Raw genomic sequence first — 72089 nt, 5'->3', positions numbered from 1 at the left:
ATATGTGCTGGAGGGCTAGAGTCTCAGTCCCCAATCTTGTCCTGGGCCTGGGACTCCAGCCTCCATAAAACAACTCCCCTCACTACTCCATTTGCCTGCAATAGAGCCTCATACCCTAAGTTTCCTTGACCTAGCATTTGTTCTGACTGTTATACTGGTATCTTTGACTTTCTGCCTTGACTTTGTGACTACTCTTTGGATTACGTTTTTGCACCACACAGACCTCTAGTTGCCAATGTGGACCCCTGACCTTGCTATTCTTGTGTTTTGTCTTGTCCGTATTCTGTGTCATACCTGTACAGGCTAGGGACTGTCGACCAGTTGTCTGCTGCAGCCTAGGGCAGTTGAGGCAATTAGGAAAGGACAGAAGGGTGGGTGTCAGTGCCAGGGCATCACTTGTCTCATGTCCTGACATGTCGGGTTCTGGAAGAGGTAAGCTGCAGTCAGAACTCTCTGGTTGCAGCTTAACTATCCCCTCCCCATAAAAAATGCAAGAATGCTCAGCCTTGCCGAATGTTCCTGTGTGTGGGGAGGACAGACTGACAGCCCAACTATCCCAATCATTCGGCCATTACTAATGGGGGCTATGTCCACACTACATATATTTCCGCTCGTAGTGCGAACCACGAATATACGCACGCAGTTTTGAGGTTGATGCGTTCGCTTGAAAGTATACGATATATGGCCGCACAGTTCACACTACGTATGAACTTTCAATCGTACTTTATACGCCGCTATGAAAAATGAACAAGACCATTGTTTGAGGACGGAAATGTTCCAACTCACGGCCGTGGATTTCCATGCGGTCCCGTACGGAGTACTTATTTCAGTCAAATTGGACTTGATTTTTCAATCCAAAAGGTTCTGTGAGTTTAATTGAGCTGGGAGAAGATTTCCAAGTAAATGACCTGTTTCAGATCGCTTTGAAATCAAGCTAGGGAAGCATAACTGTAGTTGCAGCCGCACATGTACGTAACTGCCTACGGATTCGTACGCAGTGTGAACATAACCTGAAAGTGTATAAATACCTTTAGACTCAAAGTAAGCAACAAAGTTAATGAATTTCATAGCTCACAATTACAAGCATGAGCTATATACTGAGCTGTTGATAACTTCAACTGGTGTTCTGCTAGTCACTGTGGGCTCACATGTCATAATGGTGTTACCAAGGGGTTTAAGGGTTATCCAGATAAAAAAAAAAAAAAATACATAAACATGGCTTCTTTCCTTCAAAAACAGCTCCCTGCTTATGTGTTGTGTGTGGTATTACAAATGTATTCCATTCACTTCAATGGAACTAGCACAAGATCTTGGGCTGGGGGAAGATGTCACTACTAGTTTTGAGTGGTCTTGCTGAATTGTTTGGGTACGGCCTAAGGCTATGTTCACACTACGTATATTTGAGGCTGTATAGCAACCAAAACAAGGAGTGGATTGAAAACACAGAAAGGCTCTGTTCACATAATGTTGTAATTGAGTGGATGGCCGTCATTTAATGGCAAATATTTGCTGTTATTTTAAAACAACGGCTGTTGTATTGAAATAATGGCCGTTATTTACCGATATATGGCGGCCATCCACTCAATTTCAACATTGTGTGGACAGAGCCTTTCTGTGTTTTCAATCCACTCCTGGTTTTGGTTGCTATGAGGACCTGACATGAGGACCAAATACAGCCTCAAATATACATAGTGTGAACCCAGCCCTAGGCTGTATTCATGTTTTCTAGGACTCCCTATGATTGCATCCAAATTCTCCAGATGTCAGGAGTCAAATGCAGAGCGCTTAGGGCAGAGAGCGTTGACAAACCTAACAGTTTGGCAAGTTTGTTCAACACTAGTCACTACATTAGGCATACATGCATATGCATAAGTAGTTTGCGCTGAAGAAGACGGTGGGTGAGAGGACCGTTGCACTGAAGGGTAAATGCCCCCAGGGCACTAAAGAGGCTCATTTACATATTTTCCTTTTTTTTCATTATAAATGATAATTTTTGTATAATTTAAAATTATATAATTAGAAACATCTTTGTAACCATCATCAGAACATGTAATTCAGGTAGATAACAGCAGTTTGGTGAGTATGAATGTAGTTTCCCTTAAAGCGACTCCGTTCCCACAATCTGTCCCCCCAACCACTTGTAACTTCAGATAGCTGCTTCTAATCCAAGATCTGTCCTGGGGTCCATTCGGCAGGTGATGCAGATATTGTCCTAAAAAACAACTTTTAGGCTATGTTCACACTACGTACGGTTCCAGCCGTAGTGCGAACCGCGAATATACGCACGTAGTTTTGAGGTTGATGCGTTCGCTTGAAAGTATACGATATACGGCCGCACAGTGCACACTATGTATGAACTTATGGCCGGATCGTATACGGCGCCGTGAAAAATGAACACGACCATTGTTTGAGGACGGAAATGTTCCAACTCACGGCCGTGGATTTCAGTGCGGTCCTGTACGGAGTACTTATTTCAGCCAAATTGAACTTGATTTTTTGATCCAAAAGGTTCTGTGTGTTTTATTGGGCTGAGCGAAGATTTCCAAGTAAATGACCTGTTTCAGATCGCTTCGAAACAAGCTAGGGAAGCATAACTGTACTACGGGCGTATGTTCGTGGTTCGCACGCATCCGGCCGCATGTCAATTTTTCCCACGGCCGTAGTTTCAGCGGCACATGTACGGCGGCGTACGAAATGCGGCCGGAATCATACGTAGTGTGAACATAGCCTTAAACTTGCAGCCCTGTGCCAAACTGCCGTGGCCTAGAGTATCTGTGCCCTTACCTTGCACCACCCCTCCGTCCCTCCTTCCCAACCTCTTCATCATTAGGAATGCCAGTGGCAGGATTCTTCCTATTCCTCTGCAGTGAACACTGCACAGGTGCCTTAATAAACCAGCCCATGTGCCGTGCTCACACAGGTGATGAATAGGAGAATACCTGCCTGGAGCATTCCTAATTATGATGAGGGTGGGGAGGAGGGACAGAGAGGTTGTGCCAGCCTAATGCACAGACACTCTAGGCCACGGCAGTTTGGCACAGGGCAGCAAGTTTAAAAGTTGTTTTTTAGGACAATAACTGCATCACCTGCCGAACGAACTCCAGGACAGATCTTGGATTTAAAGCAGCTATCCGAAGGTACAGGCGGTTTGGGGGGGACAGATTGTGGCTACAGAGTCACTTTAAACAAAAATACATTAGAACATAAAGACTGCAGGACTAGACACTACTCAGAATATGTCTACAGTCTGTTACCATGGAGATGCATAAGAGTTATAGAAATAAAAATGACAGAAAATTTGTAATTAAAGTGTTCCTGTCGTTTGTCAAAACTTTTGACATGTCATAGAGACATGTCAGAAGTATCGATCGGTCTGGGTCTGAGTCTTCAGACCCGAACCGACTGGGGGAATGAGCCTGGAGAGAACCGGCTGCAGCGGTCAGGCTCCATAGACTTACTTTATAAGACACAGAGTAGGAGTGGATCGCACTGCAGTGTGTCCTCTCCTGCTTGTTCTCCTGATTGGTACAGGTCTGAACACTCAGACATGTCAAAAGTTTTTACAAATTTAACACACTTTAAGACCTATTGCAGAAGTGCTTTATTCTTCATTTTGGATGTGTTTTTGCAAAGGTGTACATAGCCTTTACAACCCATTGACTTCCAGCATCTTTATTTCTCCTGATACAAGAAATTGAAAGATGAGATAAAATAGACATTTAATGATTTTAATAAGGTGGAAGAGAAGGTATTTTTTGAGACAAAAGTTGTAAATCAATAGATGGCATAGTTGAGAGCAGTCTGGTTCACATATGGATTAATATATTAGTTTGTTCAAAGAGGACCAGTCCGCTGGTCTCATAAAATAACAATTCTGAAGCATCTTAACCCAGCATTCTGCCATTCCTCTGTTATTCCTCCTTGAAATGTATCAATAAATTGACAACTGGGCGTCACCAGATGGGGGGCGTGTCCCTATATGCTTTGACACTAATTAGAGCAGACACTGTCGGACTATGCAAGGGAAAGCCCATTTGGTGATCGTTCCTGGTAGTTTACGTTAAGGATTTGTACAATATAGCATGGACTCTGATGTGACACCCAGCCCATAGAACCTTTTTGATTCTGTTGTAAATAGTGAGTGGTTTATCTAAGTGGGCAAGTCAGAGGTAAGGACAGATTACACAAAGCGGTTATCGGTCGTATTTGGCCGATTATCAGCCATTGCGGCTGATAATCGCTTTGTGTTTTAGAAGGCAATGATCAGCTGGCATAAACGATGTTGGCTGATCGTTCTCTGTCGATCAAACAACCAAGATAGCAACAATCTGCTGCTGTCGCTCCATGTAATAGGAGCAGCAGCAGCAGACCGCTGCTATCTCCTATGCCCCCCGCCACTCCCTGCTAGGCTTGATTGAACATCTGAAAAAGTTAGGTTTGATCGAACTTGAACCTAGCCGGACATTCCACATTTGATTGCTGATGTCTTCACAGTCCATGCAGAAGGAGGGGACATCCCGGGGACCGACTGGAAATCCAGGATTCAGCCTAGGTATGCTGTATCCTGGTAGGCTGTATCCCGGAATTCCAGGCGGTCCCCGGGATGTCTCCTCCTTCCGCACGGATTGTGAAGACTTCAGCAATCAAATATGGAAGGTCCGGCTAGGTTCGAGTTCGATCGAACGTAGCTTTTTCAGATGTTCGATCAAGCCTACTCCCTGCGACCTCACGCACTTACCCGTTTGCTGTCGGTGCATGTAATAGTGCCGACAGCAAGTGGGGAACGAGGAGCAAGCTAGCGCTGACCTAACAGCTCAGCACTCACTTGCTCCTAGAGATTGCCCTATGTAATAGGAGCTATACAGGATTCCTCTGTCATCCAGGCAGCACCCCACCACCACAATTTAATCACGGAATGTCGCCGAAATGATCAACAGTCTAAATATCGTTATCAGATTAGAGAGGGGAGTGTACTATACCAGACGGTGCCCAAGAAAATTTGAAAAAGTATAGGGGAGACCCCTAAACTACCATCCACTCTCTATGCAGATGTTTTTAACCCCTTAAGGTCAAAGCCTATTTTCGTTTTTAAGCTTTTGCTTATTCCATTTTAAGTTTAAAAGTCCATAGCGCTTGCATTTTTTCACCTAGAGACGTATATGAGCGCTTATTTTTTGCGAAAACAATTGTACTTTGCAATGACAGGCATTATTTTTCCATAACATATGCTGCGAAACCGGAAAAAAATCATTTGCGCTGTCAAATTGAAAAAAAAATGAATTTGTTTTGATTTCGGGGAGTTTTGCATTTACGCCGTCCGTCCTATGGTAAAACTGACTTGTTATGCATGTTCCTCAAGTCGTTACGATTACTATGATATATAACATGTATAACTTATATTGTATCGGATGGCCTGTAAAAAATGCAAACCATTGTTAACAAATATACGTTCCTTAAAATCGCTCCATTCCCAGGCTTATAGCGCTTTTATCCTTTGGTCTATGGGGCTGTGTCAGGTGTCAGTTTTTGCACCATGATGTGTTCTTTCTATCGGTACCTTGATTGCGCATATACGACTTTTTGATCGTATTTTATTACATTTTTTCTGGATTTGATGCGACCAAAAATGCGCAATTTTGCACTTTGGAATTTTTTTGCGCTGACGCCGTTTACCGTGCGAGATCAGTAATGTGATTAATTAATAGTTCGGGCGATTACGCGCGGCGATACTAAATATGTTTATTTATTTATTTATTTATTTATTAATTTATATTTATAAAATGGGAAAAGGGGGGTGATTTGGACTTTTATTAGGGGAGGGGATTTTTTATTATTAAAAATTTTTTTTTACTTTTTTTTTTACTGTAACTAGAAGTCCCCCTGGGGGACTTGTATATAGACAGCACTGATCTCTCATAGAGATCAATGCTGTGTATATACACAGCAAAGATCGATTAGATCGGTCATAGATTACTATGGCCTGCTGCAGGCCATAGCAATCTATTGCCGAGCCAGGATCAGCGTCATTCCGACGCTGAGGCCCGGCACGGGCAGAAGAACAGATCTCCCCCCCGCGATCGCATCGCGGGGGGAGATCCGTCCCACTAGACACCAGGGACGTGAGGTCTGAAGCCTCTAAGTGCAGCTGTCAGGTTTGACAGCTGCACTTAGAGGCTTAATTAGCCGGCGCGGCAACGGGACCCGCGCCGGCTAATAGAGGCACTGCCCGGCTGCACGTGTCAGCCGGGATCAGCGCCGTTCAGAGCGGGGTCCCGGCGGGACCCCGCTCTGAACACCCCGAGCGGCACCATGACGTATCAGATACGTCATGGGTCGCTAAGGGGTTAAATAATATGATGTAGACCAGTGGTGTCAAACTCAAGTACACAGTGGACCAGAAATAAAAAATTGGACAAAGTGGCGGGCCAACCTTGATAATTATTGAAGCATGTAGCATTCAGAGTAGCATGCGGTGTTACTGACATTTTGAGCGGTGTGCATCTCCCAGCACTGTGTATAAATGACATGATAAATTGCTATAATATGATTTAACCCCAACCCATGTAATAGCCAACCCCCCCCAATATTGCCCCATGTAATAGCCAACCCAACCAAAATTGCCCAACATAGCAGCCCTCCCAGTAGTGTCCAAATAAGTGCCCAAATAGTAGCCAGCCCCCCTAGTGTCCTATATAGTAGCCAGCCCTCCAAATTAGTCTCCTATAGTAGCCAGCCCTCCCCAATAGTCTCCTATAGTAGCAAGCCCTCCTTAATAGTCTCCTACAGTAGCCAGCCCTCCCTAATAGTCTCATATAGTAGCCAGCTCTCCCCTGTAGTCTCACATAGTAGCCAGCCCTCCCCCATAGTCTCATATAGTAACCAGCCCTCCCCCATAGTCTCATATAGTGGCCAACCCACCCTCATAGTCTCATATAGTGGCCAGCTCTGCCCCATAGTCTCTTATATAGTAGCCAGCCCCCCCATAGTCTCTTATATAGTAGCCATCCTCCCCTGTAGTCTCTTATATAGTAGCCAGCCCCCCTATAGTCTCTTATATAGTAGCCAGCCCTCCCCCAAAGTCTCTTATATAGTAGCCAGCCCTCCCCCATAGTCTCATATAGTAGCCAGCCCTCCCCAATAATCTCATATAGTAGCCAATAGCCTCCCCAGTAGACAGCCCTCCCCAGCAGTCTCATATAGTAGACAGTCCTCCCCATAGTCTCATATAGTAGCCAGCCCTCCCCCACAGTCTTGTTTATAGTAGCCAGCCCTCCCCCACAGTCTCGTTTATAGTAGCCATGGCAGGCCAGATGTAATTCCAACTTTGAATTGACTGGCGGGCCAAAAATTATGGCGCCGGCGGGCCAGAGTTTGACATGACTGGCCTAGGCCATACTGTAAACCTGGGTATAGTCTAGCCCAGGCCACAGTATACCCTGTGGCATAAACTCTATGTTTGGGGGTGTAAAATAGCTAATGCCTCTAGGTTATAATGCTATCACTTCACTGGTTTTCTCACTTTATCTGTAACTTGTTAAAAAGTGTGTAGATGTTTGTTTTTTTTATCACACTCAGATACACAGCTACTTCCTCTTATTGGGAAATGCAGTACAGTGCTTACATTAAACTAACAGTAGATGGCGCTGTCCCATCACTGCATTATCTGCACAATTAATTTGAGCAGGATGTGCTTTGTATGGGCTAAGCAAAATTTTACGGTTGTTGTGCAAAAATCATCATTAGACACAAGTTCCTTGATACATCCTGCACAATCTATTGCACAATTTACGCCTAAGGCTTGGTTCACACCGCGTTTTTTGCAGTCCCTTTTTTTTAATTCTTTTTTGCAAACAAAGAAAACAAAAACGATTAAAAATGGATCAAAACAAATCCTTTTTTAATGTACACAAAACATTCCTTTTTTTATCCGTTATTTATTATGGAAATCGATGGAAAACGGATCCAAACAAAAGCACACGAATGCATCGGGGGGGGGGTTGTGTTTTTTTTTTTATTATTATTCTTTTTTGCAAAAAAAAAAAAAAAAAGGATGAAAAAATGCAGTGTGAACTCAGCTTAAAACAGCTTGCCATAAAAACTACGCTAAGGTAGGATTTTGAGCAAAAACTGAAAATGGTAACGAAACGGCACCTAAGTCGCACTTAAAGTGACAGTACCAAAATCGCTCTTAAAGGGATGGTACCAAAGTCGCACTTCAAGGGCTGGGGCCAAATTAGCTCTTAAAGGGACTGTACCAAAGTCGCTATTAAAAGGACTGTACCAAAGTCGTTGTTAAAGGGATGATATTAAAGCGGCTCTTAAAGGACTAGTACCAAAGTCGCTTTTAAAGGGGCGGTATCACAGTCGATATTAAAGTGACTGAGCAAATTCGCTCTCAATGGGACAGTATCGAATTCGCTCTTAAATGGGCAGTAACAAAGTTGCTCTTAAAGGGCCGGGTCATATTAGCTTTAAAAGGGCCAGTACCAAAGTCACTCTTAAAGGAATGGTACTAAAGTTGCTTTTTAATGGGTGGTACCTAATTCACTTTTAAAAGGACAGTACATGAGTCACTCTTAAAAGTTGGCACTAAAGTCGCTCTTATAGTGATGGTACCAAAGTCGCTCTTAAAGGGGCAGTACCAAAGTTGTTCTTAAAGGAAGGGTGTCAAGAGTTAAAGTTTCTCTTAAAGGGAAGTCACTGTTAAAGGGGCACTCTTTTTAAGCACTTTGCATTTCCCTGGAAAATGCAATCTACACACTAGGTTTATCTGTCTTAGAACCAAGGGGGAAAATTATAAAGGCTTATGTAGAAGTGAAGCAGGCCACAGTTCCAGCAGTGGGAGGGTGAGTATTGTCTATTGTGCTATTTTATAGCAATGGCTTGCTGTAATTTGTTTTGATTCTGATGAAAAAACATTTTAAAGGGGTTGTCCGGCGAAAAACAATTATTCACAGAATAACACACATTACAAAGTTATACAACTTTGTAATGTATGTTATGTCTGTGAATGGCCCCCTTCCCCGTGTTTCCCCCCACCCACGCTAGACCCGGAAGTGTGGTGCATTATACTCACCGCATGTCGTGTCGTCCACGGTCTCCGATCGTCAGCAGTGACGTCTTCTTCGGGAGCTTGGCGGATCTTCCCGAGTGCCGGCCGCCCTCTGCAGCGTCATCCGAAGCTCAGCCGCGATTGGCTGAGCATAACTGTGCTCAGCCAATCGCGGCTGAGCGGCTGATGACGCGGCCACGTCATCAGCTGCTCAGCCGCGATTGGCTGAGCACAGTTATGCTCAGCCAATCGCGGCTGAGCTTCGGATGACGCTGCAGAGGGCGGCCGGCACTCGGGAAGATCCGCCAAGCTCCCGAAGAAGACGTCACTGCTGACGATCGGAGACCGTGGTCGGCACGCGACAGGTAATGTATAGCGCACCACACTTCCGGGTACACGGGTGGGGGTGGTGGGACACGGGGAAGGGGGCCATTCACAGACATAACATACATTACAAAGTTGTATAACTTTGTAATGTGTGTTATTCTGTGAATAATTGTTTTTCGCCGGACAACCCCTTTAACAGTCACAATGTCCTTTGCCTTAAAAGGATATTCTAGCTCTTACATAAAAAAAATAAATAAATGCCTGGAGCATTCCTAATGATGAGTAAGGAAAAAGGAGGGATGGAGAGGTTGTGCCAGCCTTATGCACACACACTCAAGGCATGACCGTTTGGCACAGGGCTGCAAGTTTAAAAGTTGTTTTTTAGGACAATAACTGCATCACCTGCCGAACGGACTCAAGGACAGATCTTAGATTAAAAGCAGCTATCTGAAGGTACAAGGTTTGGGGTGGGGGTGGGCAGATTGTGAAGGTTTGGGGTGGGGGTGGGCAGATTGTGGGTACAGAGTCACTTTAACCCTTTAAGGACAGAGCCCAAAATGACTTTAAGGAACACGCCAATTTTCAGTTTTGCGCTTTCATTTTTTCCTCCTCTCCTTCTAAGAGCTATAACTCTTTTAATTTTCCATCTACAGGGCCATGAGAGGGCTTGTTTTTTTCGGGAACAGGTGTACTTTGTCATTATTTCAATCTACCATAACATGTATGAAGGAACCCCCAAAATATCATTTATGGGGTGAAATTAAGGGGGGGGGACACAATTATGCAAGTTTTTTGGGGGGTTTTAGTGTTTACGTAACTTTACAGTAAAACAGACATGATATCTTTAGTCTATAAGTTAGTCTGAATACAGCAATATGCGGTTTATATAGCTTTTCTAATGTTTTGCTATTTTTATTAACATCTTAAAAACATGGCACTAAAGTCACTCTTAAAGGGGCAGTACCAAAGTGGCTCTAGAAAGGACAGTACCAAAGTCGCTTTGAAAGGGATGGTATCAAAGTTGCTCTAAAGAGGTGGTACCAAAGTTGCTCTTAAAGTGAAGTACCAAAGTTGCTAAAGGGACAGTACCAAAGTCGCTGTTAAAAGAACTGTACCAAAGTTGCTGTTTAAGGAATGGTCTTAAAGTCTCTCTTAAAGGACCAATACCAAAGTTGCTCTTAAAGGGACAGTATCACAGTTGTTTTTAAAGTGCTGGGGCCAAATTCCCTCTTAAAGGGCCAATACCAAAGTCACTCTTAAAGGGACGGTACCAAATTAGCTTTTAAAGGACCAGTACCAAAGTCACTCTTAAAGGGACAGTATTAAAGTTGCTTTTCAAGTGGTGGTACCTAAGACACTTTTAAAGGGACAGTAAATAAGTCGCTCTTAAAGGGATGGTACCAAAGTCGCTCTTAAAAGGAGAGTACCAGAGTCACTCTTAAAGGGGTAGTGTGGCGCTAAGAAATTATTCACAGAATAACACACATTACAAAGTTATACAACTTTGTAATGTATGTTATGTCTGTGAATCGCCCCCTTTCCCGTGTTCCCCGACCCCCGCCGGTGTACCTGGAAGTATGGTGCATTATACATACCTGTCACGTGCTGACCCCTGTCTCCGATCTTCTGTCAATGACGTCATCTTCGGCCGGCCGAACAGCTCCGACTGTCCCTAGTGCCGGCCGCCGTCTGCCGCATCATCAGCTGCTCAGCCGCGATTGGCTGAGCCTAACTGTGCTCAGCCAATCGCGGCTGAGCATCTGGTGACGCTGCAGAGGGCGGCCGGCACTAGGGACAGTCGGAGCTGTTCGGCCAGCCGGCCGAAGATGACGTCCTGGCACAAGATGGCGGACGGGCGCGACACGGATCAGGTATGTATAATGCACCACACTTCCGGGTACACAGGCGGGAGTCGGGGAACACGGGGAAGAGGGCGATTCACAGACATAACATACATTACAAAGTTGTATAACTTTGTAATGTGTGTTATTCTGTGAATAATTGTTTACCGCCGCACTACCCCTTTAACCCCTTAACGACATCGGGCGTACACTTACGCCCCCGTTGCCTGGGCTTTAACGCAACAGGGCGTCAATGTACGCCCGCTGTTTCCCCGATCGCTGTGTGTTCACACACAGCAATCGGGGAAGATGGCCTGCTATAAATCATAGCAGGCCATTTTAGCTTCTCGGCATAGGGGGTGGTTAACACCACCCGTGCTGGCGATCGCTGCTTTTGGCTGATCAATTCAGATCAGCCAATAGCGGCGATCGGCACCTTTCCGGGTCATCGGTCCGAGGACGGCACCGACCGCCATTACTGTAAAAAGTAATGGTGGTCACGGTGCCACCGGCCCGATCACCGTGAACGGCCGGCCGGTGCCGGCCAGCCATTCACAGCGATCGGTCCGGTGCCACGGCGATCAAAGTCCCCAAATGTAATAAATACCTGCTCTGGACTCCTCAGCTAGGTAGCCGAGGGGTCCAGAGCAGGTATTTTTACATTACTCACCTGTCCCGGGGTCCTGATCGGCGTCTTCCGGGTTTGCGGCGTCCTCGTCTTCTCTTCGAGTCTTTGGCTTCTTCCGTGCGGTCCCCTTCGGCTTTTTTCAGCTCCAGTGTCGTCTTTTTCCGGATTTTGCGCTCTGCTGCCCTCTAGCGGCTGATATGTGTAATACACTTATCAGCAGCTATAGGGATGTTCAGAATGTAGTAAAAAAAAAAAAAAATTCCCAAATTTTTTTTTTCTATTTTCCGCACTCTATCGCCGCTGAGTGTTGATCAGCATCGCACGAAAGTGCGCTGCTAATCAGCAACTCCTCCTTTTTGGCGTAGGGTGTTTTTTTTCTATATCCTACTGCCACGGTCTGCTGATAAGTGCCACACATAAGTGTGGCATTTATCGGCAACACTATTTTTGGCGTAGTTTTTTTTTTTTATACTTACTGTAAAAAAACACTTACAAAACACTACATTACACCACACTACACTACATTGAATAAAGTTTGACACTACACCACTACATACCCCATATACCAATCCCCATATAAAAGTGGCCCCCTGGCGTGTTTTCGGTATCAGACGCATACGCTATTATTGCCTCGGACACCGAAACAGCCAGTGAGGATGAATGGGAGGATCCTTCTTTCCCCCATTCATCCTCATCATCCAGTAACGTGTCTGGACACATTTTTTCCGCCAGCACCGTCCCAAGAGATGACTGTATGGCGTGAAATTCTACAAACTCTGTGAGAGTACCTCAGGGTACACTTACAGATTTAGGGTACCTGCACACTGCGGAATGGCGAAGGATAACCCTCTGTGCATTCCGCAGCTGTCACCCACGGGCGGACTGATGCAGGCGCGTGTCTCCACCCGTGTCATAGACCATTCTATGCACGGGCAGATTCCATCGTCCATCCAAAGAATGAATACGTTGGACGGAGAGTGGAATCCGCCCGTGCATAGAATGGGGTCTATGACACGGACGGAGACACGCGCCCGCATCAGTCCGCCGGTGGGTGCCAGCTTCCGGAATGAGTGAAGGGTTATCTGTCGCGATTCCGCAGTGTGCACGTACCCTTAGAGGGTATGTAGGAAGGGACACCCGAATCCAGCCCCCAGATTCCCCCCCAATCCTCGGAGTTAGTGGGAAGATCGTTTGGGAACTGATCCTCCCACTGCTGGATAAAGGTCTCCACCGGTACGAGGATAACTTTTATACCAGCACCTCCTCTTCCGGTCCCTCGCTGCCCGAGCTACTGTAGCTTGCGGCACGATCCAAAAAAATCAGAAGCAGTAATAAAGCCCTAATATTTAGCAGCCATGGAGCGGACCCAGCGCTTCTGGATGTGAAGGACCCCGTATCGCACCAGGACAACATTTTCCAGGTGACGTCCCCCACACTGGAGAACAGGAGACCCCAGAAGAAGTGCAGAGTGTGGCGTAACAGGGGGATCAGGAAGGACACCATTTTCCAGTGTGACACCTGTCCTGATCACCCCGGCCTCTGCATACAGGATCGCTTCAAGGCGTACCACACGTCATTGGAGATCTACATTATCTAAATTCTGTCCCTTATTCCTATTTCAGGGGTCACGTTGATCCAGGGATTATTCTGATTGCCATTATGGAGTCAGGAAGGAATTTTTCCCCTGTGATGAGGCTACTGTCGTCTGCCTCACGAGGGTTTTTTGCCTTCCTCTGGATCAACACAGGTTGAATTTGATGGACACCTGTCATTTTCAACCTTATAAACTAATAATTGGCCTAATCCCTCCAAATAAATTAATAATTGTCCCTTTTCTTCAGCTAAATAAGTATGGCCGCCATTCCCATTAGAGGATGCCATGATGCAATTACAAAGCCTCTGTGCGGCCAGGACAGTAGAAACCCCCCACAAGTGACCCCATTCTGGAAACTACACAAGGGGGGCAGCTAGGATATGGCCCCCTGTTGACGGCCACATTTGGGACGTGAAAATGAAAAAAATTGTATTTTTTATTTTCACACCACATGTTCTACATAAGTGCCCGTCACCAGTGGGGTCCATATCCTCACTGCACCCCTTGTTAGATTCCTTATGGGGTGTAGTTTCCATAATGGGGTCACTTGTGGGGGGTTTCTACTGTCCTGGCCGCACAGGAGCTTTGTAATTGCGACATGGCCTCCATCCTCCATTCCAGCCTCTAAATGGCGCTCTGTCCCTTTGGTGGCTTGCCCTGTGCCCATTTGGCACATAATGTCCACATGTGGGGTACTTTCGTACTCAGGGGAAAATACCCTACACGTTTTGCATTTATTTTCTTTTTTAACCCCTTGTGGAAATGGAAAAAATCAAGGCTAGACCAACATTTAGTGTAATTTTTTTAAAAATTTTTACTCTAAATCATTGATCTTGTCATGATTTTTTCATTTTCACAAGGGGCTAAAAAATTTAAAAAAAACACAAAATGTGTAGAGCAATTTCCCCTGAGTACGGAAATACCCCACATGTGGACATAAAGCGCCATGCGGGTGCAGGGTAAGCCTCCAAAGGGAAGGAGCGCCATTTGGCTTTTGGAGGCTGGATTTGGATGGAATGGATTTCGAGGGGCCATGTTGCATTCAAAAGGCTAAGAAAGTTGAAACCCCCCACAATTGACCAAATTATGGAAACTACACCCCTCAAGGAATGTAACAAGGGGTGTAGTGAGCATATGGACCCCACTGGTGACGGGCACAAATGTGGAACAATGTGGCGTGAAAATGAAATATTACATTTTTTACACTATAATGTTGGTCTAGCCTTGAATTTATCATTTTCACAAGGGGTTATAAGAGAAAAAAAAATGTGTAGAGCAATTTCCCCCGAGTCCGTAAATACCCCACATGTGGACATTAAGCGCCATGTGGGCGCAGGGCAAGCCTCTGAAGGGAAGGAGCGCCATTTGGATTTTGGAGGCTGGATTTGGCCAGAATGGATGATAAACGCCATGTCGCATTTACAGAGCCCTCGTGCTGCCAAAACACTGGAAATCCCCCACAAGTGACCCCATTCTGGAAACTACACCCCTCAAGGAATCTAACAAGGGGTGCAATGAGGATATGGACCCCTTGATGACGGGCACATTTGTGCCATGAAAGTGACAAAATGAAAATTTTCACTTTCACGTCACATTATTCCACATTTGTGCCACTGGGGTCCATATGCTCACTGCCCCCCTTGTTAGATTCCTTGAGGGGTGGTTTCCAGAATGGGGTCACTTGTGGGGGTTTCCAGTGTCTTGGCAGCACGAGGGCTCTGTAAATGCGACATGGCCCTTGAAATCCATTCCAGTGAAATCCAGCTTCCAAAAGCCAATTGGCGCTCCTTCCCTTTGGAGGCTGATGCTGCGCCCGCTTGGCACTTTATCGCCACATGTGGGGTATTTCTGTACTCGGAAGAAACTGCACTACAGGTTTTCTGTTTTTTTTTCCTTTTATCCCTTTGTGAAAATGAAAAATTGAAGGCTAGAACAACGTTTTAGTGTAAAAAATAAATTTTCCTTTTTTCACGCCATATTGTTCGGAAAATCTGTGAAGCACCTGTGGGGTCCAGATGCTCACCGCACCCCTTGTTACATTCCTTGAGGGGTGTAGTTTTCTAAATGGTGTCACTTTAGGGGTGTTTTTTATGTTTTGGCACCCCAGAGCCTCTGCCAACCTGAAGTGGTACAGTCAAAAATGACCAAGTATAACAGAGGCGTTGAAATTGTATCTGAGGCTTGTGGTTGTGTCAAATAGCGCAATAGGGCCACATATGGGGTATCTCTATAAACTGCAGAAACGGGGCAATAATTATTGGGGTGCATTTCTCTGGTAATAGGTTTTTAATTATGAAAAATATTGGATTATAATAAAATCTCTGCACAGAAAATTTAAATTTTCAAATTTCTTACACACTTAGCTTTTATTTCTGTGACTCCCCTAAAGGGTTAAAACACTTTCTGGATATGCTTTTGCAGAGTTTGGGGGGTGCAGTTTCTGAAATGGGGTGCTTTGTGGGGCTTTCTAACATACAGTCCCCTCAAATACACTTTAATCCCACCTGAACAGGTCCCTAAAAATATCTGATTTTGAAATTTTACTGAAAATTTGGAAATTTGCTGCTTATGTTTTAAGCTTTCTATTGTCTAAAAAAAATGAAAGATAGTTTAATAAATGCCGCCAACATAAAGTAGACATGTTGCTAATGCTATTTAATATATAATTTATGTGGCATAACCATTTTCTGTATAAGCAAAAAAGTTTCAAAGTTTGAAAAATGCATTTTTTCACAATTTTTTACGTTATTTTGTTTTTTTTTTCATAAAGATTTGTTATAAGTATCGACTCCAATTTACCAGAAATGTAAAGTACAATATGTCACGAGAAAACAATCTCAGAATCAGCCAGATAGGTAAAAGCATCCTGAAGTTATTAATGAATAAAGTGACACTGGTCAAATTCATAAAATTTGTCTCTGTCCTTAAGGCCATTTCAGGCTCTGTCCTTAAGGGGTTAAAGGGAGGGTATTGAGAGTTCAAGTTTCTCTTAAAGGGAAGTCACTGTTAAAGGGGCCCTCTTTTCAAGCTGTATTTCCATGGAAATGCACATCTAGTTTTAGCTTCTTTTTCTATCCACTATCTCCACCATGACCCACACAAGACATTATTATGCTTTTCTTTATATAATTATAACACACTTGCTACTTGGTTTTAAATGAAAACATTCTGAAGGATTTAGAAGCTGTGACAAGATGCCGGGGAATAATCACATGTAACACACTATAGAGGGAATTTTTCTTTATTTTTTTTATTTATACTATACTATGCGTTTTCAGTATATATACAATGCCATGTCTCTGTTATTTCTCTTCTACTTCCTCCTTCTCTTTAGCTTTCTTAACATTTTTTCCCCTTTCTTCTTATTTTCATTAGTTTTTTCCTCCACACAGCCACTTTCTTCGGGTCTTCTATTATATCCTTTACTCTAATTTCTTCCTTCTCAATCTCTCTAGTCACGATGAGATCATCCACCTCTCCATCTTTTAGTATGACTATCTCAGGTAACGAATCTGTAAAATAGAAATAGTTTGTAGTCATTACTCCTTATAATTATGGATATTGTGGACAACAGTCCAGATTGCAGCTGTCATATGTTTATGTGGCTCCTATAGATTAGGTCCTCAAAGCGAATGTGCCATCAGTACATTTGCTTTAAGTGTTACCCATGCATACAACGGCATTGGAGCAGGGAAGTCGGTGCCGCGGTCCTTTTTCTTTTAACCACGGCCTGGTTCCTGTGTATGGCGCCGTTCTATTCTCGAGCAACGGTCAGGGCTGAAGCACTGGAGGCGGACCCACCCGTCCCCAGTGGGAGGAAACCCCCGCCCCTCTATGACACAGCCCAGGAATAGAATGGTGCCATACACGGGAATCTGGCCGCAGATAAAAAAAAAGAACCGCGGCACCAGCTTAAACCTTAAAGCAAATGTACTAATTGGACATTTGCTTTAAGAACGATTACTTAATGGTTATATAGGAATCCTGTCAAAATTGATCCTCAATAAGATGAAGACCTGGAAGGCTTATATTGTAGTAGTAGTTACTACGTAGAGATGTCACATAACTTGCATTACCTGACTCTTCCACAATCACTTCTTCTAGCTCCGCCTGGTCACTCGGCTTTTTCTTGATTTTCCCCCTAAATTGTGAAAAATACATTAGGATGAGACACTTTGTTCTACAAACACTTTAGATAAAGATTGTTTCTTGTGACCTCTTTATATAATCCATCTATATGGTCAGCAACATATATGATCTAATATGTACGGCATGTAAGATTCAGAAGATGGCAATGATTTGTGATTTTGAGGTCAGAGCTCCACCATTTCTCATAAGAAACAGGTTGTGCTGCTGTAAACCTTGTCACCTCAGACCACCTCAGAAATGTGCTTCTGCTATGTCTCTCAGTATATATATATATATATATATATATATATATATATAGAAAATATTCTTACATCATTGTGATTATAGAAATAAGGATAGAAGAAAGGTATGAGTAAATTATAGCGGTTACTTACCAAATCCACCTCAGTAATCCAATCAATAGTCCCAATCCCAATAACGCCACCAATGGCCCCCAAATAAGTTCCATCAAATAATCCGCTGTATAACAAAGAAATAAAGTTACATTACAAAGTTGTTCCAGACATTCATAGGTGAAGACTCCTGCAGAATAATCTTCACTAATCAATAGCAATAACAATAGATTCTATGGGAACCCCAGTAAATGGTTGCTATGACAACCACAAGGTCTCCAACTGACAGAAAGGAAATCAGAGAGACATCTGCATGGTGGCCGTATCTATCATTGTATACTGCTCTCTATTTCTCTTGGGGTTTCCAGCCCGCTCTCCCATATAGGAAACAGCCTAAAACCTGACAAGATCAGGTTATCTATAGATCTGTCATCCTTATAGAATATAGACAGCAATATTATTGGAGTACTTACACAACATCCTCTCCTCTTCACCTTTACAGGCCTAATGGATCATGTGGGGAATAAGCCTTACATACCTCTGTGCGGTATTGTGACATCATCATGACATCATCGCTATTATGATGTCATCCTTCTTTCATCAGTCAGTCAAAGTTATCCAGATTACAATATTGTTATAATACCTGCAGGATCATTTTGCAGTATTAGGCTATGTTCACACAGCGTAAAAGTATGGTAACAACGGCCGTACTTTCTACAGTGTGGATCGCTGCCTATTCTTCTATGGAATCCCGTCCGGAGGGTATACACTTAGTATACGCTCCGTCCGGGATCCCATGCGGTGCCACAAAGAACTGACATGTCAGTTTTCTGCGGCCGCAAATAAGTGAATTGTTGCCGCAGAAAGACCTGTCAGTTCACACAATGAAGCAAGCGGCTCTGGCAGTTTTGCAGTTTTGATCAGTTTTTCCATTGACTTCCATTATGAAAAAAGGATGTTTTTTTAACGGACACAAAAATGAGGTTTACTACGTTTTTATGTACGTTTTGATCCGTTTTTGCATCCTTTTTTATCTGTTTTTCATCCGTTTTTTGCAAAAAAAATGATTGCAAAAATGTAGTGTGAACTAAAATAAATTGAATGTCATGCTACTCTGTGGCTAATAAAATAAGCCTCGACTGCTGCTACTCTACCAGTTTTATAGAGCAGCGTTATGGGAACTCATTTCACTCCTCATTTTAATATCTTCATAATTCATCTAATATTCCAGTATGAAACAGTGATATTTCTTTATTCCGAGCTATTAGCACCCACGCCTGCATCTCTATAGAGCCAGAGCAGCCCTTAGCGATGCCTATTAGTCCTATCATATACAATATATGGACCATTATCAGTGTGATAATACATGTGTTGTATTAAAACCTACAACTCACGTAGAACATAGCCATGTGTTACCAGAGATAAGCCCTGAGTAAATATTTTCCATGTTATTTTATCTTTTTTATTCTGTTTGCAACTAGCAAGAATTCTTCAGCTCACATAAAGACACACAAGGATGAAAGACAAAATATTCCAGTTTATTTTACAGCGCAGCTATTAGAATTTTTTGCTCGCAGTCTTTCAGATATGTTTTAACCCCTTAACGACATCGGGCGTAAACTTACGCCCTCGCGCCCTGGTACTTAGCGCATCAGGGCGTAAATTTACGCCCGATGTTTCCTCGATCCCTGCGTGTTCGCACACAGCGATCGGGGAAGATGGCCTGCTATAAATCATAGCAGGCCATCATAGCTTCTCGGCACGGGGGGTGGTTAACACCCCCCGTGCTTACGATCGCCGCTATAGGCTGATCAATTCAGATCAGCCAATAGTAGCGATCGGAACCTTTCCGGGTCATCGGTGACCCGATGACCCGGAAAAAAATGGCGGTCGGTGCTGTCCGAGGATGGCACCGACCACCATTACTGTAAAAAGTAATGGTGGTCACTGTGCCACCGGCCCGATCGCCGTGAACGGCCGGCCGTTCACGGCGATCGGGCCGGTGGCACGGCGATCAGAGTCCAGCAAAATAATAAATACCTGCCCTGGACCCCTCAGCTAGGTAGCTGAGGGGTCCAGAGCAGGTATTTGTACATTACTCACCTGTCCCGGGGTCCTGATCGGCGTCTTCCGGGTTCGCGGCGTCCTCCGTCTTTCCGGCGCGTCTTCGGATCTTTCCAGCGGTCCCCATCGGCTTCTTTCGGCTATTTTCGGCTCCAGCCTCGTGATTTTCCGGATTTTGCGCTCTGCTGCCCTCTAGCGGCTGATATGTGTAATACACTTATCAGCAGCTACAGGGATGTTCAGAATGTAGAAAAAGTTTTGTTTTTTTTTCCAAATTTTTTTTTTTCTATTTTCCGCACCCTATCGCCGCTGAGTGTTGATCAGCATCGCACGAAAGTGCGCTGCTAATCAACAACTCCTCCTTTTTGGCGTAAGGTGTTTTTTTTCTATATTCTACTGCCACGGTCTGCTGATAAGTGCCGCACATAAGTGCGGCATTTATCAGCAACTCCTTTGTTGGCGTAGGTTTTTTTTTTATACTTACTGTAAAAAAACACGTAAAAAACACTACATTACACCACACTACATTGAATAAAGTTTGACACTACACCACTACATACCCCATATGCCAATCCCCGTATAAAGATGACCCCCAGGGTGTTTTCGGCGTCAGAGGGATACGTTATTATTGCCTCCGACACCGAAACAGCCAGTGAAGATGAATGGGGGGGATCCTTCTTTCCTCCATTCATCCTCATCATCCTCATCATCCAGTGACATGTCTGGGGGGTAGCGTAGCGTACGCTGCCCCCCAGACACGTCTTTTCCGCCAGTACCGTCCCAATAAGAGATGACGGTATGGCGTGAAATTCTACAAACTGTGTGAGCATACCTCAGGGTACACTTACAGATTTAGGCTGCGTTCACACTACGTATATTTCAGTCAGTATATGTATATTTCAGTCAGTATATTTCAGTCAGTATTGCAACCAAAACCAGGAGTGGATTAAAAACACAGAAAGGATCTGTTCACACAATGGTGAAATTGAGTGGATGGCCGCCATTTAATGGCAAATATTTGCTGTTATTTTAGAACAACGGCTGTTGTATTGAAATAATGGCCGTTATTTACTGTTATATGGCGGCCATCCACTCAATTTCAACATTGTGTGAACAGATCCTTTCTGTGTTTTTAATCCACTTCTGGTTTTGGTTGCAATACTGACTGAAATATACTGACTGAAATATACGTAGTATGAACGCAGCCTTAGGGTACGTGCACACTGCGGAATGGCGAAGGATAACCCTTCGTGCATTCCGCAGCTGGCACCCGCCGGCGGACTGATGTCTCTATTCGTGTCATAGACTCCATTCTATGCACGGGCGGATTCCGTCGTCCATCCAAAGAATGAATACATTGGACGGAGAGCGGAATCCGCCCGTGCATAGAATGGAGTCTATGACACGTGTGGAGACGTGCGCCTGCATCAGTCAGCCGGCGGGTGCCAACTGCGGAATGCACGAAGGGTTATCTGTCGCGATTCCGCAGTGTGCACGTACCCTTAGAGTGTATGTAGGAAGGGACACCCGAATGCAGCCCCCAGATGCCCCCTCCCCCCCCATCCTCGGAACAAGTGGGAAGATCGTCCGGGAACTGATCTTCCCACTGCTGGATAAAGGTCACCATCTGTACGGGGATAACTTTTATACCAGCGCCCCCTCTTCCGCTCCCTCGCTGAGCTACTGTAGCTTGCGGCACGATCCGAACATATCAGAAGTAGTAATAGAGCCCTAATATTTAGCAGCCATGGAGCGGACCCAGCGCTTCTGGATATGAAGGACCCCGTATCGCACCAGGACAACATTTTCTAGGTGACGTCCCCCACACTGGAGAAAGGGAGACCCCAGAAGAAGTGCAGAGTGTGGCGTAACAGGGGGATCAGGAAGGACACCATTTTCCAGTGTGACACCTGTCCTGATCACCCTGGCCTCTGCATACTGGATCGCTTCAAGGCGCACTACACGTCACTGGGGTTCTTCATTATCTAAATTCTGTCCCTTATTCCTATTTCAGGGGTCACGTTGATCCGGGGATTATTCTGATCGCCATTATGGAGTCGGGAAGGAATTTTTCCCCAGTGATGAGGCTACTGTCGTCTGCCTCACGAGGGCTTTTTGCCTTCCTCTGGATCAACACAGGTTGAATTTGATGGACACCTGTCATTTTCAACCTTATAAACTAATAATTGCCCTAATACCCCCAAATAAATTAGAATTGTCCCTTTTCCCCAGCTAAGTAGGTATGGCCGCCATTCCCATTAGAGACTTGCCAAGATGCAATTACAAGGCCTCTGTGCTGCCAGGACAGTAGAAACCCCCCACAAGTGACCTCATTCTGGAAACTACACCCGATAAGGAATCTAACAAGGGGGGCAGCGGGGATATGGCCCCCTGGTGACGGCCACATTTGGGACGTGAAAATGAAAAAAATGGTATTTTTTATTTTCTCGGCACATGTTCTACGTAAGTGCCTGTCACCAGTGGGGTCCATATCCTCACTGCACCCCTTGTTAGATTCCTTATGGGGTGTAGTTTCCAGAATGGGGTCACTTGTCGGGGGTTTTTACTGTCTTGGCAGAACAGGAGCTTTGTAATTGCGACATGGCCTCCATCCTGAATTCCAGCCTCTAAATGGCGCTCTGTCCCTTTGGTGGCGTGCCCTGTGCCCATATGGCACATTATGCCCACATGTGGGGTATTTTCGTACTCAGGGGAAACTACCCTACACGTTTTGTGTTCATTTTCTTTTTAAACCCTTGTGGAAATGGAAAAAATCAAGGCTAGACCAACATTTAGTGTAATTTTTGTAAAATTTTTACTCTAAATCATTAATCTTGTCATGATTTTTTCATTTTCACAAGGGGCTAAAAGATAAAAAAACACTAAATGTGTAGCGCAATTTCCCCTGAGTACGGAAATACCCCACATGTGGACATAAAGCGCCGTGCGGGTGCAGGGTAAGCCTCCGAAGGGAGGGAGCGCCATTTGGCTTTTGAAGGCTGGATTTGGATGGAATGGATTTCGAGGGGCCATGTTGCATTCAAAAGGCCTCTGTGTTGCCAAGACAGTTGAAACCCCCCACAAGTGACCCCATTTTGGAAACTACACCCCTCAAGGAATGTAACAAGGGGTGTAGTGAGCACATGGACCCCACTGGTGACGGGCACAAATGTGGAACAATGTGGCATGAAAATGAAATATTACATTGTTTACACTATAATGTTGGTTTAGCCTTGAATTTATCATTTTCACAAGGGGTTAAAAGAGGGGGAAAAAAACAAAATGTGTAGAGCAATTTCCCCCGAGTCCAAAAATACCCCACATGTGGACATAAAGCGCCATGTGGGCGCAGGGCAAGCCTCCGAAGGGAAGGAGCGCCATTTGGATTTTGGAGGTTGCATTTGGCTAGAATGGATGATGAACGCCATGTCGCATTTACAGAGCCCTCGTGCTGCCAAAACACTGGAAACCCCCCACAAGTGACCCCATTCTGGAAACTGCACCCCTCAGGGAATCTAACAAGGGGTGCACCGAGGATATGGACCCCTTGATGATGGGCACATTTGTGCCATGAAAGTGAAAAAATGAAATTTTTTACTTTTACGTCACATTGTTCCACATTTGTGCCAGTCACCAGTGGGGTCCATATGCTCAATGCCCCCCTTGTTAGATTCCTTGAGGGGTGTAGTTTCCAGAATGGGGTCACTTGTGGGGGGTTTCCAGTGTCTTGGCAGCACGAGGGCTCTGTAAATGCGACATGGCCCTTGAAATCCATTCCAGTGAAATTCAGCTTCCAAAAGCTAATTGGCGCTCCTTCCCTTTGGAGACTCGTCCTGCGCCCGCTTGGCACTTTTTGTCCACATGTGGGGTATTTCCGTACTCAGGAGAAACTGCGCTACACATTTTGTGTCTTTTTTTTCCTCTTATCCCTTTAAGAAAATGAAAAATTGAAGGCTAGAACAATGTTTTAGTGTAAAAAATTTTTTTTTCTTTTTTCACGCCATATTGTTCGGAAAATCTGTGAAGCACCTGTGGGGTCCAAATGCTCACCGCACCCCTTGTTACATTCCTTGAGGGGTGTAGTTTTCTAAATGGTGTCCGTTTAGGGGTGTTTTTTAGGTTTTGGCACCCCAGAGCCTCTGCCAACCTGAAGTGGTACGGTCAGAAATGACCAAATATAACGGAGGCGTTGAAATTCACTAGGCGCTCCTTTGTATCTGAGGCTTGTGGTTGCGTCAAATAGGGCTATAGGGCCACATATGGGGTATTTCTATAAACTGCAGAAACGGGTCAATAATTATTGGGGTGCATTTCTCTGGTAATAGGTTTATAATTATGAAAAATATTGGATTACAATAAAATCTCTGCACAGAAAATTAAAATTTTCAAATTTCTTACACACTTAGCTTTTATTTCTGTGACTCCCCTAAAGGGTTAAAACACTTTCTGGATGTGCTTTTGCAGAGTGTGGGGGGTGCAGTTTCTTAAATGGGGTGCTTTGTGGGGCTTTCTAACATACAGGCCCCTCAAATACACTTTAAACCTGAACAGGTCCCTAAAAATATCTGATTTTGAAATTTTACAGAAAATTTGGAAATTTGCTGCTAATGTTTTAAGCTTCCTATTGTCTAAAAAAAATGAAAGATCGTTTAATAAATGCCGCCAACATAAAGTAGACATGTTGCTAATGCTATTTAAAAAGTTGGAAAAATGCAGTTTTTCACATTTTTTTACACTATTTGGGTTTTTTTCATAAAGATTCGTTATGAGTATCGACTCCAATTTACCAGAAATGTAAAGTACAATATGTCACGAGAAAACAATCTCAGAATCAGCCGGATAGGTTAAAGCATCCCGAAGGTATTAATGACTAAAGTGACACTGGTCATATTCATAAAATTTGTCTCTGTCATTAAGGCCATTTCAGGCTCTGTCCTTAAGGGGTTAATATTTGGACATTGCATAATAATTATAAAAAATATCGCTTATTGGTGTATTTTCAACCATGATAATGGTTCCCTTCTATAGAATGGTTTGGAGACACAGGGATATTTGTAAGGCCATGTTCACACATCATAAGAGTCCGGCCGTTCTGTAACCTGGCCGGGTCACAGAACGGCCAGTCTCTGAAAAGAGCATCCCATCCGGTACTGCAGTACTGGCCGAATGATCTTTAACGCCGCAAAGTTCTGATGCGGGCGCATCAGTGTGCGCCGGCATCAGAACTCCTCACAGCACACTATAAAGCTTGTGGCCAGAGCCGCTCGCTCCATAGTGTGCACTGACAGGGATTCAATGAATAGCGGCCACATAAAACTGACATGTCAGTTGTGTACGGCGCCACAAGGGATCCCGGCCGGAGCGCAGAGTATATGCTCCGGCGGGGATCCCATAGGCAGAATGTATGGAATGTATATTTTCGTAATAATAGTAATCATAATATACGTTGTGTGAACATAGCCTAAATCAGAAAGGATTAGTTAACAAGGCACCAGGACGCCATAGAAGGCAGGTTCTCCCAATGAACTTACAGTAGATCTAGAATTCCAAATCTTCATTTAGCCTGGACTATAAGGTATACACTCGGAAATTGTTAAATTATGCTATGTGATTGTAAACAGTTGTTTGTTTTGGGGCCTTAAAGAGGAAAAATCAGCAGTATATCTGTTACCTTCATCGTCGTCGCTGTTCCTGTGCTGTTAGGGGCCATTTACACAGAAAGATTATCTGACAGATTATCTGCCAAAGATTTGAAGCCAAAGGCAGGAATGGATTTGAAAAGAGGAGAAATCTCAGGCTTTCCTTTATGACCTGATTTCTGTTTATAGTCTGTTTCTGGCTTTGGCTTCAAATCTTTGGCAGATAATCTGTCAGATAATCTTTCTGTGTAAATGGACCCTTAGTTGTGAAATCCTCTGCCCGGTAAGCCGTTAGGAGCACTCTGGGCGGGGCTACTGGTGGTGTAGCTCTGTCCCCCAATGATTATCAATGGAGGGGGGCAGCTGAATCGGTGCTGGGGGTAGTAGCCCCGCCCCCAGTGCTTCTAACATACCTTCATCCTCAGACATACCTTCATACTCAGCACCTCGTGCCCACTATGGAGCTATCAGGAGGTTAGATTCCTAAAACCTTCTGATAGCCCCCCCTTAAATATGCTTATATTCTATGGTATATGCTATATGTGCAATATTTTTTCTCTCCATATTATGTGGATGTCACGTTTTTAAAATCTGTGGCACCACTAGTGATATGGGTGTACCTCAAGGGTGTTGTCATATAAACTGTCTATTTTGAATGAACAGTGACACGCTGATGGTCAAGGTGAATCTTGTTTATTCAAAGATGGCAGCCAGTATATATATCTTGGTGGTGTGTGTTCTTCTACTAAGGCTTGTTTTCAGGACTGTGCCTCGGCGCTCCTCGGATCGGGCTGTGTAGCCGAGAAGGCGCTGAGTTTGGTGATTCTGTGCAGTGTCCTGAAACCTGTGAACACAGGTGTATGTTAGGATTGTTCAGCCGGACCCGCCGTGCTTGCAATGCTTTTGGCAGCTTCAGGGTTAACCTATTTCAGTGCAGGGACCGTCCTTGTGTTTGTCCGCAGCTGCTTAGGGCTGTTAGTGGCAAGTAGGCAGGGACAGTGGGGGGGGGGGCAGAGCAGGGTTCACTGTCCATGTCCTTGTCTTTCCCTCTTTTTGTCACTGGCCGAGCTAACATTTGTGTTAGTACTTCATTGGCTGAGGTAAAAAAAGAGTTACTTGCATAGTAGTAGTGATTACTTACACTTTAAGGAATGTAGGCATCTCTACGTGTCAGCATTATATTGTAATGGCTTCATTAAATATACAGATAATATAACATCCATAACATTAGGACACACAGACTAAAGGCTTTATTACACCAAATAATTGGTGTATCTTCAGGCCACCCCTTCGTCTGTCAATTATTCTGGAGGCCTGAAGATACAGTGCCTGCCGGGGCTGAACGGGTGACGCTCTAGGTATGTATGCACTGGTTGTGTGATCTGGAAACTGACAACATGGATACGCATATCTATACTGTCGGTTTCCCTTAGCTAAAGGCCGCACATCTCCTGTTTATACAGGAAGATCTGCCGATAATAACAATAAATTTTAAAGCCGACTCAAAAAGAAGCGATCAGCCGAGAATCGTGTGTTTTCCCACTCCTTAGCTGATAGCTGTTACTTTTACACAGGCAGTCATCGCCCAAAAAGCGCTTGTAGCAATGCTCCTGGTGGATAGTCAGGCCGTTTAAAGGGGCCTTAACTCAAGATCACTGATGTCCCCCTCCGGCCCCCCTCCATCCTGCTTGTGGTAGTTTATGTACCTCTCATTAACTTTAATGAAAGATGCTTCTCTGAGCACCGCCTGGGCAATTTAATAGTGTGTAATGTTTTGCCTCCCCTGCGGAGGCGCTGCAGGGAAACTGAATACTTGCTTCTAGGTTGCAGGGGAAAACTGAGTGTCAGCAGCAGAAACTCCTTTTGATCAACTTATCATCATGAGACCCTTCTGCCAAAGAGGAATTGCTAATTGTCAAATGTTCTACAGAAGACAAGGCGCCTATTACCTTATCAATACAAAGAGTAGAAACCTTGGTATAAAAAAGTTACAAGATGCAGTCATCCTTGAATTGCAAGGCAATTTCCAGAGAAATAAGTTGCAGTCACAGTACATTTCAGCATCATTTTCTCCTGTATTGAAAATAAAATATGCAGTCTATTTTTCATTGTATTGTACCATTGCCTTTAAGATTATCTGTAAGAGAATCCCCATGAGCATGCAGCATATTTTACAGAGGACGGTGAGAGTCTTGCATAATTGAGTGACATGCAGCAGTCTGGGGTTGTCATTTCTCCTGCACAGTGACAGTAATAGACACTTTTAAAGCTCCCTGGAAAATATTTCCAAGCAAATGTTTTTCGGTGATATATAACAAGTGTAGGATGCTGTTATATGGGACCAAAGGGAAAACTGAACTTTATTGATAGCGAAATAACCATAGCCCATATGTGTCCATATGCCAGAGCCCTGGATTGTGCCCCTCCTCATCTGAAACCTTGTTCATCCTTTGTATTCAATCAGCTTGTCGACAAGCAGCAGTGATAATATGTCCCAGAGTACAGATGTGGCTGAGCTGCATTTGTTATGGAACTTTTCTGCACTGTGATAACTCACAGACTTAACAAGCAGTGTGGAGCGAACTTGACTAACTGTTCGGCAATGCTCTTCGGACCCAAACGCACAACATTTGAGAAGTTGGACATCATCCTACGGCAGGGATAGGGAACCTTCAGTCCTCCAGTTGGTGCAAAACTAAAACACCTATCATGCCTGGACAGCTAAGGCGAAGGTTACCCATCCCTGTTCTAGGGAGTCCTGGAAAACATAGATACAGCCAAGTTATATAGAAATTTTTTATGTTTAATAGAGGTATATATATATATATATATATATATATATATATATATATATATATAGTTACCCCTCCAAGGATGATGCCAATTTTTTGTTTTAGGGTTTTTTGCTAGTTCTAGAAGCCATAATTCTTAAATTTTTTCACCAACAGAGCCAGGTAATGGCTTGTCTTTTACAACGTAAAGTTGAAGAAAAAAATACAACTTTGCAAATTTTGAAGCTATTAGTGGTGGCTGGCTGTAGCTGAAAGCAACCACCAGGTATGGACAGGCCCAGCTCTTGAATCAGCTCCATATACCCTTAAAGGGGAACCATCAGCAGAATAGATGACTCTAGCCCCCTATTGCGCAGGAGACACCAAGGATGAAGGTATGTCTCTTACCTTCATCCTCTGCACCATTTCCCTGTAGTTAGATGTTTACTCCTCGGTCCAGTAAGACCGTTAGGAACACTGCTCCACCCCCATAGTGTCGATCCAGTCCGCCCCTGGCGAAGGCTGGCAGTGCTCCTAATAGTGCCCCAGTGCTCCTAACGTTCTTACCAAAACAAGAAGTAAAAGATTAACTGCACGGGAACAATGCTGAGGATAAAGGTAAGAGACATACCTTCTTTCTCAGTGTTTCTTGTGCAGTAGGGACATATCAGCAGGTTAGATTCATCATTAGTTCCTCTTTGACAGCACTATGATACACTGGTACGTCATGGTGGATTAAGGGGTTAAAATAGCAGCAAAGTAGATGAAATTATAAAAACATTTCATACACACAATGTAGGGAGCATACACATATCAGTGCAGAAATAGACCAGCAGATCAGATTTACAGTTCACAGCTTGTCAATTTATGATGCCGATGTGCCGTAGATTCATTGCAGGTTCTCCCCATTGACCTCAATGGTGAGGTTAAAATGTGGAATAATTTTGTTATTCCTTAGGAGGCATTGCAGTCTGTGCATTATTCAGGCTACGTGACACAACTGCAAAAGGAGGACCTGGAAGCTGGAACCTGAGGTAACACCAATTGTTCCTATCACAGAAGAGAACGACAATGTTTTTTATCAGGTTTTTTTCTTTAACTGAGGTCTCACCATACAAACCAAAGTGACGCCTGGGCCTTATTATCTGTAGTGAAAGTCCCAAAAGTGGTAAAATTGAAAATAAAAATAAATTACCTTTAGGCTATGTGCACACCGTACTATTTATACAAATAACAGTCATAGTTTATACATAGTGGGAAGATAGCCTTAAAGTGAATCTGTAGGCACCCCTGACATCCCCCCAAACCCCTGGTACCGTTAGTTGCTGCGGTCAATCCATGTACTGTCCAGAGTCCAAATATCCCCTGGTGCCGTCCTTTTTATAAAAAGTCTTTTTAATCCGGTGGCGAAGTGTCAATAAGACCGGGCCTAGAACATCTGTGCCCTAGTCCTGCAGCGCCTCTCCACCTTACCCATCCCAGAGGCATAGCAAATAAGGCCCCACCCCATTGACACCATGGCACCGGATTAAAAGGGGATGGCAACAGGGGATATTAGGACCCAGGGACCGGACAGGGATTGACTGCAACAACGGTACCAGCATTTTTATTTTTTTTGGGGGGGGGGGTCTACAGATTCACTTTAATATCTCTCCTTAATTCTGTATAACAATAAAAAAGTTTACTATGCTGATAATCCTGATTGTTAAGACCGTAGAAGAGGCTGCGCAGTTTGTAATCCCTTCTGTAGAAACTGCCTCCCCAGATGCTCCTCACCAACCACTAGGAGGCGCCACATGGTTTGAGAAATACTGATCTATTTTAAGCAAAAGGTTAAACCAGAATTTGATGTGACTTTGTGTGAGTATCTGAGTTTTGAATGCAGCTTCTCATGAAATGAGATGAAATTCGTGATGAAATGAGACGATGTATAGCCACTCTTTAAGAACTACATCAGCCATTACTAAACTTAAAATAACAGGGCTGATCTTAAAACTTCCGACTCTTTCTCATTAGCTCTTTCATCTGCATCCATGGAGTCATATACTGCAAAGTCAACACAGTTACAGACTATGATTTATCCGATTTGCAGCTCCATAAAGTACCAAGCTCTGCCCTTGTAGAGAACAATCTGACCTAGATTCTCACTAATTGATTTCTGTTTCCAGAAATCCAACAATTCGATGAATGTCGTCTACAATGAACGCAAATCAATGAAGACACCTGATAAACACATACAGAAAGCCTGCAGGCACTTCATCTATCTTATTATTTATCAACTGCTTCATTGGTTTTACCCCAGGTGTTCAAAAAAAGAACTCCTGGGCAAAGCAAATCAATAGGCTTGACAAAAGTCTTGTGGTCATATACTGTACACATGGAAATTCACAGCTATTAAGGAGACCAGTAATGTCTAAATTTAAAGGGATTGCAGAAGGTTAAAAAATATATATTTTTATTCCCTGAAACAGCGCCACCCTCATTTTTTGGCTATATCTGGTATTGCAGCTTTGCATTTAACCCCTTTGAACATGTGTGGTTATCTTTTCTAATGTGATTTTCTAGTCCATATTACACACCTATCATACTGGATAAATAGTGTGACACAAAAGATCTTCTACTTCTTCCAATGTATAGTGCACAGGATAGAGGAAAAGTAGGAGATCGTGGAAAGGTCCGTCCTCTGTATTGCCCACTGATCTCTGTATTGGGCCCTGGCTTCTGTATTATGAATAGAGCCCCTGGTCGGCTCGTGACCTGCGGCTCTATTAACCCTTTCCCGCACGAGGACTTAACTGTACGTCCTCAAGCGGGTGCGGGCGTTCAGAGCGGGGCCGCGCGGCGACCCCGCTCTGAACTGCCGCGATCCCGGGTGCCTCATGTAGCCCGGGATCGCGGCTATTAGCGGGCACGGTCCGATTGACGTGCCTGCTAATTAGATAATCGAAGGCAGCTGTCAAAGATGACAGCTGCCTCCGATTACCGGATTCAGCCGTTCCCTGGTGTCTAGTGGGGGAGATTGTGATCAGGGCCGGCCTTTGGGGTGTGCGAGCTGTGCGGTTGCACAGGGCGCATCACTCCTGGCCAGCTAGGGGGCGCTCTGGCAGTCAGCTGCACACTTAACTGGTCTGGCAGACAGACGTTCTGTCTGTCTGCCAGAGCGCCCCTCTAGCTGGCCGCCTGCCCTCCTTACATAGTAGTTGGTTTGGGCGCTCCAGACAATAGACGGGCTAGGGACCTGGCAAAGTAATGTTCCGGGGTTGATCCCGGTAAGCTCCGCCCCCCGCCGACAAGCCCCGCCCCCGGCACCCACCACATGTGGGAGGCTGACTTTTTTCTTGCCACATTGCAGCCTGCAGGGTGCTCAGGTCCCATCAGTGTGGTGACCTGTGACCTCTGCCCGGCCATGTGCGTCCTCCCTCCTCCTCCTCAGCAATGCTGCAGCCTCCAGGATCCTGGGCCCCTGCTGTAAGTCTGATGATTCTCTCTCCTCTGTCTCTCTACCTCTTTCCCTTCTATCTATCTATCTCTATCTATCTATATATCAGCTGAAACAGTGCATAACTACTGCCCCCAGCATACCCAACAGCTAAACAGTGCATAACTACTGCCCCAGCATACCCCAACAGCTAAACAGTGCATAACTACTGCCCCCAGCATACCCCAACAGCTAAACAGTGCGTAACTACTACCCCCAGCATACCCCAACAGCTAAACAGTGCATAACTACTATCCCCAGCATACCCCAACAGCTAAACAGTGCATAACTACTGCCCCCAGCATACCCCAACAGCTAAACAGTGCATAACTACTGCCCCCAGCATACCCAACAGCTAAACAGTGCATAACTACTACCCCCAGCATACCCCAACAGCTAAACAGTGCATAACTACTGCCCCCAGCATACCCAACAGCTAAACAGTGCATAACTACTGCCCCAGCATACCCCAACAGCTAAACAGTGCATAACTACTACCCCCAGCATACCCCAACAGCTAAACAGTGCACAACTACTGCCCCCAGCATACCAAACAGCTAAACAGTACATAACTACTGCCCCCAGCATACCAAACAGCTAAACAGTACATAACTACTGCCCCCAGCATACCCCAACAGCTAAACAGTGCATAACTACTGCCCCCAGCATACCCCAACAGCTAAACAGTGCATAACTACTACCCCCAGCATACCCCAACAGCTAAACAGTGCATAACTACTGCCCCCAGCATACCCCAACAGCTAAACAGTGCATAACTACTGCCCCCAGCATACCCCAACAGCTAAACAGTGCATAACTACTGCCCCCAGCATACCCCAACAGCTAAACAGTGCATAACTACTGCCCCCAGCATACCCCAACAGCTAAACAGTGCATAACTACTATCCCCAGCATACCCAACAGCTAAACAGTGCACAACTACTACCCCCAGCATACCCAACAGCTAAACAGTGCATAACTACTACCCCCAGCATACCCCAACAGCTAAACAGTGCATAACTACTGCCCCCAGCATACCCCAACAGCTAAACAGTGCATAACTACTGCCCCCAGCATACCCCAACAGCTAAACAGTGCATAACTACTGCCCCCAGCATACCCCAACAGCTAAACAGTGCATAACTACTGCCCCCAGCATACCAAACAGCTAAACAGTACATAACTACTGCCCCCAGCATACCCAACAGCTAAACAGTGCATAACTACTGCCCCCAGCATACCAAACAGCTAAACAGTGCATAACTACTGCCCCCAGCATACCCCAACAGCTAAACAGTGCATAACTACTGCCCCCAGCATACCCCAACAGCTAAACAGTACATAACTACTGCCCCCAGCATACCCAACAGCTAAACAGTGCACAACTACTGCCCCCATCATACCCCAACAGCTAAACAGTGCATAACTACTGCCCCCAGCATACCCCAACAGCTAAACAGTGCACAACTACTGCCCCCAGCATACCCCAACAGCTAAACAGTACATAACTACTGCCCCCAGCATACCCCAACAGCTAAACAGTGCATAACTACTGCCCCCAGCATACCCAACAGCTAAACAGTGCATAACTACTGCCCCCAGCATACCCCAACAGCTAAACAGTGCATAACTACTGCCCCCAGCATACCAAACAGCTAAACAGTGCATAACTACTGCCCCCAGCATACCCCAACAGCTAAACAGTGCATAACTACTGCCCCCAGCATACCCAACAGCTAAACAGTGCATAACTACTATCCCCAGCATACCAAACAGCTAAACAGTGCATAACTACTGCCCCCAGCATACCCCAACAGCTAAACAGTGCATAACTACTGCCCCCAGCATACCCAACAGCTAAACAGTGCACAACTACTGCCCCCAGCATACCCAACAGCTAAACAGTGCACAACTACTGCCCCCATCATACCCCAACAGCTAAACAGTGCATAACTACTGCCCCCATCATACCCCAACAGCTAAACAGTGCATAACTACTGCCCCCAGCATACCCCAACAGCTAAACAGTGCACAACTACTGCCCCCAGCATACCCCAACAGCTAAACAGTGCATAACTACTGCCCCCAGCATACCCCAACAGCTAAACAGTGCATAACTACTATCCCCAGCATACCCAACAGCTAAACAGTGCACAACTACTACCCCCAGCATACCCAACAGCTAAACAGTGCATAACTACTACCCCCAGCATACCCCAACAGCTAAACAGTGCATAACTACTGCCCCCAGCATACCCCAACAGCTAAACAGTGCATAACTACTGCCCCCAGCATACCCCAACAGCTAAACAGTGCATAACTACTGCCCCCAGCATACCCCAACAGCTAAACAGTGCATAACTACTGCCCCCAGCATACCCCAACAGCTAAACAGTGCATAACTACTGCCCCCAGCATACCCCAACAGCTAAACAGTGCATAACTACTGCCCCCAGCATACCCCAACAGCTAAACAGTGCATAACTACTGCCCCCAGCATACCAAACAGCTAAACAGTACATAACTACTGCCCCCAGCATACCCAACAGCTAAACAGTGCATAACTACTGCCCCCAGCATACCCCAACAGCTAAACAGTGCATAACTACTGCCCCAGCATACCAAACAGCTAAACAGTGCATAACTACTGCCCCCAGCATACCCCAACAGCTAAACAGTGCACAACTACTGCCCCCAGCATACCCCAACAGCTAAACAGTGCATAACTACTGCCCCCAGCATACCCAACAGCTAAACAGTGCATAACTACTACCCCCAGCATACCCAACAGCTAAACAGTACATAACTACTACCCCCAGCATACCCCAACAGCTAAACAGTGCACAACTACTGCCCCCAGCATACCCCAACAGCTAAACAGTGCACAACTACTGCCCCCAGCATACCCCAACAGCTAAACAGTGCACAACTACTGCCCCCAGCATACCCCAACAGCTAAACAGTGCATAACTACTGCCCCAGCATACCCCAACAGCTAAACAGTGCATAACTACTATCCCCACCATACCCCAACAGCTAAACAGTACATAACTACTACCCCCAGCATACCCAACAGCTAAACAGTGCATAACTACTATCCCCAGCATACCCAACAGCTAAACAGTGCATAACTACTGCCCCCAGCATACCCCAACAGCTAAACAGTGCATAACTACTGCCCCCACGGTAAACAGTGTAATTGCCAAATAGGCCAAGTCCAAATATGCTGTTTTTTAGTGAAGTCACATCCCAGAGAAAAATTCAAAAAGTGATTAAAAGGTCACATATATAACGGGGGGGGGGGTAGATGATTGATAGATACATACATAGATCGTACTTCTATCGGGGGGTTTGGGGGGGCTGGGGTTTAGGGGTGGAGCTTGTTGTAGTAGGATTTAGTATATTGTATCTAAATCCTACAGCCTCCTGTCCCGTTTGTGGTTTTATTGTGGGGGGTTGTCTGGAGGGATGGGAGGCTGTGAGATTTAGTCTATGTCACCATTAGGGGGTATCAACAGGGGCAGGGGGGGGGGGGGGGGCGCCAAAAGAAAGTTTCGCACAGGGCGCCATCTACCCTAAGGCCGGCCCTGATTGTGATCTCCATTACTGAAGCCGGCCAGGGACCACTCCAAGATGGCGCCGTCCCCGACTCGGCACTCATTTGTTTTCGGCTGCAGCAGCCGAAAGCAAACGAGTGCCGATCTCATTGATCTTTGCTGTATAACTACAGCAAAGATCTCAATGAGAGATCAAAGTGTATATAGTAGAAGTCCCCCAGGGGGGCTTCTAGTATATGTGTAAAAAAAAAAAAAAAAGTATTGTTATTAGTAAAAAGCCCCCTCCCCTAATAAAAGTCTGAATCACCCCCCTTTTCTCAGGTTATAAATAAAAGTAAATAAACAAATAAATAAATAAACATGTTTGCTATCGCCGCGTGCATAATCGCCCGAACTATTAATTAATCACATTCCTGATCTCGTACGGTAAACGGCGTAAGCGCAAAAATATCCCAAAGTGCAAAATTGCGCATTTTTGGTCGCATCAAATCCAGAAAAAAATGTAATAAAAAGTGATCAAAAAGTCGTATATGTGCAATCAAAGTACTGATAGAAAGAACACATCATGGTGCAAAAAATGGCCTTTTAAGCACAAGGAGGAAAAAACAAAAACGCAAAAAACGAAAATTAGCCTGGTCCCGAAGGGGTTAATTGCTATAGAGCGATGGAAAGAGCCAAGTACGCTGGAAGAGCGATGTACTCAGCTCTTTTAGTAGGCTCCATAGGAATGAATAGAGCCGCAGGTCACATGTCGTACGCGGAGCAGGGGCCCGATATTGAGATTGGCGGGAACACAGAGGTCGGACCCCCCACAATCTCCTACTTTTCCCCTATCCTTAGGGTCCATTTACACAGAAAGATTATCTGACAGATTATCTGAAGCCAAAGCCAGGAATGGATTTGAAAAGAGGAGAAATTTCAGGCTTTCCTTTATGACCTGGTCTCTGTTTACAGTCTGTTCCTGGCTTTGGCTTCAAATCTTTGGCAGATAATCTGTCAGATAATCTTTCTGTGTAAATGGACCCTTAGTTGATTTTTCCTGGAATACCCTTTAATGGCTGATAACAGAGAACAACAGCAATGGAGTGCAATTTATGGAATTTTTACCAAAATCTCCCAAACACTGCTGTACTTATGTGCCAAATTTGGGTCTAAAGCGTGAGATTTATTAAGCTGTCTTACAGAATGAATTTAGTTGTTGCCCTTAGCAACCAATCAGAACTCCACTTTCATTTCTGAAACTGCTCTGGTAAAATGAAATTTTACTATAAGATGGCGCCACAAATCTCCTCCTAACTGCACATCGGTAGGTATTAGTACGTTTTCGGACATAATGTGACATAATGTGTAAGTAATGCTCATACCGTTTACTTATGTGCCCGAAAAAAGTGCTGGGGGGCATATAGGTCACATATTTATAGCTTTAGGCTGGGTTCACACTACGTATATTTCAGTCAGTATTGTGGTCCTCATATTGCAACCAAAACCAGGAGTGGATTAAAAACACAGAAAGGATCTTTTCACACAATGTTGAAATTGAGTGGATGGCTGCCATATAATGGCAAATATTTGCTGTTATTTTAGAACAACGGCCGTTGTATTGAAATAATGGCAGTTATTTACTGTTATATGGCGGCCATCCACTCAATTTCAACATTGTGTGAACAGATCCTTTCTGTGTTTTTAATCCACTCCTGGTTTTGGTTGCAATACTGACTGAAATATACGTAGTGTGAACCCAGCCTCAGGGTGCGTTCACACATACCGTATTCACAGCAGATTTCACAATAAATCCGCTGCAATACTCGGTACAATTACAGTCTATGACCCTGCCTTCTCACATTGGATTTTCATGTAGTGACCAACATATTTAACTAATTAGCTGCCAGGCTGTTAAAAATAATAAACGGCAAATGCTTACCTGCCTGGGCTCCCTCACCACGCTCCTGAAAATGCAGTGAGTGGGAACGCACCCTTACAGATTTGTTCACTTTAAATGCTGGAGGAAGTATATTGAACTGACAGCAGATGGCGCTGTGTTAACTGTTAATGCTTATTAATATGTTCAGTACATTTGTACTGCTCTCTCTGGTTATGGGGTCATTCATCTCTGTATCCTCCATGTTGAACTGATGTACATGATGGTCTCTCGTGGCCCACTCATTTTTTCCACCAGTAGATAGGTAACGGCAGTTTACACCTGTAGGAACGTCCACTCAGTAGGTGAGTGGGTTCTCTATTACGCAGGTAGTTTCCACCAGTAAGTGGTTCACAACTACGGTAGATTGTAGATGGGATAGAAAGAAAATAGAGAGGGTTCTATTATGAATTAATCTAATGCAAAGGCCCTATATAGTGTTATATATATATATATATATATATATATATATATATATATATATATATATAATTTTACAGTTTCAAATTTTTTTTTGCTAGTGTTTTGCTTTTAAACAGATTATTAGTGTAACCCCTATTGAAGTCTATGGGATTGCTGCTTGCAGTATGAGCCTTGGCCTTTACACCAAACATTGTTATATTATAAGCTATATCGAGTCAGTTCTAGCTGAATTCCACTACCGGAGATGGACAGCTACTTACGAAAGCCAATATCCTAAAACTCACCGCCGTGTACATTACTTGCTAGTTGTGAGCAATACAAACATTTTCCCCTATACGGATGAGCTGGAGACACGAGGAGCTGACGGCAATATCTAACCTCTTACAATCACGCTAGGAGATATGTCGTTTCTGTGTCTGGGACTGTAGTCCGGCGCCTTTCATGTATTCATCTGATCATGTACTGCCGCTCTGTCAGTCATATCTAGGAGAAGAGAGATGAAGGGAGCTGCAGTGTCTGCTCTGATCATTATATATAAAGAAGGTGGATGGAGAACGCAGCCATGCTGCCAGATATATTGTAGTATTGTCGGTGATATTTACAACTTCAATATACATGTCATTTCAAAGACTATATCCAGGCATGAACTTTTAGTGTTTAACTAGCAATCCATCTAATAAAGGAGAATATGGTGGATTGTGCGTTTAGTTTCTCTGTCTGCTTAGTCCCAAAATGAACGGATTTATATGAATAAATGACGAGTTATCCTGGAACTATTCCCACAAAATTATATATTAATCTGCTCCGCTCCTCCTGCTCTATATAACATGATGCCTTCATATAGGACTGTATTTTTAAAGCGGTTATCCAGCAAAAATCTTTTTCTTTCTAATCAACTGGTGTCAGAAAGTTATATAGATTTGTAATTTGCTTCTATTTAAAAATCTCAAGTCTTCCCATACTTATCAGCTGCTGCATGTCCTGCAGGAAGTGGTATTTTCTTTTCAGTCTGACACAGTGCTCTCTGCTGACATCTCTGTCAGAGACAGGAACTATTGAGAAGAAGAGAGGTTTTTTTAATGGGATTTGCTGCTGCTCTGGATGTTCTTTTCAAAAATTACATTGTGTGAACATTGCCTATAGATGCACCGGATTTAACAGTCAGACTGATGGGCTACAGTATGCTCACATATTTTTGGTCAGTCTTTTTTCAACCAACATTAGGAGTGGGTGGAAAACACAAAACTATGCAAATCTTTCCATTTTAATGTTGTCAGTTCCACTCCTGATTTTGGTTGAAAAAAGACTGACCGAAAAACTGAAGGAAATTCAATGTGTGAACATAGCCAAACACTGTGATCTAGCACACACTTCCTATTGACAGGCACCAAGTTGTTGTTTTTCTAATTCAGTACCACTCCTATAAGGGAGAAATTATGACTTTTTGTATTTTTCCCCCATATGTACTGTTCCTTTATATTTGTACAAGTAACTTGGCAATTTATCATTAAGCACACATGCATTTGTATGTGAGACACCCATACTAATATTAAATATGATAAAAGATAACATTATAAATGCCCTTTGTTAGGGCCAATAGAATAATAAAAGCGACATACAGTATAGCCTTTATTCTGTTTCTGCACAGATCCAGTACATTGCCCTTTTTCATATCTATCTGTGATAATTTCACACTCGGTTGGCTCTTCAGTAGTGTGCATCTTGAAAACTTTGTCACCTACAAATTTTAAGAACCAAAAAAAATGAAAATTTTAAGTATTTACAGCAATTATACTCCAACCATGGGACACATGCAGCTACTGGTGAATGGCACCGGACGTAATTGTCCTCTCAGACATATATCCACATTTATGATGAACGAACGCTTAGCATTGCCCATGACATTTCCCAGAGAACAATAAAAAAACTAGAAATAATGTAAAAATGAAAGCTGTTAGAAAGCTATGATTTGTATACGTTGTCTTGGTTTAATGCACAAGAGCAATTCTTATTGCTTGAATACAGATTAGATGCCAACTATTGTTTTCTTTTACAGATCTACTGAGGAATGAAGCGGAACGCAAGGCATTTTAATGCGGCACTTTTCTCTGCACTGGAAAAAAATATAGTTCCAGCTATAATGTAGAGCAACTAGTGTTTGTAGCCAGGTGCGTAGCTATAAGGAGTGTAGAGGAAGCAACCACATCCAGGCCTGGTGCCTAAGAAGGCCAAAGAGCCTGGCTCATAATAAGTGTTAGAGGGGGTACAGGCCGGTCAAGTCCTTTGTAACACCGCCCCTGTCTGCGCTGCTCAATGCCTCAATCCTGCCCGCTCTTCCACCACTCTCCTTGCTGGTCCCCAGTCTGCTGTCCACCAGAATACTTCCGGCCTCTGCCGCTTCATTTTAGCCATTGCTGCAATGCTGCTGTCCACTAGTGTACACGTTTATCCACTTGCTGAGGATTTAAAGGGCCAGCGTGTCTTCACCTATTTCTGCCTACACCAAGCCACTTTATAGCTAAGTCATCAAAAAGTCATCTACCAATGTTTCAGCCCCATCCAGACTTTCTTAGTGGCTTCAGATCTGTGGAATAGCAAGGCTGTAAAAAAAAAAGGCTGGCAGGAGCCAAAATGTCAGCAGATGGATTTTTGACTAAGGGCCCTGTTACACGGAGCGATAGTAATATAATAATAAATACAGAAAGGAAACACAAGCTAGCACCAATGTAAGTACAAAACAAACAGAAACTCATGAGCTAGGACAGTTCTTGTGAGGGCGATTAGGCCGGTGGAAGGCAGCTCGGAGGTGTACTAAGCTGAACACAGTCATTCAAATAGTAAACGATGAAGAAAAAGAGCTAGCACTCACCAAATGCTGCAACTAAGTCAGTTTATTCAAAGATCACATTGTCATGTATGGGTGCTAGCTCTTTTTCTCCATCGTTTACTAATAATATAATAATAATGCTTTTATTTTTATAGCGCACACTGATTCCGCAGCGCTTTAGTCCCCATTAGGGCTTACAATCGGCCTGAATCAGCCTGATTATCGCTTGAAATGATCATCGGCTGATCGTTTCTTTTGGTCCAGACCTTAAATCATCAGGCGTCGGGCATGCATCGCTAATACAGGAAGCTAATGATTGAATAAACTGTTCATACATTACCTCTCCACACGCTCGCCCTTCCCCTGCCCTCTGCCTCCTTCCTGGCGCCGTGTGCAGCAGCTTCTCTGAGCTGATAGTTTGCTCAGCCAATTTGCCGAGACCCCCACGGCCACTGCTTGGCTGAGCGGCCTGTCGGCTCAGAGAAGCTGCTGCACACGGTGCCAGGAAGGAGCCAGAGGGCAGGGGAAGAGCGAGCGTGTGGAGAGGTAATGTATGAACAGTTTAGGGTAAGGACTACATGGACATCGCTAATATCTAATCAAGCCATGTAATAGGCTCAGTAAACGATTGCCGATCTAGCAGAAAGGCATTTGTTTACATTATTGATCGGGCTGTCATTGGCCCGTCTAATAGGACCCTAAGGTTCCTATTATATGGAGTAATTATCTACTGAATCAGGCAGTGTAATAGAGGCAGCCATCAAGCTCACTCTTTCAACATTAAAAATAATCTGCCACCGGTCGTGCATTGCTCCTTGTAATAGCTGATACATGGCCAACAGCTGATTACAGAAAGGGCTACTATGTCTGTGCGGCACTGCCCACACAACTATCAGTCATGTAATAGACTTGGTAAGCATGTGCCAATCTAGCAGATCATGGCTCACTTACCCCAAACTCCAGGCCATCTAATACGGCCTTTGACCCCTTCTGGACCGGGCTAATTTTCGTTTTTTTGTTTTTGTGTTTTCGCTTTTTCCTCCTAAAAGGCCATAGCAGTGGCATTTTTACACCTACAGCCCCACATGAGCCCTTATTTTTTGCCTCACTAATTGTACTTTGCAATGACAGGCTGATTTTTTTTCATAAAATATGCTGCGAAACCAGAAAAAAAATTATATGCGCTGTGAAATAGAAAAGAAAACGCAATTCTTTTTCTTTGGGGGGGGGGGGGGCTGCTTCGTTTTTACACCGTGTGTCCTATGGAAAAACTGACATGTTATATAAGTTCCCAAGTCGTTACGATTACAACGATATGCAACTTGCATAACTTAAATTTTATTTGATGGCTTGTAAAAAATTCAAACCATTGTTAACAAATATATGTTCCTTAAAATCGCTCCATTCCCAGGCTTATAGCGCTTTTATCCTTTGGTCTATGGGGCTGTGTGTGAGGTGTGATGTGCCATGATGTGTTCTTTCTATCGGTACTTTGATTGTGCATATTGCGCATACTTTTTGATTGCTTTTTATTACAATTTTTCTGGATTAGATGCGACCAAAATGTGCAATTTTGCACTTTGGGATTTTTTTGTGTTTACGCCCTTTACTGTGCAAGATCAGGAATGGGATAAATTAATATTTTGGGTGAATATGCACGCGGCGATAACAAACATATAAAATGGGAAAAGGGGGGTGATTCAAACTTTTATTAGGGGAGGGGATTATTTATTAATAATACAACTTTTTTTTTTTACACATAAACTAGAAGCCCCCCTGGGGGATAGAGATCCATGCTGTATAGTTATACGGCATAGATAGATGAGATCAGTGTTCTATTGCTTTTGGCCGCTGCAGCCAAAAGCAATAGAATGCCGAGTCGGGATCAGCGCCATTACGGCGCAGATCCCGGCCAGCACCAGAAGCAGGGATTGCCCCTCTGTGACAACAGTGATGTCAATGGTGATGTTACGACCAGACTCCCAGAGCTGTGCGGGCTGTGGCTGCTGGAGAGGATGATGGCAGAGGGACACTGAGGGACACAGGGCACTGGAGGGACACTGAGCATGCCTCTGCCATCATCCTCTCCAGCAGCCACAGCCCGCACAGCTCTGGGAGTCGGGTCGTGACATCACCATGTTATACAGGAAGTGACATCACCATGTTATCCAGGAAGTGAAGCCTTGTGCAGTAGTAAGTGCAGGGAAAAAAGCACTTTATAAGCATTTCCTGTTATAAGTGTATATTGGGAATTTGTAGAACTTTTGGGGGGGTAATACAATACTTTCATAAAAATTTTCGCCGGACTTCTTTATAACATTTTAAATGGTTCATAATTGCTCTCCTGATATATGGACTTCACATGACTCTATGTTGTACTAGAGTACTAAAAATACTAATAAACTGCATCTCATCTGATGTTTTTCTCTTTCCATGTCTATAATCTTTTCTTATCCTCTCTCTAGACCTTTAAATACTATGTTAGAAAATCTCCAAATGCAAACATATTAGTCATCGCAAAATAATCATTTTCATGCATTAAAATCCGCTTAAAACCTTTAAATTGTATCCATGATGTGAGAGAAATCAGATCATATAGGCTTCCTATGTAAATTCCGGCAGATGTATTTTCATATAAAGTCAGCTATATAAGCAATTACTTGCAGTATCTCATAAAGTAAACTGATCTGATTTCGCCTCAGAAGTCAGATGTTCTGCGCTATCTTGGTAATAACTGGCAATATTTTATAGCCATGTATTGTGATGAAACTTGCCATGTCCTGACCTTAGTCATCTTCACTTAGGCTCTGTATCCATCAATGAGTATCACAATGTCATTTTCATACATCAGCCCTAGAAATGCGGCTCATAAGAATGATATTTCTAACCCAGTATGTCTGGATACAATTCACTCGGTAATGCAGAGACGTGCTATCTCTAACCCTGCAAACTCTATTCCACTGTGCAATTCCACTCCTGCCTCCGAGCTCATCAACTTGCATAGCATGCAATTCTCCTTAACACGATTAGACTATTGATGATGCCTAGACCTATACTATGATCTGCTGAGCAGTCTGGGTACATAATGCAAATATCAATATTAACTACAAAAAAGAAACCTTGCTTTTATGTGTCTTGCAGAAACATTTCTTGTTCTAATTTTTGTGTATTTCATTTAGACATCCCTTCAAGGGACAAAATATACAAAATTAGAACAAAAAAATTAAATAGGTTTCTGCAAGAGAACTCCAGCAGTATTGATGGTTCCACTATTCTGTGTGAGCTGAGTCTTCCTGCAGCAATCTCTGCAGAACAGGGGCAAGATGTACCCTATGATTCCCTGTGGGAGATGGAGTTAACCCCACAGTCTCCAGCGTGGCGGCAAATTCAAAATTTTCATCCTTATCGTCCATCCTGGTGCCTGGTAAGTGTGCATGAGGGCAGAGCCACAGTGGCATGTGATCACACTGCCTCCTCCTTCTTCACAGCCACTTGTGCTTGATTGGCATCCACAGGCTGCCAATCAAGTGTGAGTGGTTAGGAAAAGGGCAGAGGTAGTGTGACAACAGGCCAATGCAGCTCCACTCTCATGAAGATTAAAGATGAAGAATTTGAAATTGCCGCCCCAACAGAGACTGCCAGGTACAGCACAGGAGAGCTACGGGGACTAAGGGCCCTATGACATGTAATGATAATCGGATTAATCAAGCCGATTCGGCTGATTATCTCTCCGTGTAATAGAGAGAACGATCATCCAATCATCGGCTGATCGTTTCTTTAGGTCCAGACCTAAAATCATCAAGCATACATCACTACTAGTCGTGCCTGTGATCCCGGCCGCATAATTGCGATCCCGCGAATATGCGGCCAGGATATTCCAGGGAATTCCAGATCGATTCCCTGGAATATCCTGGCCGCATATTCCCGGGATAGAGCAAACTGCTTTCGGACCAAAAGTCCAAAAGATTCGCTCATCTCTAATCACTACATGTCGTAGTGATGCGCGGATGACGGTCGATGACTGTGGTATAAAATAATAAAGTATTTACTTACTTTACCACATTTCGCTGTGTCCATGGGCCTTCCCTGGTTGCTGCAGCTGCAGCTTCTGTTCCTTTCTTGTCTGGTCTCTGCACTGACAGGCTGTTCAGCCAATCACTGGCCGAGGCAGGACCACGGCCAGTGATTGGCTGAGCAGCCTGTCAGTGCAGAGATCGGAACAGAAGGCAGAGCTGCAGCTGAAGAGAAACGGGGAAGGCCCACGGACACAGCGAAACGTGGTAAAGTAAGGAAATACTTTATTATTTTACACCTTGGGGCTGGGTTCACACTATGTATATTTGAGGCTGTATTTGGTCCTCATGTCAGGTCCTCATAGCAACCAAAACCAGGAGTGGATTGAAAACACAGAAAGGATCTGTTCACACAATGTTGAAATTGAGTGGATGGCCGCCATATAACAGTAAATAACGGCCATTATTTCAATACCACAGCCGTTGTTTTAAAATAACAGCAAATATTTGCCATTAAATGACGGCCATCCACTCAATTACAACATTATGTGAACAGAGCCTTTCTGTGTTTTCAATCCACTCCTTGTTTTGGTTGCTATACAGCCTCACAAATACAGCCTCAAATATACATAGTGTGAACCCAGCCTTAAGGAAAACACCAGTAATTTTCATCAACTTTTGGCCTCTAGCACCACTTTACAACAGCTGGTAGTTGTACCCAGTCTAGTACAAGGTTCGTTACTAAAATGTGGTGTAATCTTCTATAAATATAATAGGAAACTGCTACAAAAGTAATTTGAAGTAAAGTCTCCACTGCTATAAGTTCTTCTGAACAACGGCGATTGAGTAAAAAGGTTGAAGGAACACTCTAGAAAAAACTTAATACACTATGTTATACCAAGTACAATGCCTGAAAACCCGATTGAGTTGAGCCCTGCCGCCTCTGGTTCTCCATTGGGTACTATACATTGTATTAGTTCTTCTCTTAAGGCCATATTACATGAAACAATTATTGGCTGCACTCGGCCAATAATCTTCTCGTGTAATAGAAGACAACGATGTTGGCTGATCGTTGTCTGTCGTTGTCTTTCAACATAATGAAAGACAAACGTCTAAGATAGCAATGATCGGCGGCAGCAGACCGCTGCTATCTCCTATGCGCTACCCCCCTGCAGCTCCCCACGGCCCTTACCTGCATGCTGCCAATGCGTGTAATAGCGCCGGCAGCGAGTAGGGAACGAGAAGCAAGCAAGCGCTAACAGCGTTTGTTTTCTCCTCTCCATCGCCCCAGGTAATAAGTGGCTTTAGTTCCTTTATTGCCCTCTTTTAATACAAGTTAATAGGGTACAGAATACCTTAAATGTAAATTGGGAATTAGCTAAAAAATTTATTTTCTTGAGTGTTCTTTTTGTTTCAATGAATTCATTATTTTCGCTGCATTATTCTGTCTATGGAAAACTGGCTGTCAACCAACATTCTGTGAATCGTACGAGAATCCAAGAAGCTCACAGCAATGCCGCCAGTCAAGATTTATTCTACAAAAAGATGAAAAAACAAATGCAACTTTTGTTTTTCATATTTTGGTATTCATCTATACACTCGCTTGTATGTGACATTACGCAGTGTAGACAACGTATTCTTTTAACTATTGCTACATCCTTTATGTTAGCGTCTCACTAGTTTACAATGAAAGAAGCAGACATCTCCACTGTGGCAAGAGCGAAAACTCAAAGGTTATGTGAGGTAAACACATGTTCTCGGAAACGTATTTATCTTATGAATATAACACGCTGCATTTAGTTACAGCTATGTGGGAAATCTTTAGGTCCTTAGATTGGCAAGAAAATGATATTCAACGCATGCATGCCAACATTGTGGATGATCAAGGTGAGACAACAATGTGTCATTGTATAATTAATCTACTTATTCACACAGGTTTCTGTTCTTCAGCAGTATTTATTCATGCAGTTTCTCTTTCATGGATATTTGATGGTGCATACTGAATAAAATGATGTGAATTTTCAATTTCGATTTGTGGGTGGGTTTAAGCACTGGAGTGTAAGTCATGCAGAAATAAAAGGGAAACTCTTCCCGTAGTGTAGGAGATGCAAAGAAGGAAGGTCATTTTTCTACCCTAAATAAATAGTAATAGGAAATAGTGTGATATTAGTAAGGTAACAAATTGATTATAGGAAATAATATGATACTGTGTAAATGTTTACATAAATATAGATTTAAGGTTAAGCACATACATTACCATCACCAGGAGCTTAGTCATCATCTACATGGGTGCACCAACACCATGATGGGTGTCCCCTCTAAATGGGTATGATCAACACCATGATGGGTGTCCTCTATACATGCATATAACCAACAACCACGATGAGTGTCCCATATACATGGGAAGAACCAACCACCTAATGGGGGTCCCCTATACATGGGTACAACCAACATGATGGGCATCCCATATACATGGGTACAACCAACCACCATAATAAATCATGGGTGTCCGCTACAGGGGCGAATTAACTTTACCATAGGCCCTGGGCTGTTCATCAGGCCTAGGCCCCCCAACCCCACTGTAACTATGACAGCACTAGCGTGGTGTTCCTAGTACAGGATAGATAATATCATGATGCCCTGATTTGTGCAAAATTGCGATAAAAAAGCAGCGTTTGTTTTGCAAATCATGGCAGAAATGTAGACAGGAGACAATACATCACTGAAAGTATAAGTCTTTTTGGGTGGCCATGGGCCCCCAGGAGCTCAGGGCCCCGGGCTACCGCCCGAAAAGGACCTATTATAATCCACTACTGGTCCGCTATACATGGGTACAACCAACAACATGATGGGCATCCCATATACATGGGTACAACCAACAACCATCATCGGTGTCCCCTAAACAAGGATACAACTAACAGCATGATGGGTGTCCTCCACTATACATGGGTACAACCAACACCATAATGGGCGTCCCATATACATGGGTACAACCAACAACTATCATCCATCATGTGTTTCCCCTATACAAGGATACAACCAACAGCATGATAGGCGTCCTATATACATGGGTACAACCGACACCATGATGGGCTTCCCATATACATGGGTACAACTGACACCATGATGGGCATTTCATATACATGGAAACAACCAGCAACCATTACGGGTGTCCCCTATACAAGGGCACAACCAACACCATGATAGGTGTCAACTATACAAGGGTATGTCCAAAACCATAATGGGTGTTCCCTGTACTCCCTTCAGCGGAACCACCTCAGCTTTTTCTATTCATTAAACAATAGCTTTCATAAACTATTGTTGCATAAGTTCAATATACACAGAGGTTATTTGTCAATCACATCTTCTACCAAAGAGTGGCCATCTCCAAAGCCTCAGATAAGGTAGACAAAGAATTTTGGGCAACCAGTGCAACCTATAAATAGATTCACAGGTAATAAAGCAGTAAAGGTTTTGTCATAATACAAATTGTACTGTATACCACATTGCAGACTTTAAATAGCGACACATTTGTTGCAGTATTACAATCGCGCTGTAGGCATTGTACGTTATTCTGATATTTTAATACGCTCTTTATAGGATTTTAAAACTTCCATAAAAACACAACCAAAAATGCTTGTAAACATACAGTACACAGAGAAACACCTGAAATTGATGGCGCTTGTGTGTGTGAAAGAGGCATGATCCACATCCCTGTGAATGAAATCATTGTTTTAATTCTATTGTTATAATGTGTCCCCAGATAAACATGGCTTCTCCTGTATATGTGAGCGATCATAAAAGCAAAAGCACTTGTATGGTGTAAATATTGCATTTTACTGTTCTGTGCATGATGAACCGCTAGGCTTTTGCCCTTTGTTTTGTTTTTTACATTTTATTTTACTTTACCTTGTAAAAAGGTAGCAGCTTCCCTGGAGAGGTCTAACTGAGATATAAGAGAGAAAATCCACTTATAAACTTACCACAACTTAGGTCAAGTAAATAGCTGTATAGTAATCCAGCAAGTGAACATCTAAGCACTGTACATGGAAGTGCAATGAAACAAGGTGATACCTTGGTTTAAGAGTACCTTGGTTTAAGAGTAACTTGGTTTAAGAGCTCACAGTTTTTAAAAATTGTGACTTGGTTTCACAGCATTGTTTTGGTTTAAGAGCTCCCTGTACTGGGTGGGAGCGCGAGCGGAGGAGGGGCATGGTCTGCATAGCGTGGTCTACAGCACTGTACTTTGACCCAGGAAGTCTCCCTCACCTTCCAAATCATAGCAGATCCACTATAGGCTGGGGCTTACATCAGAGGACAGGATGGTGGAGGTAATTTCTTCATAGCTGTAACCCTTCTCTCCCCGGACAGAGAGCGCTGTATGTATATGCCCACATCTGCCCTGCTCATTCCTTCATGCTCCCTGCAGTCTCTGTCAGCCCTTATGTTTCCCATCCTCTCCATTACTGTACAGTAACTTATAATATCACATATTCTGCTGTTTCTGAATGTTTGTTGCATTAGTTTTATATGTTATTCAGAATAATAAATCATTATTTTTGGGGTGTGGAACCAATTGTCTGCATATCAGTGATTTCTTATGGGGAAATTTGCTTTAGTTTACAAGTGGATTTGGATTACAAGCACAGTGCCGGAACGAATTATGCTTGTAATCCAAGGCACCACTGTACTGTAGGTGTATGCAGGGCTGGTTTTACATGAAATAGGGTCCTGGGCTACAAATAAAGTATCCTCTCCTCCTTCCCTATTTACCATGTGTAGACTGTCTTTTTAGAATATTAAAGTATAAATATATATCACAGGTACCTATGCCTTTTCTTCACAAATATGTATAGCTAGATATTGCCACACGTTGCCCAAATTAAAAGGGTATTCCAGGAAAAATAAGCTTTTCCCCTATCCATAATAGTGGACAGTAGGAGATCGTGGGGTGAGGGGGACCTCTGTACCCGCTGACGATCTCCGTATCAGGCCCCAACTTCTGTATTATGAAAGAGCCGCAGGTACGGCTCCTGACACCAACCTTTTCACATCACAGCAGACCTGCTACAGACCAATATAGGGACAGAGAAGAGCTGTTGGGACCCAGAAAGCCATGAACTGTGATAGAACCATGATAAGTCTATAGAACAACAAAGCCCATACTGTCTGCAGGTGCCTTATTATACTATATGCATCACTAATGGTGTCTCACCTAGCTGTCAGCCAGACGCTGGCAATCCCTAGGGTAAAGCGGGGACCCACTGAGCTCCATAATAAGACAAATTCATTGGAAGCAAACATTTAGTGGCTCTATATACAGTAACAATATAAAAAAGAATAATAATTGCGCATAACACATTTACTTTTGCTGTGGACCCAAAATCTAAAACCAACACCGAATATTTGGTTCATTCACAACAGAGCAAGTTTGTCAGCTCACCCCCATAATGCTGGTCTCTCTTGCACCATCAGCGTCCCAGGAAGGAGCACGTGGAGAATACTCAGGCCGTATCCCGGCAAAGTAATGTAGAAAAAATGGAAATGGATCCCACAGCTCCGATAAAATGTAGAACATTTATTGAAACATAAATAAAAAATAACAAAGTGATAAAAAATCGTGCCATTTTTATCACTTTGTTATTTTTTATTTATGTTTCAATAAATTTTCTACATTTTATCGGAGCTGTGGGATCCATTTCCATTTTTTCTACATTACCGAATATTTGGGTAGCTGTTATGGTATCCCTGGTGGTAAGTGCTCACAAGTGCTTCTTAACCAGCGTGGCAGCAAGACTTTGGAGAGACCATTATAGTGTCCCTTTATGTGTTTTTCTTCTTTTCCTTAAAGGGGTAGTATTTACCATAATGAGCGTCCCATATACATGGGTACAACCAACAACTATCATCCATCATGTGTTTCCCCTATACAAGGATACATCCAACAGCATGATAGGCGTCCTATATACATGGGTACAACCGACACCATGATGGGCTTCCCATATACATGGGTACAACTGACACCATGATGGGCATTTCATATACATGGAAACAACCAGCAACCATTACGGGTGTCCCCTATACAAGGGCACAACCAACACCATGATAGGTGTCAACTATACAAGGGTATGTCCAAAACCATAATGGGTGTTCCCTGTACTCCCTTCAGCGGAACCACCTCAGCTTTTTCTATTCATTAAACAATAGCTTTCATAAACTATTGTTGCATAAGTTCAATATACACAGAGGTTATTTGTCAATCACATCTTCTACCAAAGAGTGGCCATCTCCAAAGCCTCAGATAAGGTAGACAAAGAATTTTGGGCAACCAGTGCAACCTATAAATAGATTCACAGGTAATAAAGCAGTAAAGGTTTTGTCATAATACAAATTGTACTGTATACCACATTGCAGACTTTAAATAGCGACACATTTGTTGCAGTATTACAATCGCGCTGTAGGCATTGTACGTTATTCTGATATTTTAATACGCTCTTTATAGGATTTTAAAACTTCCATAAAAACACAACCAAAAATGCTTGTAAACATACAGTACACAGAGAAACACCTGAAATTGATGGCGCTTGTGTGTGTGAAAGAGGCATGATCCACATCCCTGTGAATGAAATCATTGTTTTAATTCTATTGTTATAATGTGTCCCCAGATAAACATGGCTTCTCCTGTATATGTGAGCGATCATAAAAGCAAAAGCACTTGTATGGTGTAAATATTGCATTTTACTGTTCTGTGCATGATGAACCGCTAGGCTTTTGCCCTTTGTTTTGTTTTTTACATTTTATTTTACTTTACCTTGTAAAAAGGTAGCAGCTTCCCTGGAGAGGTCTAACTGAGATATAAGAGAGAAAATCCACTTATAAACTTACCACAACTTAGGTCAAGTAAATAGCTGTATAGTAATCCAGCAAGTGAACATCTAAGCACTGTACATGGAAGTGCAATGAAACAAGGTGATACCTTGGTTTAAGAGTACCTTGGTTTAAGAGTAACTTGGTTTAAGAGCTCACAGTTTTTAAAAATTTTGACTTGGTTTCACAGCATTGTTTTGGTTTAAGAGCTCCCTGTACTGGGTGGGAGCGCGAGCGGAGGAGGGGCATGGTCTGCATAGCGTGGTCTACAGCACTGTACTCTGACCCAGGAAGTCTCCCTCACCTTCCAAATCATAGCAGATCCACTATAGGCTGGGGCTTCCATAAGAGGACAGGATGGTGGAGGTAATTTCTTCATAGCTGTAACCCCTCTCTCCCCGGACAGAGAGTGCTGCATGTATGTGCCCACATCTGCCCTGCTCATTCCTCCCTGCTCCCTGCAGTCTCTGTCAGCCCTTATGTTTCCCATCCTCTCCATTACTGTACAGTAACTTATAATATCACATATTCTGCTGTTTCTGAATGTTTGTTGCATTAGTTTTATATGTTATTCAGAATAATAAATCATTATTTTTTGGGGGTGTGGAACCAATTGTCTGCATATCAGTGATTTCTTATGGGGAAATTTGCTTTAGTTTACGAGTGGATTTGGATTACAAGCACAGTGCCGGAACGAATTATGCTTGTAATCCAAGGCACCACTGTACTGTAGGTGTATGCAGGGCTGGTTTTACATGAAATAGGGTCCTGGGCTACAAATAAAGTATCCTCTCCTCCTTCCCTATTTACCATGTGTAGACTGTCTTTTTAGAATATTAAAGTATAAATATATATCACAGGTACCTATGCCTTTTCTTCACAAATATGTATAGCTAGATATTGCCACACGTTGCCCAAATTAAAAGGGTATTCCAGGAAAAATAAGCTTTTCCCCTATCCATAGTAGTGGACAGTAGGAGATCGTGGGGTGAGGGGGACCTCTGTACCCGCTGACGATCTCCGTATCAGGCCCCAACTTCTGTATTATGAAAAGAGCCGCAGGTACGGCTCCTGACACCAACCTTTTCACATCACAGCAGACCTGCTACAGACCAATATAGGGACAGAGAAGAGCTGTTGGGACCCAGAAAGCCATGAACTGTGATAGAACCATGATAAGTCTATAGAACAACAAAGCCCATACTGTCTGCAGGTGCCTTATTATACTATATGCATCACTAATGGTGTCTCACCTAGCTGTCAGCCAGACGCTGGCAATCCCTAGGGTAAAGCGGGGACCCACTGAGCTCCATAATAAGACAAATTCATTGGAAGCAAACGTTTAGTGGCTCTATATACAGTAACAATATAAAAAAGAATAATAATTGTGCATAACACATTTACTTACGCTGTGGACCCAAAATCTAAAACCAACACCGAATATTTGGTTCATTCACAACTCACCCCCATAATGCTGGTCTCTCTTGCACCATCAGCGTCCCAGGAAGGAGCACGTGGAGAATACTCAGGCCGTATCCCGGCAAAGTAATGTAGAAAAAATGGAAATGGATCCCACAGCTCCGATAAAATGTAGAACATTTATTGAAACATAAATAAAAAATAACAAAGTGATAAAAATCGTGCCATTTTTATCACTTTGTTATTTTTTATTTATGTTTCAATAAATTTTCTACATTTTATCGGAGCTGTGGGATCCATTTCCATTTTTTCTACATTACCGAATATTTGGGTAGCTGTTATGGTATCCTTGGTGGTAAGTGCTCACAAGTGCTTCTTAACCAGCGTGGCAGCAAGACTTTGGAGAGACCATTATAGTGTCCCTTTATGTGTTTTTCTTCTTTTCCTTAAAGGGGTAGTGCGGCGTTAAACAATTATTCACTAAATAACACACATTACAAAGTTAATTGCGGCTGAGCAGCTGATGACTCGGCAGAGGGCGGCCGGCACGAGGGACGGACGGAGCGATTCGGCTGCCTGCTCGAAGATTACATCATTGTCACAAGATGGCGGACGTGGGTCGATACGGATCAGGTGAGTATAGAGCACTACACTTCCGGGGGTGGCGTTAGTTAGTTAGGCTTCAGGCCAGGACATGTAGTAACCCCAGCTATGTGTTGCTAGACTTAAGCCCCAGGGTAGCTAGAGATAAGGGAGCAACCCCCCCCCCCCCTGCCCCCTTGCCTATGCTGTGGATCGTTTAACTCAGGACAGTCAACCCCCTAAAGAGAGGAGTGGAACACTAAGGGGGAGATTTATCAAACATGGTGTAAAGTGAAACTTGCTCAGTTGCCCCTAGCAACCAATCAGATTCCACCTTTCATTTTCCAGAGAGTCTGTGAGGAATAAAAAGTGGAATCTGGTTGGTTGCTAGGGGCAACTGAGCCATGGTCACTTTACACCATGTTGGATAAATCTTCCACTTTTAAGGCTTTACCGCAGTAGAGCACAGTGCAAATTAGCCGCTCTACTGACTTTTGCTCTGCTGAGTAGGAAGAAAACTACTAGCTAGATACACCCAGAGAAAAAGGCCTAGAACTCCTCGTAGTACCTATCAGGACAGAAACCCGACACTGAGCGTCAGAAGTTAGTCAGATAAGATAACTGACACTCATCTATACGTGAGTATGAACAGTTCTTCAATACACTATATATTCACACCTCACCACATCCCCGGCAGAGTACTCACTACATTAGGCAAGGGGCCCTTCTATCTGAACCCTGACAACTCTACTTCTTCCTATACCTGTTTTCCTTAGGAGCTACTGTTGATGTTACCAAGTTTTGCACTAAGTACTTAAAGCACTGTTGTTACTTATTAGACTGAAGATGTTCTGTTTCTAAGTAAAGTTGAATACTGTTTAAAGCGGGACACATGCACCTACACCCTGCACCTTACATCAGTTCTAAGCAAGGTTTGGTTGCAGTGTGTCTGGGGGTGGGTGTTACCACTCCTAGCCACCGTGACAAGTAGCCCCCAACACACAAGAGCCCACCAGCAAGTTCAATACCAGTCATAGTGACCTGGGCAACGGCACTCTGGGAGAAGAAAAAATAGGCAGCTCTCTCTATAGGATTTTATGAGTATCTGGAGGACCAATGTCCACAAGCCTAAAATCTCTCTGGAACCTTCACCATTAATTATAATAGAGCGATTTTGTAGTGCAGCACCCCCTTATGAGTTTTCCTCTGCACAGTGCCATCCTAGGCCACCTGCCTGTGCAAGGAACTTGAACTATTCACTTAAAAAAATTGTTGGTATTTCACTTATTATTTTTCTTCATTAGAGGGATCTGGAGAACAGAAAATGTCCTACCTGCTCTGTTCTCCGGTGCTCCACTTCATTCTTGTGTCTGTCTCTAAAAGTACTTACAAGACGAGAGGGGGCATATGCATGTTGGGGGCATTACGTGTGGATGGAACCACACCCAAGCTCAAAGTCCAGTACCTCAACAGAAACATGCACCTACCGACACAGGAAAAAGTAGGACTTGCAGCGCCAGAGAGTAGAACAAGTAGGAGTTTTCCTGCTCTCCAGATAACCCCTTTAATAAATTCTATTTTTCAGACAAAAGTGATAGAAAGCAGTATAGTTTGCTGTGTCTTCATCACAGCTTGACTTGACATTGACATCTATCACGTCGATATTACTAGTGACATATCAAATCAGGACATATTTGCAGCCTTCAAACAGATGCCGTGGGCTGAAGAGGTTTGAAGTCAAAATCTCCAAAATAATCATCTTGGACACGATAGGCTTACTTACCCAATTCGTGATCTGCTATTAGATTACAATGTTTATTTATTTTGCTGGATAATATTCTCGGAAGCACATCCCAGCTCCGTATCACCAGAAGCACACAAGTCCATTTAATTAAACAATCCAACTCCCGCCATGTAAAGCAGCATGCAAACAGAGACAATGTCATTAACAAAGAAGCAGTTGGTTGTAATTCAAACATCCCTAACAAGTGACACTGATGATCAAGGTGAGCAAACAGCATTAGCACATGGCTGGAAATAACATTATGCAGAATTAAACCTTCCTTACAGCTGCTCACAATGGCATAGCAAGGCGAGACAAGCATCAAAGTTCAAGACTCCATAGCACTGTACATGTGGTTGTATATTTTTACCTAATACCAATGGAGAGATCACCTACAGGTAGCTATAACTTTATTTTAATTGATTTATATGGGACTTACGCAACAATACATGCTTCATTAAAAGAAGCCTTGTGCAAGGTCTCTTTTGGCACACCACAGAACCAAATGATCAGATTCTGAGAAAATAATAGGCCCAGTCCAACTTTTAGGTCTAGGAAACTGGAAGACACGATGCCCTGGCACTGACACCTGCCTCACTGTCCCTACCTACTTGCCTCGACTGCCCTAGGCGGCAGCGGACAACTGGTCGACAGTTCCTAGCCTGTCTAGGTGTGACACAGAACAAGGACAGACAAACAAAACACAAGAGAAGCAAGGTCAGGGGTCCAGGTCAGCAACTAGCAGTCTGTGTGGTAAAAAAAAAAAAATCCAAAGAGTAGTCAAAGCCAGAGGTCAAGAGTATCAGAATAACAGCCAGGAAGGAATGCTAGGTCAAGATACACTTGGGGTACAAGGCTTTATCGCAGGCAGGAAAAAAAAGATAGAGGAGGATACTTATGAAGCCCCAGTCCCAGGTGGGCTGAGACTCCAGCTCCAGGGCAAAACTGACAGCTGACTGGCAGTACCGGCCACCAGTCAGTTAATTATAATAAAGAACACCTTTTGCTGATCGGCCGGGGGGCGGTGAAGCCCTGGCCACGGCTACATCAAAAGGAAGTGTCGTCGCGCCCCAAGCAACAGGCCAGGCCAGTCATCAGGGACGCCGTCGGTGCACTCCCTGCACCCAGCTGGGCAATGCGGAGAGCCGGCCAGCTCCTGACACCAGCATAATACAAGCCCATGTGTTGCCAGGAAAAATTCTTATGTCTATAATGGTATAGTTTAATAATATGGTTTAGGCCATAAGGTCCAAGCTTTTATCTCCAGTATTCTTCTTGCTCCTCTCACATGGCTGCAGTTTCTGGTGTGGCTCATAGTTGTCCCCCATGTGTTCTGGCTACAGTTCCAGCCTCTCTAATTTGCCCTCAACCTATCCTTGCCTGACACTACCTACTTTGGGCTGCTCCATCTAATCATCTGGGCCCGAGCAATAGTGTGTTTTGTCATAGCGCTGGTGTGTTGTTTCTGATTTGCTATTCTCTATGTAACCTGTTCCTGTTTATCTGCCTCTGCTGAGCCTGAGCCATGTGGCGCAACTCATGTGGCTGTACCACATGTGAAATGAGATGCAGTCAGTGACCTCAACAACTCTTTTGCCTGTCATGCAGTTAAACCTCTTTGCATGCGGTGCAGTACTGTACACCTATACAACAGGGTTCTGTTTTTTACATAAGGAAGGTGGACAGTGTAATAATTTCAATACTATTGATTGCATTAGGGTATTATAGTACTTGCCGCTGCACAACACTGTATACTTTTTTAATTTCGAGACTGGTCTGTGGCTTCCTTGAATAACATGGGGCATAAGCTCAGAAGAGGAGCTAGCCTGGCCAACAAAAACTTTTACATAATATCAATGACAGGTGACATCTTCACTGGAATTATTCCTTTTCTTCTTCATCTAATCAAGATCACCATGATTTCTAACATCTAGTCTAAAACCCATACACCTTCAGCTCCTCACTTTTGCAGCAGATACATATCCTCTAAATTAAGAAAATCTCCTCTTAGCATCACGCACTGCACCCTCTGAAGAGAAAAGAGAACAGATGTGAGGCTCCTATGAAGATCCAATATGGCCATCTGTAAAGCCCCAGGGTTGCTGAGCAAAAATAACTGGTGAGGACAATGACACGAAGACTTGTAGAAATGATATAATATACAGAGCATAATTCCTACATATCCTTCACAGGCAGAAGATGATGACTGGTCCCCAGAATGTCCATTCCTTCTCTGCAGCCATCCGGACATGGCTGTGTGGTGTTCCACCACGGGTGTTGCCATTAGTTACACCCTTCGCAAAGCCTGTACTTTTTGTAAGGAAGTGGTGATGTAGTAGTGGAAAAGTTTCACCACAAGATGTCGCTATTGTGAATATATGCACTTAGTTCCATATATTATGGAAAGGGTTATTGCTTGCTTAGATGTCACATGGATCTGTGGACCAATGAGAGCATCTTCTTCTTCTATCCTATAATCTCTTTCTTTACTCCTTCTGTATGCACTCTTCACCCATACACAGCACACCTCACAGGGGCTGTAGATAGGAAGTCACGTAGCTAGAGGAAGTGTATGGTTCTTTGATGTTGGACTTTGTAGAGGAAGTACGCAAGCTAGAACGCTCCCTACAGTGGTTCATTTGGGCCCTGGCCCTCTGCCAGTTCCCCAGCCTTAGTATGCGGTCTAAGTCAAGTTCCTGTACAGTGAGGAAGCAAGACAGGATGCAACTAACAGTTTCTCTTCAAGTAGCTTTACTCAGCACTATGCGGTGTGCTCAACCCACGCCATGGACTAGGAGAGGCACAGTGCAGGACAGTATCCACAAAGGCAGAAAGCTAGGAACTGATCCGGATAGAGCAAAGTTGCTAGAAGCCTATGAACTCTATCTCGCATTGCGGGTGTCAGCAGGGAACCCTCAGAATTCCTGCTCATTCCAGGTAACAAGGTCTGGGGCTTCTGTCACCCACTAGGACAGATCCCCCAACACTGGTAGGGCAATAAGTGGGCTATTCCAACAAGAGTCAATGCACGGGCAAAATTATTCTCTCTCAAATATTCTTCTATTCTTACCTAATCCTCCAACATCCCGGCAGAGCACAGTACTACTTGGGTTGGGACTCTCACAGACGATATCATTTTGCAGAAGAGCAGACAGTGTAACATCTTGCTCTGTAATACTGCAGAAGAGGCCTTGTCCGCCATGGACCTCAACGTTCAGAAAGGCAGATCGCTTGCTGCTCTTATTGATGGAGAAATAAGCTTATTCTATATGGTGAATACTATTGCTGTCATATCGTTATACAATAACATTATAAGGAATTGTGTTATAAACCATACAGTCTATATTAACCCTTTCTGCTCTTTGTTTCATAGTCATCTCAACCCAGCTGTGTGGTCCTAACATCTACAAACCATCATTATGTGGATAAACCAATAGAAATAAGAACAGTCAATTACAATATAGTGCTTTTTTAAGCATTATAATAATTAGCAGAGAAATGTGCCAAGTGAAAACAAGTCATGGAGTCATATACTTCTATATTATTTTACTAGATTCATGGCTCATATATATTTTTATAGATCTAGGAAATGTTGGTGTTTACTTATCAGTGAATTCTGATGATATTTTACAGGATGTATGGCAGGAAAATCTTGCAATTTCAAAATGATGCCAATGGTGCAGAAGAACACCTTGCAACCTCCCGCCATTAAAAAAGTTTATATGTAACATCTTAACGGATCTACAGACATCAAAGAAAAAAACAACAACAATACCTGTTTTAAAGTGACACTGTCACCCCCTTTTTGCATTCTGACTTCTCTACTCAGGTGTAAAGGGTAAATTTAGCAGTTTTCATACCTTATTTTATTTCATATGTCATGGCGCTTGTTCCAGTAAAAAGTGATCTTTTATCATCTGCGAATTGTGTTATCTAGGCGGGGCTTCACAGCCGTTGCAGCACCTAGTCCCGTCCACAACGACCCCTCGTTACGTCATTAACACATAGGCCCCACCCCTCGAAGGCCATTGGAACAGGCCAGTCTAGACCCCACTTCCTCTAGGTCATCGTATACCAATGGCCACTGAGGGGGCGTGGCCCATGCAACAATGACGTCACGGGAGCAGGGCAAGCGGTGGCGTTGTGGGTGGGGTGCTTCGGCCGATAAAAGATCACTTTTACTGAAACAAGCACCATGACATATGCTATAAAATAAGGTATAAAAAATGGTAAATTTACCCATTACACCTGTTTAGAGAAGTCATAATTCAAAAAGGGGGTGACAGTGTAACTTGTGATTGGATTTACAGAAACAAGACCTGGAAGCCGACTATTGTAGGAGAGAAATGCAGAATTCCTGCTCTCCCATCATCCCTTCCATATCAGGAACTGTCCAGAGCAGGAGAGGTTATCTATCGGGATTCTCTGCTGCTCTGGAGGGTTTCTGTCTCGGACAGAGGTGGCAGGGAGCATTGTATCAGACAGGAAAGCATACACCACTTTCTGAAGGACATAAAGCAGCTGATAAGTACTGGAAGAATTGAGATTTTTAAATTAAAGTAATTTAAAGATCTCTGTAACTTTCTGTACCCGTTTCGGTGTCAGTTTACAATTGGGACACCCACAGTGTAACTGTGGGATCCTGATCATTTTCCCTGGCTGACGGAGGTCTAATACTAGCGTGCAGTCAGCAATCGCATAGCATTGACCACTGGTGGCAATCTTATCTAAAGAGCCCCCTAGGGAGACTTAAAAAGAGCCCCTCCTCCAATAAAAGTTTAAATCACCCCTTCCCGTTTTACAAATAACACATGTGAAAAAAAAATCTATCTATTTATTGAAGCATGCACAATTTTCCAATCTATTAACAATAATATTCCTATACAGTGATGGACAACAACAAAAAGAGTAAAAAAAAAAAAAAAAAAAGCACCAGGATTGTTGATATTTTGTCAATTTTTTTTTTTTAGCAATCAAAATCTACTATGTGCCCAAAAAAACTAGAAATGGTGGCACAAAAATGACAGATGTGTATCTACTCCAACTACCCAGGGACCTGTACAAGAAGACCTGTATACCTATCCCTACCATTTAAGTCATGTGTTATACCAGCCTCCGTGTGCTCAGGAATCACTCAGCTTCCCCTCTTAGCTTAGAGTGTGTAGGTTAATGGGCTGCACCCACACTCCTTAGAAACACTTTAAGTGCTTATAGCATCATATTGTAGATGGACTCTTACCCCCAGCTGCCCTGAACTACTGCACTACTATAACTGAGTTACATAAAGAATTTGAATAATTACATTTATTTTTAGAATAAATATTTTTCATTATTTTTCTAATATTGGTGTTTGTGTTAGTTATGTTAATTGAGCAGCTAATATAATAGCGTACCAGGCCGTGAAACAGGCCCAGTTGCCCCTAGCAACCAATCAGATTCCACCTTTCATTCCTCACAGACCCTTTGAAAAATGAAAGGTGGAATCTGATTGGTTGCAACTGAGCCAATTCTACTTTACACCATATTTGATAAATTTCTCCCATTGTTTTAAAATACATCTGCTACCTGACTGTGTGCACATAATAGTAAAGCATATAACATGTTAGGTGTCCCGGTGACATGAGTTTGGTAATATACCTATAGTTAGACTTTAATACTTTTCAGGATAAGCTACCAATACCAATTTTATAAAATAAAGGTGTTCACTCAGCCTTCAAACAAAGTAAAGGCCTATCCTCTAAATAAAGCAAGGTCAGCAATCAGAGGGGTAATATAAAGTTTTAGGGTCCAAATGCTAAATCTGTAACCAGCTCCCCCCATCATGTGGCATCCATAGTAATAGTGTCTTCTTGTGTTACAGCCCCCAGGTGACAACTGCTACTGCAGCACCCATGTGGCTATACTCCTGGCAGTGATTATGAAGAGGCGACTAGCTGACCTACCTGTCGCCCTCTCCTTCATCTTTAGCCCATCATGGAGTAACTTGTTTATACACGCTGCTCCCTGCTCCATAGCAGTTTATTGTTCTTTATTAACTTTACAGCTGATGACAATTACAGGCAGATGGTGGATATGTTTTGTTCGTTATTTTATGAATTGTATAAATAAAGATATATATATAAAAAAAAAATTCCCAGTAACTTTCAATGCTGATGTGACTGTGTGGCTCAGTGATGACATACGCAGACTTGTGTTCTATAACGCTGCCCCCTGTTTACTCTGCACCACTGATCCACAGACTTCATTGAAGTCACAGGTCAGTGGCTTTGGTCGTCTACACGACTGCGATTTTCAGATATTTCTGAGCGCTTTCTTCTTTATTTTATTTCTTTCGCCGGTCTCCACCTTTACCACCATGGTAGGAGACCCGAGCGGGTACTTCTGTACCCCAAATTCCAGCTCGTCCTCCAGCATGGGGAGCAGCTGGTCCAGTCTAGATCAGTATCTAGACAGTGAGGGGATTATGTACACCAAGCCCATAAGTCCCCAGATTGGCCTCCAGTTTTGCCGGGAGACCCTCATGGCAAAAGTTCTTGCCAGACTCACCAAACCCACTACACCATCGAGGGGAATACAACGCAGAAATAACCATCAACCTGAACAGGTAAGAAGAACCACCTACTATATAGTCCACCACATTATCATCAAGTAGGAGGAGCGACACATATTGTATTACAAATGTATTCACTAATGCAGAGCTGTAACTGTGAGATGTAGTAGAGCCGAGTTTGCTAGTTTGCACATTTAATGATAATATGACTATGATTTTCGGGGTTTAACACATCATTGTTTTTTGCTCCTTTACTTTCAGTATCCGTGTAACCGCAATAAGCTTCCTCCAATTACTGGATATGAGAAGAGACCTGACCTGACATCTGCAGCCTCATGTAAGTAGTCAGTACAGGTCACCATGTATGATAATACATGCAGGGACCTTGCAGGGAGGGGGCAGCACCAGGAAACAGGGGGAAAGAAACATTTTTTTATTTTTATTTTTTTAGTCTTCCACCTCCCGTTCAGACTTGCCAGTAAATCCGGTGTCTTTTCGAGGGGGGGCGGGGTGGAATATTGAGGAATTATTCAAGTCTGGTATGACAATATGCAGGCTGCTCTGATCATTGATTCAATGTGGAAATTTATTTATGTGTTAAGAAGTTATTAACCATAAAAAACGTGATTCAGACAATGTTTCTACATGTAGAGAAATGCATGTGGCCAAAAGCAAACTCCCCAAGATGGGGCGTCTTCAGGTTTAGTGCCTAGGGCAGCAGCAGCTGTTAATACGGCCCTGACTGTAGAATATCTCAATTGCAGAACTAATATAGAGCTGTCTCCATCCTATACAGATAGAGCATCTTCTTACATAATGGAGAAGCCACCTACCCAGGGAAACAAGAAGACTCGTATACCTGTCCCCTTGAAGACCACCATGTAAGTCATGGATAATACTAGTATATTTGTGGCCAGGAATCACTCACACAGGGCCTTTCAGCTTTACCGCCTGGGGTAGATGTGTCCCTGATTGGCTGCTCAGTAAAAGGTAACTGACAACTGTCACAGGTGGATGAAGCCATATTTAACCCACAGCAGGGACATGTGACTGGGCTTCTTAAAGGGCTATACCCATGGATAACAACTTTACCGTAGAGTGGTGGGGAGATGAATGCTGAGACCACCACAGATCCTGAAAATGCTGAGGCTACCGATAATATCTAAACTTTGTATATGAATTGTGAATATATAGAAGAGCTTAGAATTTTTTTCTGGAAAATGACAGGTCTAAAGCATACAACACCAAGCTGCCAAAATTACAGATGGGGAATATGATATCACAGACACGTGACACCATCAGCCTTACAGGTATTTCTACTTTTATTTAATTTACTTGCACTTTATATGTAATAATTATATATATTTTTTAAACGTATTTTATTTTCAGCCTTCACATGAGAAACGTGGAAAAAATTAACATCAGCTAAAGTGCAAACATATAATGATATTGTTGGACATTTTTACTTTATTATATATAGATAACTAGTGATGATCATAAAGGACAATATTCATTACATAGATTTCCAGACCTCAGGGTATCTGAAGCTATATTAGCAAACTAGAAGCCCAGAATCTGATCCATAGATTTGTACATAGAAATCTAGTAACATAGTACTTTGCAATTGTAGAAGCCAAACCCAGGAAGAACACAGATGTGAAGCCCCTATCAAGACCCAAGATGGCCGTCTGTGAAGCCCTGGAGCTGCTCAGCAGAAATGACTGGTAAGGACAATGACATGAAGACAGGGAAATGATATAATGTACGGAGTATTATCACTAAGTCCTATGTATTCTTCACAGGGAGAAGAAGATCACTGGTCTCCAGATTGTCCGCTCCCTCTCTCTCTACCATCAGGACGTGGCTGTACAGAGAGTACAAGAGCTCCATGCTGCCGTCACCAATGAGGTTATTTTACAGGACTGCCTATCACTTATATTACACTATGATTATACATACAGTCTTAAAGTTCTTAGTTCTAACAATGGATAATATCAGCTACAAAGTGCAGTTTTCCTACTAATCTGACTTGTCTTAATTTGTTTAATATGCAGGTGAAGAATCTAAGATCGGCGGTCTCCAGAGCTGCCATGGTCTGTCTTGGTGACATGTTTGAGGGGTTACAGGACAAGATGCTGAACGGACTTACCACCTCCGTCCGTATCCTTCTGCAGAAGAGTGGCGAGTGTAACACCTTCCTCCGTGACGCTGCAGAAGAGGCCTTGTCTGCCATTGCTCTAAACATTCAGCCAGGTAGAGCGCTTGCTGCCCTCATTGATGGTGGAATAAGGTGATTCTATATGCTGAATACTATTGATACTATAAGTATTATTTATTCTTTCTTTTCCTAACAATACATTATATAATAACCCTTTTTGATCGTTTTTCATAGTCACCTCAACCCAGCAGTCCGGTCCTGCGCAGCTAAACTCCTACACACCATCATTGTAAGGAGCGGAGCTGATTACATCCTGTGCGGTGGCAAAGGGGTGACCAACCAGGCTATACCAGCTATCGCCCGCTCAGCCCAAGATGGCTGCCCTGAAGTCAGGTGAGAGACCATCATATAAAAAGTACACAATTTCCACTCGTAGGGGCTCAGATATAAACTAATAGAAAATAGAACAGTTACTGATCGCCAACATTTAGTGGAGAAGTGCCAAGTCTACTAAAGTAATCAAGTCATAGACTTCTATGCTATATTAGCATATTAATGGCACGGATATACTTTAATAGATCTAGGAAATGTTGCTGTTTACTCAACACTGAATCCTGATTTTATTTTACAGGATGTATGGCAGGAAAATCCTGCATTTTCTGGCACAACACCCCAGAATGATGCCAATGCTGAGGAAGTATGTGCCACCTCGGAACCTTCCCACAATTGAAAAAATTATTTGGAACACCTGATCTTCTGGCATCAATTAAAAAAAAAAAAACTCCTCCCTTCCCAATTTTCCTCACAACAAGAGAACTTTTTGGGGGCCTGGAAGCCGACTATCCTAAGGGAGATATACAGAATTCCTGTTGTCCCCTTATCGCCTTCCCTTACTAACAAGAGAACTTTGATGAAAGACTGAACACTTAGACATCTTTATTTTCTATTTTTTTTTTCTCTCAAATATTTTTTATGATCATGAAATAAATTTCATGAAACATTATACTTCAAGAATCCTTCTTTTTAGTATTGTGTCTGTGAGTATTGTGTATATGTTTGTGTATGTTTGCTGTATTGTCATCCCTATGTATTGTAAACCACATTCGAGTTGTAAAGGAAGATGCACCCTTTAAATGGTGTTTACAGGGGAACTATTAGCAAGTCAGACACATCTAAGCTGCTGGTAGCCCCCTATAGAGGCGGGGATGCTGAGGAAGAAGATAAGTGTCTTTCTTACCTTCCTCCTGGATGCCGTGTCCGCCCTGTTAGTCCGCATAATTTTAAGCCAGGAGAACTGCCCTGCCCCAGTTTTTTTTTTAAGTAAAAAAGTGTAAAAAGTGTTTCACTGGATCAGTGCTGAGAGATACTTATAAGTGCTGATATATGGTAGAAGTAGATATAGCGGTGCTTGGATAGTTTAAAGTTGAGTAGTGAAGAGGAGAAGAGAGGAGTTTGTCAAGGGGGTCCCTGTGCTCTTCTGGAACTTTAGAGAGAAGAATACCTGAGAGATACTTGAGAGAGAGAAATACTTGTGTCTGTGTTTAGACTGTATTGTCTGACCACATTTTTCCCACAGTGTTGGGGTACCTGTTCTATTAGGGGGACACAAGCCCCAGTTGTGGTTACCTGGGCGAAGCTAAGTGACCTAGTTTTCCCAGTTTCATCTGCGCTGCTCTATCCGGGTCAGTTCCTCTGTCCTAGGATACTGCCCTGCATTGTGTAGAGAGGTTCTCGGCTTGGGCTGGGATGATCCCTGACTTATCCTCCTTGTAGTATCAAGCACTGCATAGTGGCTATTGGTAGACTGTGGAAGCTGAAAGTCTCTGGTCGCTTCATACTTATGGGTACTGACTCGCTAACACAGCTGGACTGTCCCAGACAGTGGTCCTGGCAGAGCCAGGCCCTGGCTCAACTACAGCAGGCATACCTACTCTGTGTGTGTCTTCCTCCCACAAGAATCAGTGTAAGACTACTCCACACTTCCTCCCACCAAGTGACTATTTCCTACAGGGATATGTGAAAGCCCCTGTGAGTGGTGGAAAGGTGTGCAAGAAGAGAAGGAAAGTGATAGGTTAGACAGAAGGAGTATCTCCATAGGACAATAAAATACATAATATAGAAGGAGCAGAAACCCTATGTTCACTACAGCTGTGCAACAGGTAAAGAGCTTACATACAAAATACTGACATCTGGTGGTGAAACCAGTAAATACCTTCATCACCATCTGCCTTTGAGAAAAGGGCTTTTGCGACAGGTGTAACACAAGAAACACCTCTGGCGGGATACCACATTATTACTGTGCCTTCTTTGTTGCACAGTGCCCGAAAATACTGTACTATAAAAAAAAATGGTAGTATGGCTAAAAAAACACATGTCCCCGTGTGACCCACAAAGTCATGGGGGAACATTTACTTAGGAGTCTAATATGTGCAACTGTTCTAATGGGGATTGGTGTGTATTTTGTTCCAATATCTTGTGACTGATATATTAAAATGTAGCTCTGCCATAGTGAATGTATCTAAGTAAAAAGTTGCGGAAAAGGCCGCAAAAATGCTAAATTTGCACAGGCATATTTACCTGCTACTGACCAGACATAGGCATGCACCTGTTTGACTTTTTAAAAAGTCGCAAATGATAAATTGGGCGCTAATCCCAGACTACCCAAACTTTTGGGTGAATACTTAAAACAGGCAGATTAAAAAAAAAAAGTTGCATCTAAAAAATATTTACCTGTCAAATACTGGTTCATAAATAGAACTTAGACCAAAAAAGGGGGGAAAATCCAATTATTTACCTAAAAATAGGCGCAAAGCCCTTGATATATTTCCCCCATGGTGCCATATTTTGCATCCCACACCATAGTAGATTTCTTCTCAGTACCTATAAATTTTGGATATAATGGTCAGAACTATACTGTAGTTATCCCTGTAAATATAGTGACACATAGACAGCATCCCTAAGACAATAGTGCCAGATAGATAATGCCGCCCAATATAATAGTGCCACATATTGTTCCCCAAGACAGTTGAGCTGTCAATCGTGTACAGTGTATCACACAGTAAGGCTGGGTTCACACACAGTATGTTTCAGTCAGTATTGTGGTCCTCATATTGCAACCAAAACCAGGAGTGGATTGAAAACACAGAAAGGCTCTGTTCACACAATGGTGAAATTGAGTGGATTGCCGCCATATAATGGCAAATATTTGCTGTTATTTTAAAACAACGGCCGTTGTATTGAAATAATGGCCGTTATTTACTGTTATATGGCGGCCATCCACTCAATTTCAATATTGTGTGAACAGATCCTTTCTGTGTTTTCAATCCACTCCTGGTTTTGGTTGCAATATGAGGACCACAATACTGACTGAAATATACGTAGTGTGAACCCAGCCTAAAAGTGCACCTCTTGATCCCCCAAAGTAATAGTGCTATCCTTTATACCCCACATTGGAGATTCTACTCTGTAGCCCCTCAAAAAAAAAAAGAATCTCCATTTTTGCAGATGATACTAAACTGGGTAAAGTAATCAGTACAGAGGAGGATAATATCATATTACAGAGGGATTTGGAGAAGCTAGAGGCTTGGGCGGTGAAATGGCAAATGAAGTTTAATGTGGATAAATGTAAGGTTATGCACTTGGGCCATAGAAATAATAAATACAGTTATGTGCTAAATAATAAAACACTGGGTAAAACTACTTCCGAAAAGGACCTGCGGGTATTGGTGGACAGTAAACTCAACTTTAGTGATCAGTGCCAGGCAGCAGCTGCCAAGGCTAATAAAATAATGGGATGCATCAAAAGAGGTATAGATGCTAAAGATGAGAACATAGTTTTGCCTCTTTATAAATCACTAGTCAGACCACATATGGAATACTGTGTACAGTTTTGGGCACCGGTATATAAGAAGGACACAGCTGAACTGGAGCGGGTGCAGAGGAGGGCAACAAAGGTCATTAAGGGAATGGGTGGGTTACAGTACCAAGACAGGTTATCAAGCTTGGGGTTATTTACGCTAGAAAAAAGACGTCTTAGGGGCGATCTGATCAAAATGTACAAATATATGAGTGGACTGTACAGAGATCTTTGTAGTGGTCTTTTTACTCCTAGGTCTGTAACCATAACAAGGGGGCATCCTCTACGTCTAGAGGAAAGAAGATTTTACCATCAGCATCAACGCGGGTTCTTTACTGTACGAGCGGTAAGACTGTGGAACTCTCTGCCACATGATGTTGTCATGGCCGATTCATTAAATAAGTTCAAGGGAGGCCTGGATGCTTTTCTTGAACAATATAATATTACAAGTTATGGGCATTAGATTTCCGGTGATACGTTGATCCAGGGACTGTTCTGGTTGCCATTGGAGTCTGGGGGGGGGGAGTTTTCTCCCTGTGGTGGGGTGGTTGTCGTCTGCCTCGTGGGGGGTTTTGTCTTCCCTGGATCAACACAGTAGGGTTTCCCTAGGTTGAACCTGATGGACTCTTGTCTTCTTTCAACCTTATTTACTATGTTACTATGTTACATCGTAATAGTGCCCGCAAACATTAAAGAGGTACTCTACTGATTTTTTTTTTAAATAAACATTCAAATTAACTGGCTTGATTTATAAAGATTTGTAACTTACTTTTATTTTAAAAAAAACTCAACTCTTCCAGTACTTATCAGCTGATATATGTCCTGCAGGACTTCTTTCCAGGTTTGTTCTTTCCAGTCTTGTTCAGTGCTCTCTGCTGCCATCTCTGTCTGAGACAGGAACTGTCCAGGGAAGGTAAGGTTTTCTATAGGGATTTGCTGCTCCTCTGGACAGTTTCTGTCTCAGACAGAGATGGCAGCACTGTGCCAGACTGGAAAGAATACATCACTTCCTGAAAGACATACAGCAGCTGATAAGAACTGGAAGACTGGAGATTTTTAAATAGAAGTACATTACAAATCTATGTAACTTTCTGACACCAGTTGATCTAAAAGAAAAAAAAAACATTTTGTTGGAGCTGGAGTTCTACTTTTATCACCCCATACACAATTATTGACAATCTTTGTCCCCCAAAATAGTACAAATGCCTCTTCTGTGCCCCTACATACTAATAATGCCACTTTGTGCCCTCTATACACTAATAATATGGCTTGTGGGGTCATCACAATCCTCTTTGTTTTCAAAGTAGTTGTCTACCTTCATGCTTTCTATAGAATCATAACATCCCTATTTGTCCGACACGGCTTGAGGCTGGGTTCACACTACGTATATTTCAGTCAGTATTGTGGTCCTCATATTGCAACCAAAACCAGGAGTGGATTAAAAACACAGAAAGGCTCTGTTCACACAATGTTAAAATTGAGTGGATGGCTGCGGCAAATATTTGCTGTTATTTTAGAACAACGGCTGTTATATTGAAATAATGGCCGTTATTTACTGTTATATGGCGGCCATCCCCTCAATTTCACCATTGTGTGAACAGATCCTTTCTGTGTTTTTAATCCACTCCTGGTTTTAGTTGCAATATGAGGACCACAATACTGACTGAAATATACGTAGTGTGAACCCAGCCTGAGTGGGTATTGCACTCTTAAGTGTCTTTAGAGTACATAGTACTTGTACAGAGCCATATTACAGCCATGTACATGAGGCATTTAGATCACTTGTCTGGACTGCAATGGAACATATATATATAAGGTTGGTATCGGCAACAAGTCCAGTTTCTCTGGAATATATGAGATGTTATACCCCCAGTTTATGAGGAAGCCTCTGACAGCCATTGATTACAGATAAAATCCTTTTACTATTTTACACCAGTCAGGACCAGTGCAAAGTCCTTGGCTAATAGATTCATACAAACAATTAACAAGGAAAATAAAATAAATCAACAAGGTCATTTCCGCGAACACATACAACCCTAATGTGGGAAATGACAGAGAATTCACCCAGTAATGATGCTTGTAATGCAGTCATTTCCAGACAGAGAACACAGAGAATATTCACTGTGTAATATATGAAGGGACAGACAACTATGTGTAGCGTTCATCCAGGCGGCTAATGCAAATAAACGGTTTTCTAGCCAAAAACCTAATGTCTGGAATTGTTGTAAACATATACAGCAACTTTTACAGACGTCACTCACAGATGTGCCAGGCTTGTTGCCCTCCTTCCCAAATAAAATCAAATCAGTTTATCACTTGGTCCCCAATGGACTTAAAACCAAATTCTACAAATTACATTTAAAATCTCTTAAATGGGCATTGTCGTTTCAATCAACATATATACATATATCTATAAAAATATACATCCATCATTTAAATATACTTCCAAATATTCACAGATACACAGTACACAAATTTTTACATACCACATTTTTCGGCGTATAAGACGACCCCCAACTTTTCCAGATAAAATATAGAGTTTGGGATATACTTGCTGTGTCAGACTACCCCTCTTCCAACACACACCATATATAAATTATATAAATTATATTAATATTAATAAAAAAAAACATCAGACAGCAGTGAGATCTGAGAGGCAGAGATGGAGGTACAGTAATACCGGTAGGATACAAGGGCGGGCCAGACGGGTGAGAGAGGTGTGTTTTTCTGGGCACAGCGCCACTCTACCGTTTATTCCATACCCCAGATGCCTGCAGCTTGCCCTGCCCTTCATACAGTCACCACATACGGCAGAGATGCGGCAGTTTTTGAGCCCCCCGCCCACCGTATGTGGCGACAGCAGATTCTCCAGTCCAGTTCCAACGTTTTTCAGCACCCACCCTATAAGACGACCTCTGACTTTTGAGAAGATTTTCCTGGGTTAAAAAGTAGTCTTATACACATGTGTTTGTGTATGTTATACTTTCAACACCTACTATGCAGACCCCCTTCACTGTGCCAGCCCACTGAGCATGGCATAGTTACATAGTTACATAGTTAATACAGTCAAAAAAAGACACACGTCCATCAAGTTCAACCAAGGAGGGGATGGATGCAGGGAAGAGGGATATACAAGGAGAGGATGGATGGAGGGAAGGGGGATATACAAGGAGAGGATGGATGGAGGGAAGGGGGAGGGGTGATAGGTTCTATACATATGCATTTATATTATTTTGCTCTAAGAACTTGTCTAGCCCTGTTTTGAAGCCCTCCACTGTTTTTGCTGTGACCAGATCCTGTGGTAGACTGTTCCACAGATTCACAGTTCTCATGGTAAAGAAGGCTTGTAAAGAATGGCATAACCTAGTAGATGTCCTGGTGCCAACGACCAGAGTATAACCCTTTGTTATTACTGGATCTCTTTCAAACAGCTTCTTATTTCCTACAGATAATGTAAGGCTATTGGCAACCAAGGATCTCTGCCTCTTCCACTGCATGTGATATGCCTGCTGCTGTACATGGTGCAGCCTGTAGCCTCTCCTGGGCAGGTTCCTTTATCTTATGCTTGCATCTGCCACTTTCCAGAATTTTGTCCTCAGTTTGGATAATGCTCTTTATTATGATAATGTGTGGTACACATATGATCTAGACATATCTACCTCTAAAGTTCTTGGGCAAGACATGAAGCAACATGTATTTACCAGAGATACTAATGGACAGAATCTATTCACGAAAAAAACAAGCTATGGGTGCCATTGGGGCCAATTGAAGAATACTGCTATAGGGTTAGAAGGAATGGTTTTGAGTGTCAAATTAATTTTAAAAGTTAAAGAGAACGAAATTTTTTCAACTAATGGTTCCAAATGTCTAAAAATAAGCTAATTATTTTCTCAGAAACCACTCAGAGAAATGGGACTGACTTGTCTACCATTATAACAATACGCTTAAATTATGATTTTTTTTTTGTGTTATTTCAGGGAAATACTTTCAATTATTTCTGCAATCATTTATTGTGCTTAGCTGGAGAAATTTAATAATTATCTATGCAGCATCAATCCTTTATAGACATTACACCATGCCTTCCAATGGATAGCTATTGTTTAAGAAAATAAAGCCTAGCTTGCTTTCACTGTGAATACATTAATTGCTTCACTTAACAGATATTGCGTGGGCTTAGCAATAGATCTCAAATTTCCAGCTCCCGTTTATTTGCTTTCCTTGCAGAACACTTAATTTTATCTAGTAAACCATCAGAACAGTA

General features: G+C 43.1%; 1 protein-coding gene across 1 annotated transcript; it reads left to right on the top strand.

The window, feature by feature from the left end:
- The first annotated feature begins 61504 nt into the window (after positions 1-61504).
- Positions 61505-64922, top strand: LOC138802989 (TOG array regulator of axonemal microtubules protein 1-like). Its single transcript, XM_069986796.1, has 9 exons — positions 61505-61868; positions 62076-62151; positions 62611-62695; positions 63042-63124; positions 63445-63538; positions 63617-63722; positions 63869-64104; positions 64207-64365; positions 64604-64922. Exons 1-9 carry the CDS (start codon positions 61620-61622, stop codon positions 64722-64724), a joined length of 1209 nt encoding a protein of 402 aa, XP_069842897.1. The 5' UTR covers positions 61505-61619; the 3' UTR covers positions 64725-64922.
- Positions 64923-72089: the final 7167 nt, after the last annotated feature.

Source organism: Dendropsophus ebraccatus, chromosome 10 (assembly GCF_027789765.1).
Source record: "Dendropsophus ebraccatus isolate aDenEbr1 chromosome 10, aDenEbr1.pat, whole genome shotgun sequence".
Taxonomy (NCBI): Eukaryota; Metazoa; Chordata; class Amphibia; order Anura; family Hylidae; genus Dendropsophus; species Dendropsophus ebraccatus.
This window is presented reverse-complemented; position numbering and strand designations above follow the sequence as displayed.

Coding starts and splice junctions, on each gene's coding strand:
- LOC138802989 (XM_069986796.1), top strand. CDS start 61,620: ATGGTAGGAGACCCGAGCGGGTACTTCTGTACCCCAAATTCCAGCTCG. Junction 63,125..63,444: donor TGACACCATCAGCCTTACAG/GTATTTCTACTT, acceptor TTGCAATTGTAG/AAGCCAAACCCAGGAAGAAC. Junction 63,723..63,868: donor ATGCTGCCGTCACCAATGAG/GTTATTTTACAG, acceptor TTTAATATGCAG/GTGAAGAATCTAAGATCGGC.